The following is a 69,376-nucleotide window of genomic DNA, read 5'->3' as shown; positions in this document are numbered from 1 at the left end:
GTATTTTTGTTTCTCCGTTTTTGTTACATGGGCTGGGGCCGGGAATCGAACCGAGGTCCTCCGGCATAGCAGGCAAGCACTTTGCCCGCTGAGCCACCGCGGCCCGCCCCCAGTGCCTTTTTATGTAAAAAAGAAGAATGCAGTCTACATTAAAATATTAAACCAAATCAAAATAAATGTTGTGAAATACAATGGTATTTTCCTTTGAAAATATCTGGGGAATTACACATTCCAAAAAGAAAAAAAGTAGGTGATAGTATACTTGTTTGCAATATTTTAACAAGATCGCTTGTGACAAAATGTGGGAACAAGATGTGATGATGAATTTGGTCCTGACAAAGGCTTGAGATGGATCAAAAATGAATTAGGCACATTCCCCCAGTCTCCCATTTCCAGGTATACATTTGCACGGTATAGAGAACAGATCACGAATTTCACACAGATGGGTGTTATTATTAATCACGTAAATGTGAAATGAGCATGGGCCTGGGGCGAGATGTATAATTAGCTTCCCCCATTGCTAACTTCCACCTCCTCTCTTTTATGACCTTTCTATCGAATAGTTCTTTTTCCCTGTAATGAACAGGCGGCCCTTCCAGGTACTTGGCTTCCGCTCTCTTGTAATCTAACCCGTCAAGGGCAGAAATCGAACAAATCAAGAAGTCACAAACGGAATTTAGTGAAGCGTGTTGGAAAAGGTGAAAACATAACATCCCTGTTGGCAACTTCAGAGATTGGTGTTTCTCAGTATGGTGACAAACCACAGATAAACACAACCATTGGTCCTGTTTTCAAAGGTAGGGAAACAAAGTCATCACAAGCCTGTAGCTTGGCTCGAAATTCTCCTTCCTTTTCACGATATGGTCCTGAGAAAAAGGGCAAGAAAAAAATGGACATCTCAACAGTTATGGACACCTCAGATGGATACCTCACCAGCCACAAAGACGGGCAGATGGACACTTCAACAGCCACAGAGGAGGGGGCCGTCGCTCCCCAGGAAGACGACACCCCAATGTTGCCTTCACCTTTCATCCTCTCCGGGACCAAAACTTTGAAAGAAGAGGCGCAGGGCTCCTGCCCAAGGAACGTGGCTAATTCTTCTAAATGTTCTACCTTCTCTCAGAATACTGAGGGCCCTAGAGAGGGTCGCCCAAAGCCAGGCTTAGAAGATGCAGCCACATCCTCCAGTTCCTCTCAACTTTGCCTGCGTTATTCACTCCATCTTGCAAATAGAAGAAGGAAGCTCCAAGTCCCAGATATTCAGAATCAGCTGCAGGCACTTCAATCTTTGGATGACTCAGAAGCTGTTCATGCTAACAAGGCCGTTACAATGGTTGATGGTAAAGAAAGGGGACAACCTGCAGGCATCGCTTTTGCGCAGGAGCCGTGTTCCATTGAGAGAGGAATGATCGTCTGGTTTAAATACCAGGAGTATCCGTTTTGGCCAGCAGTGGTAACGAGCGTTCAGGACGCAGAGAAGACTGCCAGGGTGCTCTTGATCAAAGCAGACATGAACGGTGAAGAGAGTGGCTTGAGAGTTCCCCTCCGAAGATTAAAGCATTTTGATTGTAAAGAGAAAGAAAAACTAGTGAAGAGAGCCGAGAAGGGGCACAAGGAGAGTGTTCACTGGTGCTGCTCCCTGATTTCTGACTACAGAGGCCACGTCGGCCGTGGTTCTTTCGTGGGCTCTTTCCTCGAGTATTACGCGGCTGACATCAGTTTTCCAATTCGGAAAGCCGCTCCCGAGGGCGACGTGGGGGACGCCTTTCCTAGGGTGACGTACGACGACCTGGAGGAGTCCGAGGAGGAGACTTCCCAGGACAGGAAGAGGCGCTGCAAGAGGATTCTCCCCGACCGGATGAGGGCCGCCTGGGCCCGGGCCAACCAGAAGCTCGTGGAGTTCATCGTGCAAAGAAAGGGGGCCGACGACCACCTGCTGGACATTTTACAAGGCAGGAAACCGTCCCATTGGCTGAAATCATTTTTAAATTCCAATAAGTGCATGGTCTGCATCGAAACGTACCTTGAAGATGACGAGCAGTTGGATGCTGTGGTCAAACATTTGCAGGAAATCTACAAGCAAATAGACAAGAAAATGCTGAGCTTGATAAGAAATGACAAAGTAAACTTTATTCTCGAGGTCCTGCTGCCAGAAGTCGTTCCTTTTTTTAATAATAGTATCCTTCTTTGTCTCTTTTACCAGTTTTACATTTGAAGACTAATTTGTTGGATATTAGTATAGCTACTGCTGCTCTTTTCTGATTGTTCTTCTCCCTCACTTTTGAAAGACAGTTTTGCCAGAATTCTTGGTTAGCAGTGTTTTACTTTAGTGCTTTAAATATGTCACCGCTGCCTTCTTGCCTCCATGGTTTCCAGAGAGAACGGCATTTAATTGTCTTGAGGCTCCCTTGTGTGTGACATACTGCTTCGCTCTCGCGGATTTCAGGATTGTCTATCGTTGGCATTCGACGCTTTGATTAGAACGTGCCATTAAGGCGCCTGTTTGGAGGCCATCGAGCTTCCTGGGTTAAATGAGTGGGTTTCCAGCCCCGTCCTCTCTGCCCCTCTGTCCTCGTCCCGCTCCTGAGATAGCGACTCTAGCTGCTCTGTACCCGGGTTCTGGAATGCTGCTGAGCCTCGAGGGAATTTTAATTTCTGCCACTGTGGTCTTTGGCTCTTTTTGGCTCTTCTTCATAATTTCCGCCTCCCTGTTGATACTTGGTTTGTGTCCGTCCGCCTTTTTCCTAATTTGGTTTAGTTTTTCGTGTTTTCCTTTAGCTCTTTGAGCATCTTTGGGACCATTTTTAAAGAGTCCTTGGCATGTCCCAGGTCTGTTCCTCCTTGCTGGTGGTTTCTCTTGCTTTACCCTCCTTCTCTGCCCATCCTTCGCCTCCTGTTTCTTTTCTCTGTTTTGGGGCCCACCTGTTGAAACCTGGACATCTTCATGTTTTAATTTGTATTAGAATTTGGACGGAGGTGTCTGTTGCTGAAGCTTTCCTCCTGCCGGGGTTAGGGCAGCCTTCCTTCCTGCAGGGCCAGGAGCACAACGAGGGGGGTGGGGGTTGGCGCGCAGGTTAAGACAAGAAGACCCGCTGGTCTGCGGTGGGCCTGAGCCCCGGCTCTCCTCGGGCTCATCCGTCCCCACTGAGGGTGCCCACGAAGGGCCTCCTTGGCTGTGGTCACGCGGGTGCATGCGGGTCCTGTGGGGCGGGTGCTGGGACGGCCTGACCTCCCTGGCCAGCAGGGCCCTGGGCAGGCTGAGCTCCGGGAGCACCTCCTGCTGCAGTGGGCGAGCCCTCGGCGGCTCAGGCTGCTCCCCGCTCCGGGGTCGGCTGGGAGCTCCCGTTCCATCTCGGCCCGGCTGGTGTTTGTTTCTTCTACCCTGGCATTTAATTGATAGTTTGAGGATAGGTGTCCGGTTGGAAAGGGCGTCTCTTCAGAATGCTGAAGCCACCACTTCGCTGTCCCCAGCCCCAGCCCTGGTGCGGCCTGGGGGCGCGGCCCTCCTGGGAAGCTTGGGGAGTTTTGGGCTGGGAACCTGAGGTTGCCGGGTGCTTTAGGACACGGCTCTTCCCTCCCGATAAGTAAAGAAATTCACATCCTTCAGTTCTGGGGTGTTGCCTGCATTATTTTGACATCCGCACCTCTTTTTGTTTTGAGTTTCTTTTCTGAGCAGCTGGACTAGTCCTCTGATTTCCTAGCGTTTTGTTCTGCCCATTTTTCTTTTTCTCTCATCTTGTTTGTTTTGGGAGATGGCTTCAATTCTATTGTCTAATCCTTCCATTAAATTTTTTAGTTTCTGCTCATTTGTAATTTCCAAGAACCAAATAAAAATTAGCATGCTATTTGTGGATGCACTATCTCTCTTCTTTGAGGACATTAATAATACTTTTAATTTATAAAAATTTTTCCTTTTTTTCCACTCAGTTTGACTTTTCTGCTTTAGTTTCTCACGCCAAAGGTCTTCCTTAGCTGCCAGCTGCACTTCGGAGCCCTGAAGTGGGGGGCAACTCGCATGGCCCCTGGGTTTACGGCAGGGTTCCCCCTTGGCGCCCCAGGACACAGCAGCACCCATAGCCGTCAGAGCCGGGCCGCCACTGTCACTCCTCTCGCGTAGTCGCAGCTGTGCGCTCCCAGGGCTGAGGTCAGCCTCCCTGAGCTGGGGACCAGGCCGCGCTCTCCTGGGGAGCACCAAGGGCATAAGGGGGCCCTTCAGGTGCTGGGCTCCGTGGGCTGAGGCCCGTGGGTCCTGGACTCCCGCTGCTTTCCGGGCATCAGCCTCGTTTAGTGTCCGGCTCAAAGCTGCCGCGGCTGCGAGCGGTGCCAGGAAGCCCAGGAAGCCCAGGAAGTCCAGGAAGTCCCAGGAAGTCCAGGAAGTCCCAGGAAGTCCCAGGAAGTCCAGGAAGTCCCAGGAAGTCCAGGAAGTCCCAGGAAGCCCCAGGAAGCCCAGGAAGTCCAGGAAGCCCCAGGAAGCCCAGGAAGCCCCAGGAAGTCCCAGGAAGTCCAGGAAGCCCCAGGAAGTCCCAGGAAGTCCAGGAAGTCCCAGGAAGCCCCAGGAAGCCCCAGGAAGTCCCAGGAAGCCCCAGGAAGTCCCGGAAGTCCCAGGAAGCCCAGGAAGTCCCAGGAAGCCCCAGGAAGCCCCAGGAAGTCCAGGAAGTCCCAGGAAGTCCCAGGAAGCCCCAGGAAGTCCCGGAAGTCCCAGGAAGCCCAGGAAGCCCAGGAAGTCCCAGGAAGCCCCAGGAAGTCCCAGGAAGTCCAGGAAGCCCCAGGAAGCCCCAGGAAGTCCCAGGAAGCCCCAGGAAGTCCCAGGAAGCCCCAGGAAGTCCCAGGAAGTCCAGGAAGCCCCAGGAAGCCCAGGAAGCCCCAGGAAGTCCCAGGAAGCCCACTCTTCAGCCCGCACGTCCTGCCTGGGGGCCACTGTGTGTCCTGTGCACTGCCTGCCCACCTGGGCCTGCCCGCTGGCCGCCAACTGCCCCCAGCCCCCACCCTCAACTTCCTGGTCCCCGTCTCCCCAGCCCCCCAGCCCCCCAGCCCCTGGCCCCCTGGCGCACACGGGTGCCTTGCCAGTGCCGCCTCCTCTCTGGTGCTGGCGGCTGCAGGAGGGCCCTCTGGACAGTCCCCCAGACCACTTGGTTTGGGGGCTTGAACGGAAATGTAACGAACTGCTTTCCGAACACCAAACAGTGCTCCATTAGTCCAGTCAACTTGAAATGAGGGCTCATATCAAGTGGCTAAAGCCTGCTCGGTGGACTTTTATAGATGGATGCTATAATTGGGGTTTGGAGGAAATATAGAGCATGCAACTGAAAGCTCAAGGACCCTGCAGAAAGTACAGCATCTTATGTGGCAGAAACATCTTGGGCTGCAGATGGCTTTGCAGAGTTCAGGTTGAACATGAGTGGTGTTCGAGAAGAAGGGGCTGCCCTGGGAGTGTCGCCGTCTGCCATGGGGAGCGTCTAGATAAGCGGCGAGGGGCGCCGGCGATGTGGACTTATCAGCAGAAAGGAGCAGAGTGGCTGCTGGAAAGGCGTGGCACTGACAGAAATGTCACAGTCCAACGGGACCTCGCAGCAATGCTTTGTAACATAGAGAGCAAAAAGGGCAAACTGTGGGAAGCTGATCCCCAAATATTTTAATCCCAATAGTTTTAATGGTTGAAATGACAGTGCACTAAATAAATAACTAGTTTCACGATTTTTTCCCCTTCCATCTGCATTTATAACTGGCAATCTTTAATATTTTGTCAAAAACTCTTAAGGTTCATGACAACCACAAGTTTCCTTTGATTATTAGGTCATTTTGCTGGTTTCAGCTTGCATGGTCATTTCCAGGGCCCTGCGTCCTGCACCCAGTGGGGACGACCTGTGTGTTATTTGCCTTCAACTCTGTTCACTGATGTATTAGTTAGGGTTCTCTAGAGAAACAGAATCAAGAGGGAACACTTGCAAATATAAAATTTATAAATGTGTCTCACGTGACCGTAGGAACACAGAGTTCAATATCCACAGGGCAGGCTGCGAAGCCGACGACTCCGATGGATGGCCTGGATGAACTCCACAGGAGAGGCTCACCAGCCGAAGCAGGAATGGAACCTGTCTCCTCTGAGTCCTCCTTAAAAGGCTTCCCATGATTACATTTAGCATCACTAATTGCAGAAGACACTCCCCTTTGGCTGATTACAAATGGAATCAGCTGTGGATGCAGCTGACATGATCATGACCTAATCCTATGAAGTGTCCTCATTGCAACAGACAGGCCAGCGCTTGCCCAATCAGATAAACAGCTACCACAACTTGGCCAAGTTGACACCTCTCCCTAACCATGACAACTGATAACCAATTCATGGGCCTCCCCGAGCCCTTTACAGAATAAACCGACAGTCAATGCCGTGTGGAATTCAGGGGCCTGACTGCATAGTTAGGAAAAGGATTTGGGGGCTTCACTGCTGCTGCTTTTTTTTTTTGATCGTAGAAAATCAAGCATACATGAAAATAGAAGGGCTAGTGCGTGCTGTACCGCGTGCCCCACCCAACCCCAAGGACAGGCCTGCTGTTTTGGTTTCACCATTTCCCCTCTTTGCACACTTAGAAATGCCACAGGAGTGTTTTAAAGCAAACCCCAATGCTGAAAAGCAGGGTAGAAAAGGACAGCGACAGTGCCCTGGTTTCTTATCTGGTGCCAAAAGAATTCATGCAAACTGCAAGCTCCTAAATAAGAATTTCCCTAGCGCCCCCAAACCTCTCCAACCGTGGAGACGCCCTAAGACGGTAAAGCCTGTGACATCGGGGCCCAAGGTGGACTCAGTGAGTGACAGGAAGCCAGATGAGGAGGTTGTCCAACCTCTGCCCAGCCTCCCTCTCCCCCCCTCCCGTCCCCCTTCTCTCCCCCTCTTCCTCTCTCTTTCTCCCTCCCTCTCTCTCTCCCCCACCCTATCTCTGGCTTTCCTACGCTCCTGGCTGCCTTGTCAGGGCTGGGCTGCAGGCGGGTCAGGCGCTTCCCGGCACCAGGAGGTACTGGGGGCCCCGCGGTGTTGGGGGCTGGCTGGGCAAGCCAGGGTTTGCAGAGTCGCGGGGCGCCTCAGGGCCTCGGTGTGGTGCAAGCTGGGAAGTGCTGCCCCTCCAGGCCCGGAATGGGCAGTTTTGGTGACCCGGCCCCCCACTTCAGTCCTGGAGGTGGCCCCGCGTCTCTGCTGGCAACACCCCCCCCCCCCCCCGCAGCGGCCAGGCTAGGGTCACATGACCCCTGCAAGTGTCCCCATCAGGCCGCCTCCCCTCTTTCCTGGGCGCCGGAGACGTGTCTGCCCGCCCCCGAGCTGCCCCCCGCGCGCCTCAACTTTCCCTTCCAGCTGCACCCCCACCCCCCATCCCCCCAACCCCCGCCTTCTCCCTGCGGCCTTTCTCGGCTGTGTTGCCGGGACCCCGGTAAGCCTGAACTTGATCTCTGGCCTCTGATGGTCACGGTCCCTCACCTGGAGTGAGGCGGCACAGGAGGCCCCCCTCGGGCCGAACTCCCTCCTGCCGCCCGCCCCGTGCGCCCCCATTCATGTCCGCTCCACCCGGAGGGAGGGCGGGAGCTGACCGGGGCATCTCCCTGCAGCCCCAGGCGATGGGGTCAGTCCCCCACCTGTGACTCCTGCCCACCCTCGCTCTGACAGCAGGTGGGGCCGAGGCTGAAATTGGGCAGGAGAGAAAGGGCAGGTCTGAGATGGGGACGGGGCGGGGGCGGGGAGGGGGGAGCGCGCCGGGAAGGCGGAGCACGGAAAGCCGTCCCCGAGCTGGGGCTCTACCTAGCGGCGGCGCTTTGACTACCCGGGCAATTCGGCACCGCCGCACGGCCTGTGAAGGTGGAAAGATCTTTGCGCTCCCGACACTGCAGTGTGCATTTGCCACGAAGGCCTGCCCGGCGCACAAGGGGTGGTCCTGCCATGAACGGGGGGCCGAAGCTCACCCACCTGCAGGGGCCACCTCTGAGCGCGACACGCCCGACAAACGCTGTGTGAGCCGCGGTGGGGACTCACTAGGACAGGTGGGGACGCAGGGACGGGGGGACGCAGGGACAGGTGGGGACATAGGGACAGGAGGGGGTGCAGGGACAGGAGGGGACGCAGGGACAGGTGGGGACGCAGGGACAGGAGGGAACACAGGGACTGGAGGGGTGCAGGGACAGGTGGGGATGCAGGGACAGGAGGGGCACAGGGACAGGAGGGGACACAGACAGAAGGGGGTACAGGGACAGGTGGGGACGCAGGGACAGAAGGGGACGCAGGGACTGGAGGGGGATGCAGGGATAGGTGGGGACGCAGGGACAGGTGGGGACGTAGGGACAGGAGAGGGTGCAGGGACAGGAGGGGACGCAGGGACAGGAGGGGACGCAGGGACAGGTGGGGACGTAGGGACAGGAGGGGACGCAGGGACAGGAGGGGACACAGGGACAGAAGGGGGTGCAGGGACAGGTGGGGATGCAGGGACAGGTGGGGACGCAAGGACTGGAGGGGGATGCAGGGACAGGTGGGGACACAGGGACAGGTGGGGACGCAGGGACAGGTGGGGACGTAGGGACAGAAGGGGGTGCAGGGACAGGTGGGAATGCAGGGACAGAAGGGGACGCAGGGACTGGAGGGGGTGCAGGGACAGGTGGGGAGGCAGGGACAGGTGGGGACGCAGGGACAGGAGGGGACGTAGGGACTGGAGGGGACGCAGGGACAGAAGGGGCGCAGGCCACAGGCCGGAGGGCAGTGGGCAGCGACACGGATGGCGCCGAGTCCTGGGTGGGTGGGGGGAAGGCTTAGGTGACGGTCGCGGTGACGGTGAATCTAATTAATATCACGAATTATACATAAAGTGATTAAAATGGGGAATTTCGTGTTCTGTAGATGTTCCCACAATAACTTTTTTTTTAAAAGGACCCGCCTGGCAAAAAGCAAGCACCCAGAGGGCGGGCCGCAAGGCCTGGGGTGCGAAGAGGAGGAAGAGGGGACCCGTCCGGGCCCAGCCCGCAGGCGAGTGAGGAGGGTGTCTGGTCTTCTGCGCCCGGAGCTCCGGACCCTGGCGGGCGGGGCTCGCATCACAGGACCTGGGCGGCGGTGGGTGGCCCAAGAGGCTTCCCTGGGCGGTTTCTTCAGTAAGTGCTGGGCGGGTCCACCGGGCAGCGCTGCAGTGACCAGAGCTGCGCGGTGTGCGGATGGGGATGCGGATGCCGGTAGGGCGCGGTGCAGGTGTGGGTGTTGGTGGGGGTGTTGGCACGGGTGTGGGTGCGGGTAGGTGTGGGGCGCGGTGTGGGTGAGGGTGGAGGTGTGGGGGTGGGTGCGGGTGGGGGTGGGGCGGGGGCTGCCTCCCGCGTCGAGGCTCGTCGGGGAGGGGGAGGCGGGGAGCGGGCCCCGCCGAGACCCGGGCGCACACAGCCGTCCCTCCGCGGGCTCTGCGGGTGGAGGAGGCGTTGCGGGCGGGGACACGGAAGGGACACGGAGGTGGGCACCACAGGTGCGGGGAATGTCTCAGGCCCGGCGAGAGCCAAGGGCAGGGCGGGGACTTAAGCGACCGGAAGCGGCCCCGGCGGGCAGGGTGGGCGCCCTGCGGGAGAGGAGGGGCTCAGCCCTGGTAGCGGGGCGGGGCCGGGGCCGCGGCTCCTGGACCTTTGTCTCTGCCCCGAGAACGAGTGGGTGGGGAAGCAATGGCTGTGGGGGCCTGGCCGTGAAGCCGGCTCCGGGAAAGGGGCACCGCACCCCACGCAGCCCTCGCACCCAGCCTCGCACCCCCAGAGGGCACCTCCACCAGGCCTGGAAACTGGGCCCCTGGGGTCTGGGCCTCCAGGTCTGCGGCGCCTCGCCTCGGGAGACCCCGCCGCCTCCGAGAGGGGTCGCGGATGAAAGCCCCTGACCACGCCCACGGCGCCCCCCGCGGGACTGCACTAGGATGCCGCTGGGGGCTGTGTACCCCCTGCGCCCCCTGCGGCCCCCTGCGCTTGCCCGTATGCCCGGAGGGTCTCAAATCTAACGGTGTCCTGGGCTCGGACCCGCCTCCCGGGTGGGCGCGGGGAAGGCAGGACCGGAGTGGCGGCTGCGCTTTCCTCTCCCTGGAGGGCCTTCGCCCACTGCAAAATTTTTAAACAAATGGCCAATGTTTTTTTTTTTTAATTATTCCTACCTTCCAGGACTTTGCAATCTACCAATATAGAGATTTTTTTTGCACGGGCAGGCACCGGGAATCGAACCCGGGTCTCCGGCATATCAATATCAATATATATATATATTATATATATATGTTTTAACTTTTTTAATTGTATAGTACACATATACACAAAGCAAAAAAATAAAAAAGCACTAGTTTTCAAAGCACTCTTCAACAGCTGGTTGCAGGACAGATCCCAGAGACTGTCATGGGCTACCATACGATCCTCTCATATTTTTCCTTCTAGCTGCTCCAGAATAAAGGAGGCTAAAGGGCTTAAATATGTATTTATCATCACAATCGACTGTTTTCTTTCTTTTTTTATGAACAATAACATATATACAAAAAGCTATAAATTTCAAAGCACAGCACCACAATTAATTGTAGAACATATTTCAGACTTTGACATGGGTTACCATTTCCCAATTTTAGGTGTTTACTTCTAGCTGTTCTAAGATACTGGAGACGAAAAGAGATATCAATTTAATAATTCAGCATTCATATTCATTTGTTAAGTCCTATCTCCTCTGTATAAAACTCCACCATCACCTTCGCATATCAGTATTTTTTATGAGAAAAAATTTAGAAACCATCTTATTTAATTTAAAATAGCAAAAAATTAAAAAGTCAATGCATTTAATTTCCAAAAAATAAAACACCAAAGCACGTGTTTTCAGCTGGCTCCACCGCTCTGATTCCCGCTTGCTCCCGCAGCTTCCCCCAGGCAGCAGCCTCTGGTGCCCCCTTCTGGACGTTTTCTGTGCACTGCCCGTCCTTTATCAAGTTCTATCTTTATACAAATACGATCATGCTTTTTCAGTCCGCTGCAGCTTGTGTTTTCACTTGCTCACATCACAGCTGTGGCTCCATGTCAGTGCAGACGCATCTACCTCATTCTGCAGAGGGTGACGTTTTAGGGGACCCCAGAGTGTAACCAGCTCTGTTGGTGAGCATTCTGGTTGCCTCCGGATCTCTGCTCTATAAACAATGCCATGTTATATGTCCTTATCCATAGGTCTTTACATAGCTGTGGTAATGTCTTTGCTGGGTGAATTCCCAGAAAAGAGATCTCAGCTCAAGAGCATGTGTGTTAAAATGATGGTAGAGACTACAAAACGGTGCCACAAAAAGGCCTCACCAATTTACACCCCTGCCAAGGGCTCACCTCACTGGTCCCTCCTCCTTCCTTGGGCCTCAGGAGGTAACACAGGAGCAGGAGCTTCACCCTTTCCCACAAGAATAAGAGAAGCAGAGATGCAATGTAGCTAGTTTCACATACCTACACCCTAACTGCTTATCATTTTACTCTAAATCCCTTCACGGATCACACTCACCTGTGCTGTGCCCATGGGAACGGATGCTCTTGAAATGTTGGGTTTTACGCATGCTTTTTGTCTTGTCACTAAAAACAAGTGCATTTTACACTCTAAGGAATGACTTCTGCTAAGGCTGTAATTTTGACTTTGGTTGTAGTGCCGCTTTATTTATAATTTCCCTATATTTTAAATCTAATATTTTGAGGAGGTGACACGCCGTGGGGCTCACAGTCTAGCAGGGATGGCCGTGCTTGTGAAAGTCTCTCCCCCGCCCCCCCCCGCCTCTAGTTCCCACACCCCCTTGGCCCTGAAGCTGTGTTCTCAGTGTCTTAGGTGTTCTTCCCGAGTGTGTGTGCAAATGCCAGCAGCTGTGATGTGGCTGTCATCATATTCTTTCACCTGGAACTTTTTTTCAGCCTATCGTTTTGTTTTTTTTTACCAGCAAAAACGGATATCTTACTTTGCTTAGAGGCATATTTAAATGAAGTATCTATATAATCATTCTAAAGCCAGTGCAGAGTAAGTTTAATAAACCATTTAAAATTAAGGCAACAAGGGGAAAAAATCTACAAATTCAAATAGCAAAGTTCTTAAATTCTAAGTATTAAGCACTAACTTAGATACCATTTGATCAGCTGTCAGAACTGAATGTTCTCAAAATATCAAGTAGAAAGTTCTTACAAATATCTGCATTGCTATAGTAATGACCTATGTTACTAAATAAATTTCTGATTTCAGGAAAATATGAAGATACAAATATTTTTAGAATTATCATATGGAAAACTTAACCACCTAAAATGGATATCTTAGCTTATCTATAGGCATATTAAAAACATATATATATATATCTAAGTAATCATCATAAAGTCTGTTTGTACAATATGCTTCATAAACCAATTTAAAATTAAAGCAAAGGAAAAAAATCCATAGATACAGATATGAGTTTCTTAAACTCTAAATATTAAACACTATCTTAAATACCATTTGATTAACTATCAAAACTGTGTGCATTCTCAAAATATCAAGTAAAAAGTATTATAAATATCAACTTTGCTATAATAGTGAGCTATTATTTTCAAATTTTTGATTTTAGGAATTTGTTTTATCTAACATTACTATAACTGCCTATAGTTTTTTTTAATCTCAAAAAAAGTTTATTAGCATGATTAGAAACATTTTCTTGAATAATGACAGAGAGAAAGAATTTCTAAACATGGAAAAATATCAGTAGCAATTCCTTATAACCAGTATTTGGAACTGAATGGACATTCCCATTTTATTAAAGACCATTTATTGGTTTCATGTAGAGTCATGTCTGGGAATGAGTCCCTACTGCAATTAAGTATAAAAAATATCTTCCATCATACTTGGAGTGTGACCTGCATTACTGAGTAAAGGACTGATAAGAATCCTCGAAGAGCTGGGTTTTTGTTTTTTAAAAACATTCCTTTTACACACTACAAAGAATTAGTATTTTGGCTTTTTGAATTCCTGCATGATATTTAGAATGGCAGACCCCAGAGGCCCCCCTCACGTGACTGTGACCGCAGACCCTCTTCTGGAGGAGCATTCTTGGGGTGGACGCCACGTGCTTTTCCCGGCTTGAGGTCAGAGCCACGCCGTCCACCACGGAGCTGTGACCGCGCGTCGCCCGCGCACAGCGCCGCAGTCTGCTGAAAGCCTCGAGAACACAGCCAGCTTTTCTGAATGGTCAGCGGACTATTCGCTTGTCCTTGCCAATTCTGTCCCTTGATTTCCAAAGTTTCTGATGTTTTCTCCCACACCGCCGTTTTCCACAGAGGGATGAAAGGGCAAGACCAAGGCCGGGATGGCCCTGCCTCCTGGCTCCAAGACACTTCGGAATCTTTTATCAAAGTCACGGGCTGACCGCGGCGGTCCAGCAGGCTCAAGCAGCTGATGGCATCCTGCCGGAACCCTGTGTTCCGCCGCTCGTCTGTACCAGGCACCCTGTACTTCTTTTTCTGAGGCTGCCAGAACACGGTTTCAGATCGCTCAGTGGCATAGATTTCTTCAGAATGAGGGCTCCGGATTTTTGTGACTTCTCCATGCCCAGCACCTAAATCCAGAAGTCTGTGGGTTTTGCGGTCTGGATTAATTTTAAGCAGTCTCTGAAATTGATCTGGTGAAAATACAAACATTGAGCCTCTTCCTAGCAACCCACTCACGGATGTCCTAGACGCAAACAGGCTAGAAACAGATGACACAAGAGAATGATATGATTGTAAATAACCAGCCTGATTTCTCAATGCTGTTGTTCGAGAAGATCCATGTTCCTTGATCAAGGTAACTCTGAACAAAGACAGCCTGGAGCGACTCTCATAACTTCTCTCTGTTGCACACATACCGCTGCTGCTTCTCCTTCCCGCCGCCGGCTCGTCATGCCCACGTACAGGGAAGGGGAGCGGGTTCCGCCGCATCCACACCCTGCGCGCCAGCCACGCGGACCGGCTCGGGCCAGCCAGCCTCCCACAGTGTCTGCGGGGCCGGCCGCGCGCTCAGATCACTGCCGCACCCCGCCTATAGGTTTTCTTTAATTAATTTTTTTTTAAAAAATATAACAAGCAAACAAAAACATTCTTTTTTTTTTTTTTTTTTTTTTAAGAGAGAGGGAGGAAGGGAAGGAAAGACAGAGAAGGAAGGAAGGATGGAAGGAAGGGAAACATTTTTAAACATTTTCTTGTTTTATTATATTTTGTTTGTTTGTTTGTTTTTTACATGGGCTGGGGCCGGGAATCGAACCGGGGTCCTCCGGCACGGCAGGCAAGCACTCTTGCCCGCTGAGCCACCGCGGCCCGCCCAAAAACATTCTTAACATATGATCAGTCTGTTTTACATATATAATCAGTAATTCACAATACCATCACATAGTTGCATATACATTATCATGCTCATTTCTTAGGACATTTGCATCAGTTCAGAAAAAAGAAATGAAAAGACAACAGAAAAAAATTCATGCATACCATACCCCTTACCCCTCCCTTTCACGGACCACTAGCATTTCAATCTACTCAATTTATTTTAACATTTGTTCCCCCTATTATTTAATTTTATTTGGTATGTTTTACTCATCTGGTGATAAGGTAGATAAAAGGAGCATCAGACACAAGGTTTTCACAATCACACAGTCACACTGTGAAAGCTATATCATTATACAATCATCCTCAAGAAACGTGGCTACTGGAACACAGCTCTATGTTTTCAGGTAATTCCCTCCAGCCTCTCCATTACATTTGAATAACAAGGTGATATCTATTTAATGTGTAAGAACAACCTCCAGGACAACCTCTTGACTCTGTTTGGAATCTCTCAGCCATTAACAATTCATTTTGTCTTCTCTCTTCCCGCTTTTGGTCGAGAAGGTTTTCTCAATCCCTTGATGCTGTGTCTCAGCTCATTCTAGGATTTCTGTCCCACATTGCCAGGAAGGTCTACACCCCTGGGAGTCATGTCCCATGTAGACGGGGGAGGGTGGTGAGTTTGCTTGTTGTGTTGGCTGGAGAGAGAGGCCCCATCTGAGCAACAAAAGATGTTCTCTGGGGGTGACTCTTAGGCCTAATTTTAAGTACATTTGACCTATCCTTTGTGGGGTTAAGTTTCATATGAACAAACCCCAAGATTGGGGGCTCAGCCTATTGCTTTGGTTGTTCCCACTGCTTGTGAGAATATCAAAATTTCTCCACTTGGGGAAGTTGAATTTTCCCCCTTTCTCACCATACCTTCAAGGGGATTTTGCAAATACCTTTTTATTCACTGTTCAAGTCCTTCTGGGATTTATTGAGGCATCACTCTGGACAAACCTACAAAATCTCATGCCCTGTTCAAGGCTATAGTTATTTAAAACCATTTTTTTTTGTTGCTGTAAAATATAACATATATACATACAAAGAAAAGAAAGAACAAAGCAACAATTTTCAAAGCACACTTCAGCAAGCAGCTACAGAACAGTTCCCAGAGTTTGTTATGGGCTGCCATGCCCTCAATTCAGCTTTCTCCATCCAGCTGCTGCAAAACACTGGTGGCTTTATCAGAGTCATAATGACGGAATCATACAATTTCTGTCCTTTTGTGTCTGTCCTCAAGGCTCATCCACATTGTCTTATGTTTCAGGACATCATTTTGTCTAAATGTTGCATAATATTCCATTGTATGTATTTACCACATTTTGTTTATCCACTTGTCTGTTGATGGGCACCTGCATTATTTCCATCTCTTGGCAATTGTGAATAGTGAACATCAGTGTGCAAATGTCCATTCGTGTCACTGCCCTCAATTCTTCTGGGCATGTACCGAATGCTTGTATTGCCAGGTCATAGGGCAACTCAACATTTAGTTTTCTGAGGAATCGCCAGACTGTTTTCCAAAGCAGCTGAACCATCTACATTCCCACCAACAGTGCATAAGTGTCCCACTTTCTCCGCATCCTCTTCAACATTTATAGTTTCCTGTTTGCTTAATAGCAGCCATTCTTATAGGTGTGAGGTGGTATCTCATTGTAGTCTTGATCTGCATTTCCCTTATAGCCAATGAAAATGAGCATCTCTTCATGTGCTTTTTAGCCATCTGTATTTGCTCTTCCAAAAAGTGCCTATTCATTTCCTCTGGGCATTTTATAATTGGGTTGTTTGTTCTTTTGTTGTTGAACTGTATAATTTCTTTATGTACACAGGTTATCAGGTCTTTATCTGATATGTGGTTTCCAAATATTTTCTCCCATTGTGTTGGCTCCTCTTCACCTTTTTAACACAGTCCTTTGAGGCACAGAAGCTCTTGATCTTAAGGAGTTCCCATTTGTCTATTTTTTCTTTTGCACCTTGTGCTTTAGGTGTAAAGTTTAAGACGCTACCTCCTATTACTAGCTCTTGAAGACATTTCCCTACATTTTTTTTTCTAGAAGTTTTATGGTACTGGCTCTTTCATTTAGGTCTTCGATCCATTTTGAATTAATTTTTGCATAGGGTGTGAGGTAGGGGTCCTCTTTCATTCTTTTGGCTATTGAAACCCAGTTCTCCCATGCCCATTTACTGAAAAGACTATTCTGTCCCAATTCAGTGGATTTGGGGGCCTTATTAAAGATCAAATGTCCATAAATTTGGTGGTCAATCTCTGCACTCTCTGTTCCATTCCAGTGCTCGGTCCTGTCTTTGTGCAGTGCCATGCTGTTCTGACCACTGTGACTTTATAGTGAGCTTTGAAGTCAGGAAGTGTTAGACCTCCCACTTCATGCTCCTCTTTTAGGATATCTTTAACCGCATGGGGTCTCTGTCCCTTCCATATGCATTTGATAACCAGCTTTTCCAAGTCTTCAAAGTAGGTTGTTGGTACCAACTATAAAGTAGATTGTGGGGATTTTTACTGGTTTGTATTGAATCTGTATCTCAGTTTGGATAGAATTGACATCTTGACAATATTCAACCTTCCTCCATGAGCATGGAATATCTTCCCATGTATTTAGGTCGTTTTAAATTTCTTTTTAGCAGTTTTTTTTTTGTAATTTTCTGTGTATAAGTCCTTGATATCTTGGTTAGGCTTTTTGCTAGATACCCGATTCTTCTGGTTGCTATTCTGATTGGAATTTTTTCCTTATTGTCACCTCAGATAGGTCATTGCTTGTATGTAGGAACATTACTGATTATTGTACATTAATCTTGTATCCTGCCACTTTGCTGAAGTTCAAGTAGTTTTATTGTAGATTCTCAGGTTTTTCTAAGTATAAGATCATGTCATCTCCAAATAATGAAAGTTTTACTCTTACCTTTCCTATTGAATGCCTTTTATTTCTTTCTCCTGTCTAATTGCTCCAGCTAGTACTTCTAATACAATGCTGAATAACAGTGGTGACAGTGGGCATCCTTTTCTCATCCCTGGTCTCAAGGGGAATGTTTTCAATTTCTCACCATTAACTATGATACTGGCTATGGGTTTTCCATATATGCCCTTTATGTTATTAAGAAAGTTTCCTTCTATTAGTAACTTTTGAAGTGTTTTTATCAAGAAAGGATGCTGGGTTTTGCCTAATGCTTTTTCAGAGTCAGTCAATATGATTGTGTGATTTTCCCCTCTTGATTGGTTTTGATTCCCTTTTGATTTTTTTTTATCAGGAAAGGATGCTAGATTTTGTCAAGTGTTTTTTCAGCATCAATTGATATGATCATGTGATTTTCCTTTTTTGATCGGTTTCAATTTCCCTTTGCTGTTTTGAGTTGATTGATTTTCTTATGTTGAACCATCCTTGCATTCCTGGTATGAATCCCACTTGATCATGATGTATAATTCTTCTAATGTGCTATCAGATATAATTTTCTAATATTTGGTTAAGAATTTTCGCATCTATGTTCATTAGGGAGATTGATCTGTGTTTTCTTTTCTTGTATCATCTTTATCTGATTTTGGTATTAGAGTGATGTTAGCTTCATAAAATGAGTTTGGTAGCATTCTTTTTTCTTGAAATTTCTGTAAGAGTTTGAGCAGGATTAGCATTAGTTCTGTTTGAAATGTTTGATAAAATTCTCCTGTGAAGTCATTTGGTCCTGGGCTTTTTTTTTTTTTTTATTTTTGTGGGAAGATTTTTGATGATTGATTGTATCTCTTTACTTGTAACTGGTTTGTTGAGATCTTCTATTTCTACTCAAGTCAGTATAGGTAATTCGTGTGTTTCTAGGAATTTGTCCATTTCATCTAAGTTGTCTAGTTTGTTGGTGTAGAGTTGCTCACGATATTCTCTTATGACTTTTTAATTTCTTCGTGATCTGTGGTAACAACCCCCCTTTAATTTTTGATTTTGACTATTTGTGTCCTCTCTTTTTTCTTTTTTGTTAGTTAGCTAGAGGACCATCAATTTTATTGATTTTCTCAAAGAACCACCTTTTAGTTTTGTTGATTCTTTTTTGTTGTTTTATTGCTCCCTAGTTTGCTTATTCCTGCTTTAGTCTTGTTTCTCTTCTTTTATTTGCTTTGGGGTTAGTTTGCCATTCTTTCTCTAAGTTCTCCAGGTGAGCAGTTCAATACTCAAGTTTTGCTTGTTCTTGTTTTTTAATATGGGCATTTTGGGCAATAAATTTCCCTCTTAGCACTGCCTTTGCTGCATCCCATAAGTTCTGATATGTTGTATTCTCATTATCATTCATCTCCAGATATTTACCAATTTCTCTAGCAGTTTCTTCCTTGATCCACTGGTTATTTAAGAATGTGTTGTTTAATCTCCATATATTTGTGAAAGCTCTGCTTCTTTGGTGGTTATTAATTGCCAACTTTATTCCATTGTGATCAGAGAAGGTGCTTTGGATAATTTCAATCTTACTAAATTTATGTCCCAGTATATGATCTATTCTGGAGAATTTTCCTCGTGCTCTAGAGAAGAATGTGCATCCTTGTGTTTTGGGATATAATCATTATATATGTCCATTAGGTCTAATTCATTTATCTTATTGTTTAAGTTCTCTATTTCCTTGTTGATCCTCTGTGTGGTTGTTCTATCTATAGCAGAGGGTGGTGTATTGAAGTCTCCCACTATTATTGTTGATATGTCTATAGCTCCCTTCAGTTTTTCCAATATGTGCCTCATGTACTTTGGAGCTCCTTGATTGGGAGCATACACATTTATGATTGTTACTTCTTCCTGGTGAGTTGTCCCTTTTATTAACATGAAGTGTCCTTCTTTGTCTCTTATGATGTCTTTACATTTAAAGTCTAGTTTGTCTGCTATTGGTATAGCTACTCCTGCTTTCTTTTGGTTACAGCTTACATAGAAGATCTTTTTCCACCCTTTCACTTTCAATCTGTGTCCTGGAGTCTGAGATGTATCTCTTGTAAACAGCATATAGATGGATTATGTTTTTAGATCCATTCTGTCAGTCTGTGCCTTTTAATTGGTTGATTAGTCATTAATATTCAAAGTAATTACTGTAAAAGCTGTTCTTAATTCTATCATCTTGTCCTTTAGTTTTTATTTGTCAGATTGTATACTATTTTCCTTTTCTCTCTCTTTTCCTTTAAATTACCTTTACTCATACTCTTCAGTTCTTCAATTCCTGACCTCCCTCTCCTGTCTTTTATTATCACCTGACAGGGCTCCTTTTAGTATTTCCTGTAGGGCTGGTCTCTTGTTGACTAGTTCTTTCAATCTTTCTTTGTCTTTGAAGATTTTAATCTCTCCCTCAATTTTGAAGGATAACTTGGCTGGATAAAGAATTCTTGGTTGAAAGCCTTTCTCATTTAGGATCTTAAAAATAGCATACCACTATTTTCCTTCTTGCTTCCATGGTGCCTGTTGAGTAGTCTGAAGTCAGTCTTACGTGTTTTCCTTTGTACGTAGTAGATTGCTTTTCACGTGCTGCTTTCAGGACTTTCTATTTCTCTTCAACACCTGACAATCTGATTAGTATGTGTCTTGGAGTGGGCTTGTTCAGATTGATTCTATTTGGAGTTCGCTGGGCCTCTTTGATTTGCATATTCCTATCTTTTATAAGGGTTGGGAAGTTTTCTCCAATTGTATCCTTAACTAACTTTCCTAACCCTTACTCTTCTCTTTTCTTCTGGGACACCAGGGATTCTATCTTTGTGCACCTCTTGTTGTTCATCATTTCCCTAAGATCCAGTTGCATTTTTTCCATCTTTCTTGCAATTTGTTCTTTTGAATAGTTTAGTTCTATTGTTCTTTTAGTTCATTTATTCTTCTTCCTGCTTCTTTGAATCTGCTGTCATGTAGATTTATAATTTAATCTACTGTATCTTTCATTTCTGTGAGATCTGCCATCTTTCTATTTAACCTACATCTTCCTTATGCTCTCCTAGTGTCTTCCTGATATCCTTTATATATGTCCTTGAGTAGTTGTTCCATATTCTGTGTCTCAACTGGAACTTTGATTTGGTTGTTTGGCTGTGCCATTTCTGCTTGGATCTTCATGAACTTTATGATTTTCTGTGTTGGAGGGCACTTGATTATCTTGATATGGTTATTTTGCAAGCTGGTTTCCTTCATTCTTCTAAAGTTTTGTGTTTACTTGGTTTTTACTGAATGTTTTCTTTTGCACTTTGTTTGTTGGTTATTCTCTGGTACCCGGGGACCTGCAGTCCTGTGTGTTTTCTCCCCATCTCCTATCTTGTTTCACGGAGCAGGAGTGAACTCCCTCCACCCCGCCCTTCCATCTTCCCGGAAGTCTGGTGAATGATTGTTTTTTAATTTATCACATTAAACCTGCATAGAAGTGTTTTTAACCTCCTTTAAAAAAAAGCGAAGCCCATCTTTTCCCTGAGAGGGAATTTAAGTTCTGCCTTCTGACTTCCCATGTCTTCTGCTCCTGCCTTGTGGCTCGAATCATTCAATAGCTGTTTAACCTGCCCCTTCTCTGGCCACTCACTGTGCGCGCTGGGCGAACTTGATGGTGAAAGATCCAGCTTTCGTGAGCCCTCCTAAAATCACATCTGCATTTAAAAAGGATTATGTGCTTGGTACTCTTATAAAGGATGTGTGGAACCAGGTGTGACTGCTTCCCACCTCATCCCACTGCCCCTGGTCTCCACCGGGACTGGGCAGGCGTAGACCCCACTGGCACCTGCAGGAAGCCCCCGGTCTCGCCCATGCCAGGCTGGCCCCAAATATTTCCAGACCCAGTGGTCCTGGTCGGGGTGGAGCCGCCACATCCAAGTCTCTGAGACTCACAAGGCTCTGCTCCCACCAGTGCCTGCTGCCCACTGTCCTGGGAAATACTTGAGGCTGCATTCCCCCAGTCTGCTCCTGGGAATCTGGGTCTGTGGCACTGTCATGAAATAAAAGATTCATGTCAAGGCAGCTTGAGGGGTGCTCTCTCCTGCACCCCTCCAGCGCTCAGGTCACTCAAGCTTCCAGAAGTTCAGGAATCACAAACACCATCAGTTTCCGTGTTGCCCGCACTTACTTAAAGTGATGGGATCTCTGGGAACACCTTGCTAACCTCAGGCCTTGGGGAGTGCCAGGGGTTGGGGTGGAGTGTGTAGGGTTGGGGGCCAGGAGCTTGGGCAGGTGCAGTGGAGGTGACTGAAATGCCACGACCTTAAGAAAGAGTTAAGTGAAGCCCCCGTCCCCCTCCACTCCCTCCTGGACTCGTCAGGGTGGAGAACGTGAGCCAGCCCTTGCCCTAACCCTGGCTCTGGCCCCTGCTGCCACTCATGCAGGAACACTGTGGCTGTCCTGCAGCCTCCTGTGCCCTGGACCCTGCGCCCCCCGCCAGCCTTGACCCCCTGAGGTCCGTGCTTCCCCTCGACCCCATGAGTGGCGCCCCATCCCGGGCGGGCCAGGTACAAGGGGCCCCGGGAGCCCCAGGACGCGCAGCCAAGGCTGCCACTCTGCCGGGGTGGGGGCGGGGGGGCGTCCATCTAGCTGTGCTCGTCACCCTTGGAAAGGGGGGCCCCGGACAGTGTCCTGTGGGCCCCAGGCAGCTTGTTGCTGACCGCGGAAAGGGACAACGACCGAGCAGTGGCCGTGGCCGGGGCGAAGCCGCGGCGGGAATGGCCACCAGGGGCGACTGGGCTGATGCCACCTACAGCTTCGTGTCATTGCCGCGTGTCCTGTGAAGGTCACGGGCTGCTGGCACCGCCCGGCCACCACTGGGCACTCAGAAGTGAACAGCCGCTGCTTCCAGGCCACAACTGCCCCTGCTGCCCGGCAGTAAGAGAGCCCTAGACCAGGCCCTGCGGCCACCTGGGAGCCGCTGGCCCACCCGGAGGCGACGGCAGAAACACACCGCAGTCCCTCCCCCCACCCCCCACCCCACCCCAGACTCTCCCCCCCAGTTCACCAGGCCCCTGAGCCCCCACCCGACTCCCCCTGGGCCCCCAACCCTCCCCTGAGCCCCCTGAGCCCCCCGAACCCCCCACCCTCCCTCTGAGAACTCAGAGTCCCCTCCAGACCCCCAAGTCCCCCCAGTGCCCCCCGACCCCCCAGCTCCAGGGGTCCTGCCGGCTTTTAACCCAGGCCCCTGTCACGTCCTCTTTAAATGGACTCAGGCGTATCTATTTGTTGAAAAGAAACATAAATACTTAGCCATTTAAGGAGGCTGAGGGCTCCTTTCCCTTGTTTGCTGTGGCCTTTCCTGCCTCTCTCGGGTCCTGGCGTCAGGGCGAGGTGGGGTTTGCACAGGCCTGGAAGGGCTCAGCCCAGGCCAGAGGGGCCCCAGGGATGCCGGCCCCCAGTCCCTCCTCGGTCTCACCAGAACCACTGTCCAAGCGTGGCTCTTTGGAGGTGTGTGTGTGTGGTGTGTGTACACGCATGTGTGTGGTATGTGTGTGGTGTCGTGTGTGAACATGTGTGTGAGTGTACATGGTGTGTGCATGTATGCAGGTGTGTGGTGTCTGAAAGTGCATGCCTGGCATGTGTGTGGTGTGTCATGGTGTGTGGTGTGTGTGCACGCATGTGTGTGGTGTGTATGCACACGTGTGTGGTGTGTCATGGTGTGTGGTGTGTGTGCACGCATGTGTGTGGTATGTCATGGTGTGTGGTGTGTAAGCCTCGATAGGCTTGTTATGAGTGATGATGCAACAGAACTCATCCCCACTGTTTGGGGACACTCGTCCACACCTCTTGGGGAACCCTCCCCCTGCCAGGGCCGAGACCCCGAGCGCCAGCCCAGCTCACCCAGCCCCAGCGGTGGCCCCACTGCTTCACCCTGCCTGGGGCAGGGGACTCCTCCGGGCGCCAGCTCTGCCCTGGGGGCCGCGTCTCCCACCTGCCAGGTGGACGTCCTGGCTGCCCCTACACCAGCGTGTCTCTGCCCCTGCCCAGCTGGGTGCCCATGAGGGCAGGTGGGGGCCACGGTGGGCAGAGGCCCCTCCTGAGCAGTGCGAAGGTCTCAGCGCAGGGTGACCCGCCCGCTGTGCGCCCATGTGTGGGGGGAGGGTCCCAAGCAGCTGGGCCCTTGCCAGCATCCCCCTCTGGTCCAGCTGTGACACCAGCTGTCAGCACAGGAACCCCTTCATGTCCTTCCAGAGCTCTTCCAGGCCATGGCTGAGGCGATGAGTGACGTCTGACCGGGGGCGCGTCCCCTGCCCGGCCACCTCTCGGGCGTTCCCACCCTCTTCTCGCTGCGACTCTGACAGAGGGGGCTGGGCTGGGCCCCCACCCTGCAGCCCCCACCTTGCAACCCCCCACCCTGAGGCCCTGCCCGTGGACTTCCCAGTACCTGGGCTTTAGGCCCTGACCCATTGGGTCCCCTTGGTCTCTGCGGCCGCCAGGGGCCATCCACCCCACGCACATCCGCCGTGGACACAAGGATGGGAGCAGCTGTGGGCTGTGGGCAACTCCAGCATCAGAGACACTCAGGCAGGAGGAGGTGGAGAGCCAGAAGGCACCACCACCCCTTCCCTTCCACCCAACTCTCCCCGCGGGCCCAGCCGCAGCCTGCATGGCCAGTTGTGATCAGCGAAGGGTGAGGCACGAGCTTGAAAATGGGGTGCTTAGAGCCAATGAGCTGAGGGTCCCTGGGAAAAGAGAAGACAGGAGAAACTTCCCTGTGACACTGACCACTTGGCAGCTCGAGGCCCAGCTGTAACAAGAGGGAAGGGCCTGTGCGAGTCTTTCGTGGGTGCAAGGCCTTCAGTGTCCTGCAGGGCGGGCTGGGCAGGAGTCGGCACGGCACAGAAAGGGAAACTGAGGCGCAGGCAAGGGACGCGGTTGACCACCAGGGTCTGAAAGCGGGGTGAAGCCCTCTGTCGGGGAGGCGCTGGGGGCGGAGGGCGGTGGCCACTCTCCCAGGCAGGCAGGTGGCTGCAGGGGCGCAGGGCTGGCGCTGACACCCTAAGGGCCGCGGGCCGCACGCGTTGGGCCGGCCCGGTGTAAGGACCCAGACACCCGGGAGTGGCGGGGGCCGAGCTGGGCCTGGCCCCGGGGAGGGAGCGGGTCCGCGGTCTGGGGTGGGCCGGGGGCCGCGTGACCCCGAGCCGCCGCCGCGCGCGCCCCTGCCAGCCGCGCGCCCCCGGCACATCCGCGCGCCCCGCCCCGGCTCCTCGCGCGCCCGCTCAGCTCGGGCGCCCGGCGCAGAAGGGCCAGCTGGACCGCGCCCTGCTGGGGGCGCCGAGGTCGCCAACGCCCATCGCCCGCCCGCGAGTGACGTGGGCAGAGGGGAGCGGCTAGGGGCCGCTCGGGAGTGGGTGGTGCGGGCCCCCCCCACGGGGCTCCAGCTGGGGCCTGGTTGGCGCGGGGGCGCGGGGGCGCCGGCGGGCATGGTGAATGCGCCGCTGGAAACGGCCGCGCGCTGCCCGGGCTCAGTCTCGCTGGGCCGGAAGGAGCGGAGCGCGCGCGGGAGGCGGGCCGGGCTGTGGGACTCCCCGTCCCCATGGACCTGCGGGGAGCAGCGGCGGGGCGGACGCGGGGCCTGGGCGGCGCGGGAACCACCTGCCCGAGGCCCTGGGGCGCCCACCACGCGCAGGGGCCTGGCAGCAGGAGGGGCCCCCGGCAGCCTCGCCCTGACACCTGCCTCGGTCCTGCAGCCAGGGCGTGGGTGTGGGAGGCCAGAGCCTCGACAACCCCGGGGGGCATTTTGTAAGTTTGCGGGGCCCCTTTTTTTTTTCTTTTTTTAACTGAATATTTAATACGTTTATGGGAATGGAAGGAATCCAAGAAAGATTAGAATTTTTGTACTATACATTGGACATTTATGTAAAAGATGTTACTACATGCACAGATAAACTGCTCCATTGTGTTGGGAGGTAATTTTTTCTTTGTGGTTCAAATCATTATCTCCCCAAACTGTACCCTTCATCTCACTGCACCGCTGGACAGTAGAGCTGTCCTCCATCACGGTTAGAGGAGCCCACACAGGCTGGCGGGGCTGGCTGTCTTGTTCCGTGGGCGATCGGCAGACAAGGATTTTTACTACTGATTTAGTAACAAAGATAACTACTAGCGCAAACCTTCTATTTATTAATATTATTAAAACGGCAATAATAGAAATGAAAGTCACTTCAATGAAAAAGGCAGGAATGGGGTCATTAAATATAACTAAATACATTTGAACTATAAATACCATGTATTTCATGATTAGTATCAGGTAAACTATGTATCCATAATTCTGGTTGAGAGAAAAAGGTGAGAGAATTACAAGAAGACAATTGGATGTATCAAGTCCATTTTTCAAACAAATCCTTTGAGAAAATCACTTAAATCCTTTTTTATCAGCGATTTCTGTTGGTTCTTTTGTTGGTAACCCATTTATGTCTGCAGCTTACAGTCTACTTTGCCTTTATTTTTATCATTGGATTCTTGTATGGCTTTTTTAGGCCATATAAGACTAATGAAAGGGGAAATCAGAGGGTGTGTGCATGGCTCCAGGTTTTTGCCGCTCCAGAGCTTCACGGGAACGGCGATGCGAGGCAGGCATGGCGCTGTCCCAGGCTCAGGCCCCTGAACTCGGGCTCCCCACGAGGCTCAAGTGGAAATCTTTTTTTGTTTAATCTGCAAGTGTGGTCATTACTGTATGTAGAAATGCACACTACTTCATCATAAACTACTTATCTCTCTTTTACGTTGTAGTTGGGCATCACATTGATTTAAAAATTACAGTGACAATAATTGTCTTATCTATGAACTTCAATTCATAGATTGGGGAGGAGCAATTAAAACACTTGTGGAAAAATGCGGCCGGTGCCCCACAGCCCACGTGAGCTGCGCCGGGCCCACGCGCCGAGTGGGGAGGCCACGCACTGCAAGGCCGAGGAGACCCTCCGCCTCTCCCCCGGCCCTGCCCACCCCCCGCCACCTCCCAGGCTCCTGCTAGCTGGGGGCATCGGTCCTCCTGCCTGGGAAAGGCTCAAAGCCGCCCTGGACCGGTAACCTTCAGGCAGCGGCTCTCCAGGTCGCCCCGTCCGGCACAGGGCCTCTGGGCAGGCAGGGGGTGGGGCAGGGTGCCGAGGGGCTCTGTGGGCGCAGGGGGGAGCAGGACCACCTTTGGGGGTGGGGGGGTCTCCACAGCACAGGTGGGTTCACCCAGGTCCCCTGAGCAGCAGCGTGTCTCACACCCAGTTTTATTTCCACAAATCTCTTTTCAAACGTAGTGGCGTCTCTGTGTGCTGATTCTGTGGTTGGGATGGCCACGCCTCACTGGCCTGGTGGCCGTCACCTCCACCTTTCTCCAGGTCACTGGGCAGTGTGAACGACATGTCCAGAGCGTTGGCACATGGAGTCATGGCCATGACTCCATTGCGGGCGTCCCCTGCGGCCTGGGGCCCTGCCCTGCTCTCATCTCGCTGGTTTTAATCCAGCCCCCACGTCACTTCTCCTCAGCCAGAGGCGTGACCTGCAGGACACGGAGGCTCAGAATGGGGCACACCGGAGACAAGGCTGTGAGCTCGGAGCCCGCGGCCACCCCCGAGGTCCCTAGAGCCCCCGGCCACTCCCGACGTCCCCAGCAGATCTCAGAAGCTAGGCCTTTCCTCCTTCTCCCTGTATCGAGGGCCAGGCACCTGCAGCCTTTGTCCGTAAACTTGCTCTCAGGTTAGGGCGGCGCATCCCGGGAAACCTGAGGGTGGGTGGCAGGCGCGGGTCCCCGCAGGGAGGAGGGAGGAGGGCGCATGGACGGGGCGATGGCCGAGGAGCGTGACCGCAGGAGCCCTGCCCGCCCTTTTCTGCTCGTTGAGCCTTCCTGCCCACGCCCCTCAGACCTCAGGGGACGCCCCATCGCCCTTCTCGGACCCCGGGCCCCTTCTTGTGTCTCTCGCGTCTCATGCGAGACGGCGGGTGGAGCCAGGCCCAGGCCTCCCCTGCGCTCACCAGTCAGCGGCCGTGGGGACCTGCGGGCTCAGGAAGCTGCGGGGCACGCATGTGGGGCAGCCTGTTTGATGCATTTTTTTCTTTGAATTGAAATAAAATATACTGTTGACTGTAGTTCCCAACCTTCATGGCTAACACTGAACAGCAGCCCACGTTTGTTCCATTTCCTTAGAGAAGCGTCCTGTATCCCCCAGAGGGCCCCATACTTTAGCCTCGAGTGTTCCTTCTGGAGACGTGATGACCGTAAACATCCCCTTTCAACCCCTCACACCCTCCAGTCAGCACAGGCTACCATCACCTCTATCCATCTCCAAACATTTACAATCACCTTAGTTAAAAACTCCGCTCCAATTCTGCAGCAGCGCCCCACTCTCTACACTCATCTCGCTCCTGGTAGCTTCTAGATTTTAACTCTGAGTTTGCTTCTTATGATTAAGTCCTGTCAGCAACATCACATATTTGTCCTTTTATGTCCAGCTTATCCCAGTCAGTGCGCTGCTTCGAGGCTCATGATGTACATGGATCGTTTGCTGCATTTCCAGAAACTGGGGTCACCTCCGGTCATTTAGGCCTTGGCCTAAGGCCCCCCGGGGATGGTGACTTCCTGTGATGCCCGCTTCTTCCCCTCTGCAGGGCTAGTCACGTCTGCGACCAGCAGCCTTCTGTGAGAGTGGGACACAGGCCAAGGCCGGCCCTCCTCTCCCGCTTCCTCCCTCCCCTCCCCACTGTCTGGAAGGTTCTGTTGTGTGGGAGCTTCTGGGGCTACAGGGTCGAGACTGCACCCTAGGGGACAGAGCCCCAGACGTGTCCTGGGCCCGGCACCACGTCACGGGGCTGCCGGGGGAGCTGTGGGCCAACGGTGCCTGGCCAGGGCAGTTGGGACATGGAAATGGACAGTCGGCGCCCGGGTGACCTGGGGTGGCCCAGGGTGGAGGCAGGCCAGGCCCTGTCTGTGGAGTGGGTGCTGCTGCTGTGCCGGTAATTCCAATTTGGGAAACTTGGAAGCGTTCAAGGACTTCTCTCCTCGCCCTCTGTCAGCCCGTATCCTTCCTTAAGTGCAGAGAGATGCTCAGTTTGGAATCCCAGCCCCGTCACCCGTCCATCCTCCCATCTCCCTACACGCAGTGTCATGAAGGCATGGAGGGGCTGGTGGGGCCGCTCGTCTGTGTTGACGTGCGTGTGCCAGCCAGAGCTTTTCCATTGGCCCTGGCAGAATCCCAAATGAAACTGGCATAAGCAGGAAAGGACTGACGGGCTCATGTAACTGAGAAGGCCAGACTGGCCTGCCTGGCTCGTGCCCCGAGCTCCCGGGCTCTCCCTGCTTGGGGCCATTCCCTGGCCGTTTCCCCCACCTATCCTGCTCCCTTCGGGGCTGGTCTTGTTCTCTAGCTCGAACTGAGTGGACTCTGGCCTCCCATCAGCCCCTCTGCTCGGGGTAGTGCTAGGCTGTGCCAGGCCAAGCCTGGGTCGCGAATCCCCTGGGAAACTGGGGTGCTCCTAATTAGAAGAGGGGCCGCATGCCAGGCCGACAACGTCATAGGTTTTGAGTCTGTAGGACTTGCAGGGAGTTGAGGAGTGTGACCGTCACGCGTTTCCTCCTTGTGCTCAGGGTCCTGGCTGTTCTGTGCAAGGACGCCAGTGTCCTCTTTGCTTTTCATCTTCCTTTAAAATCGGACAAGAAGCTGTCGCTAAACATGAGACAATTTCCGCAAAGGCCCGTATCTCCATGAAAATCTCTAAGTCCTCCTCCCTAGTGAGAAAGGACCTTCTTTCCTTCCCACGCTCCTGCTTCTAAACAAGCACGCACTGCCCAGGGCCAGGGCGGCCTCCTGTTCCCTGCATTCTCGGCAGTTCCACTGCGCGCTGTGGGGCCCTAGGGCTGTCCCGCTGAGGGCCAAGCGGAAAAGCAGGACGGTGGTCCTGAGGCCAGACGGCCACTCTCAGGGAACAGCTGGCTCCAGGCCTGGGTAAGGGGTGGGCTGGGTGGCCAGACGAACGTTCTGGAAGCCAAAGCGGCGGTGAGCACCCCCTTGGTCTGAGAGTCCCGACATTCATGTCGTATCTCTAGGCTGCCCTTTGGGCATTATTTGGTTTCTTAGGTAAGTCTGTCTAAAGGAAAGAAAAGAGCTGGCTGTGTGCACTCCTGCATTTTGGTTACTGTGAAAATTCTATTTCTGACTGAAGTTAGTCTATGGACATTCCAGTTTTATAGCTCAGTTTTAGGAGCCCTGAGAGATGGATCTGCTTCCCTCACACTGAAAAAAATCCAGTTTCTGGGCGAGGCTGATGGCAAGTTCTCCAGAGGTGGGAGCGCACATGCTGAGGCCTCTTGGGGGCCTGGTGGTGTTTCCCTGACAAAGCCCAAGCCCTGAGGTCAAGCCATCGTCACTGACGCTATAATAAGATAAAGGAAGACGTAGGAACTTCCAAAGATTAATAACATTTAATGTTTTGTTTTAGACAAAACTTAAATATTAAGAAAGCTAAAATAAAAAAGGTGTCGGCTGCATTTTTCTGTGCCTTGTATCTACTTGATGACTCTGATCTTCCCTGGCTTAGTGCGTCTGCTCAGGAGGAGGGACTTGCCCTCAGCGCTCACGCTTCCTTCAGTGTAGTCCCCCTGCAGAGCAGAGGACCCAGGGCGAAGCTTCCCTACCCTGCCCGTCTTCACTTGAAGCTGAGCACGATGGTGAGGACGCTGGGATGTAGTTGGAGGCCACCTGCACGGAGGTCTGTGTGGTTAGAGGAAAGCCGTCCCAACAGGCCAGACACACACAGGAGCTCAGTCTCCGGTGGCACCAGCCTCTTGGGAGAAGAACCAGGCTGGAATTAAAGTCCGCAAAAGAGGCACATTTTTACTACACCTGTGGGGTCAACTCAGTATTCACCACCTCGGAATTTATGTGTGGAGCACAACTGTGGCAAACCAGTCTAGACAAGAGCCTGACACACCCGCCTCTGCAGTGCAGGCCGTGGGCACGAGCCTCCCTCTGCACGCCCGGCCCCTCCATTCCACATTATCTTTCCAGGGCCTCCAGGCAGGGTGTCTCTTGTCTCCTAGAGGCTCTGAAACACCAGAAACTTTCTTTTTAAGCATCAGAAATTATGATTCAAGGATCGGAAATCCTAATGCTACAGGTAGAGCGTCATTTTTACGGAATATAAAGCACTCTGTCTCTTCCACTTCCAGCAGCTCATCTAGGGAGGCCACCACGACATCGTGCTCCTGGAGCACCTCTGGGTAGCGGGCCGCGGCCCGCTCGATCCTTGCTGATCGCCGCACGGGAGTGATGAGCTTCATGTCCGGCACTTCTGGAAGCCCAGCCACTCTGGGAGACAGAAAGGCACTTGTGTCAACCTGACAACTGCTTGTGGAACACCATTTCTTACTCTCTTATTCTGTATAAAACGTAACGGGCATTTCAACGTAGCGCTGCCCTTCCCCCGAGATGCCTTCCCCCAAGCCCCAGCACGAACGGGACTTCAGGTGGTGTAAGGTTGGGGCTTATCGAAAGTCAGCCACGTGGCAGCCGGTGTTCGTTTACTCCACAAACTTGAAAGGTGATGGGTTTTGAGGAAACTGGGCCTATCACCAAATGGTTAGATGAATACATTCTAAGATTCTTTCTAACTTTGACAGTAAATTATTCAAAGAATATTGTTGAAGATGGATCAAGCCACAAACTGAAACTGGAACAAAATGGGCATCTTTCTTTTAAACTTTAATGCACTGCAACGAAGCACAGCCTGGAGGAGACCCTCCGTGCCCATGCTGCACAGGGCCACTCACTCCTTAGCTACGCCAGCAGGCAGGCCTGCCACCAGCTCTCTGCTAAATCCAGGACCAGGAAGAGGTGGTTCTGGGACCAACTGCTTTCATTCATATGCAAATGATTTGGAACAGAGAAAAGCGATGCTACATTACTATTTTAGGAAATGACACTGATACCCTGACATGGTTCCTTAAATTAGTTCAGATTCTGCCTTAAACACGTCCTTGTTCACACGAAACACTTCTGCTGTGAGGAACAGGGGAGCATAATCGACTCGTTGCCCCTGTTCTTGCCCTGCTGTCCCTGCTCCTCTCACAGCCAGAGGCCTCCAGCCCCCGTGCCCTGCAATGGTGCTGACAGGAAAGGAAGGCGAGACCTGCAGGGACAGGACAAAAGAGCGTGTGGGGTAGCTGAACCCTTCTCCTTGGTACTCCTGAGCCCAGCCGCGCATTTCTCAGAGCAGTCAGATCTCCTCAGGGCTGAGGGCGTGGAAGAGCGTGTGCAGAGATGGGCTGAGGCTGAGGGCATGGGAGAGCATGTGCAGAGAAGAGCAGGGCTGAGGGCATGGGAGAGTGTGTGCAGAGAAAGGCAGGGCCGAGAGCTGAGGGCACAGAAAGGTGTGTGCAGAGAAGGGCAGGGATGAGGGCTGAGGGCGTGGAAGAGCATGTGCACAGATGGGCTGAGAGCTGAGGGTGTGGAAGAGCATGTGCAGAGACAGGCAGGGCAGAGGGCATGGGAGAGTGTGTGCAGAGAAGGGCAGGGCTGAGAGCTGAGGGCACAGAAGGGTGTGTGCGGAGAAGGGCTGGGCTGAGGGCTGAGGGCTGAGGGCGTGGAAGAGCATATGCAGAGCAGGGCAGGGCCCTTCCCACTTCCGCCCCAGATATGCTCCGCAGAAGGGTCAAACTGCATGGCCTCCTATGAGCAGAAGGGATCTATAAACTGCTGTTACTCTGGATGTGCAGAAGAGAAGCATATCTGTGAACCTGAAGTATGCTTTGGGATTTGCTTACCTGGGGATTGGGGCGACCTGTAATTTGATGCCAGGATGCCTGTTCTGCTCTGCCTTGGTTATTAAGGGTGTTGCTGTAACCTGTTCTCTTTCTTTTGGAGAAAGACAAGATTTCCCAGATTCCATCTTCTCCACCAGCTCTTCTGTTGATGTATTGGTTTCAGCAGCTGCAGAGTCAGAGGTAATTCACAGGTCAAGAAGGAAAGTAACGTTTAGCAATTTAATCTAAAATCAGTGAAATGAAAAGTAGCATACAAGGATCTTCCTGTGACCCTCAGGGACTGTATAAACTAAATGAGGGAAAATGACTGACTTTTTGGGACCTTGAAGCACCTTTCCTTGCTACATCAGGCCAGCCCTCCTAACCACAGTCTAGGTAGCCTTTGGGCCTCTTTGCCCCTTGAGGATGGATCTTTGACATGCTTTCAACACTCCGAATACACCCTAACCTCTTACTCACTCTTGGGAGCTCCTGGAGGGCTGGCCACCAGCTTTCCTCTACCAGGCCTTGACTCGCTAGATGGACTTGCTTGACCTCCTGATCCCCCGCCACCTGGGATGAGCACACGAAGCCATCACTTTGGACAGTGGGTGACAAAATGCACTGCATTACCCAATTTCCATGCTATGTCATCACAATGACCAGTGAAGAGGGAAAGTAGACTGAGGCAGGTAGACACTGTGGCTTGAGGCTGAGGCCCTCAGAGAGGACAAGAGGGCCAATGAGCAGCAAAACTAAGGATTCTTCACTGTTTTTTTTCAGCTCTTTAAAGAACATGCCCATATATTATAACCGGAGACCTGAACTGTAGCATTATTCCCAACCAAGAGTCTACCACCGAGTGTTTCTATCTAGAGCCTTAGACCCCAAAGCAGACGGTTATTTAGCTATAATTCCAATGATGTGTCTACCATAAATGTATCTATTCTAGGACCTTATTCCCCAAATCAGTGGGTTATTTGGCTATAATTCCAATGACTTGATTGTTCCTCAAAGTTAAATCTGCTCTTAAAGGAAAAAGATCTGTTAACTTCTAAGATAATAAAAAGAACGAATTTTATTTTCTATAGGTAACTTACTTATTCTTTCAATAGCAATACCAACGTGCTACCCACTGCTTGGCAAAGAAGTTCTTGTAGGAGGGTCTTTTAAAGTTTCTCACAGCGACAATGACGGCACCGAGTAAAGAGCCCTGAGATGGCTGTTTTTAAAGGGACAGCATAAATTTAGATGCTTCAGCATTGGGGGGTTTGTCATGATTACACTTTAGGTAACCCAAACCTTTGGCTCAGTCTCTTCTGATAAAGAGCCATTTGTGTTCTCCCACCTAGGACTTCACAGAAGACTCTCCAGTCTGGGAGCGTCTGGTGAAACAACCTTTGTCCAGGGTTAGGCAGGACATTAACTTGTAATAATAGAAATAAATTGGCTGCTGCTGACGGCTAAAAGGGACCGGCCATGGAAACCAAGAAATGAGATGTGTTTCTGTGGACTTAGAAGTCTTTTCTTTTTGCCTCTGTGTCCCTGGGTGATTTTTCCTTGTATAGTTAGAAGGAATGAATTTAAATAAATAAATAACAGTACCTTCTGTGGTTCTGTTTGGATCTTGTAAAATGTTAAGGACTACTTCCCGCAACTCTTGTATTGGCTGGAAGGAAGAAAATACATGAACTGTGTTAAAAACATTCATGAGGGTGGGTCACAGTGGCTCAGCAAACAGAGTTCTCGCCAGCCATGCCGGAGACTTGGGTTCAATTCCTGGTGCCTGCCCATGTAAAAACAAAACAAAAACATTCATGAGAAAGTATGAGCTAGAGGACTTCGATGATATCAAATGCACTTGTTTTTATAATAGAAACGTTTCTTTTTAAAAAGCTTTGTCTTGCTATAAATAATACTTAAATTTCAGGTTTATTAGTTTCATGGGAAAAATGAAAGAACAGAAAATTTTGATTAAATGCTGACACACTTGACTTGAATGAAAGTGTGTTTATGGAAAGTTGTTTTTAATGAAATTATGCAAAACCAAATTCCACTTTCTTACAGATTTGCAAGATCGCATTGAAGATGCATTCTGACAGAAAGGTTCTGGCCCGAAGTTGTAAAGTTAGCCATACAGAAAAACTACATACATTTTACTGTTACCTTAGTTTGTATAATAAAAGTCATATGCCTCATTACAGAAAAACTGAACTAAAAAACGGTCAAGCTGGAGGTTCTGCTGGCAGTCCCCTGAGCTCCAGCCTGGACCGTAGCCTAGTGCCCAACTCAGGGCAGAGGGGACTGACCCATCAGCGGCGCCCAGTGTGCACGAGTGCTGGATGAGCACCCCTTACCCACTGGAGTTGGAGTCTTTCGTTCAGGAATTGAAGTACATGGCAGAGAATCTGGTATGGCGGCCATCCCTACCCTTTCTCTGGAATATTTGAAATTTCCCCAGGAAATGCTTCTGAACTAGGACAAACATTTAATTTTAACTGCTTTAGGGAGCATTGACTTCCTAGAAGGCAATAAAGAAAAAAATGTAGAAGAACTTGGAAAAGAATACGAAGGCAATGCCTATCATTTGATGTATAAAAACTGCAAGCACTTTTCTTCAGCTCTATCAGAGACTGTCTCTGGGAAAGAGGTTCCTCACTGGATGAACCGACTTGCCTACTTCTCGCCTCCCGAAGGAGTGCTCACTCCTGCAGCCCTCCAGTCCAGCTTCAGCCAAGAGCTCCAGGGTGCCTGGAGGAAGCGAGGCTGCTGCTGCCTCAGCTTCCACAGCGAACCCTGCCGTGGCTCCAGACCCAGCGTCACTCTCAACTATACAGTCTCCGAGTCACACATTCACAGCTACCGTTGGCAGTTGACTATCACTAGAGAGAAGCGAAGAGTAAGCATCTTTTGGATATTTCATATGCAAAGATGGCTCTCCCCCAAATCCCAGTTTTTCAGCTCAGGATTATATTTATAATAAAAAAATCACTTGGTGCAGGAGGGAGAATTTTTCATGAAGCACCCTCTTGTTTTTCTTACCCACTTGCAAATCTGGATTTACTTCTGTTTTATACAAATTCTGTTATGTTTATAGTATTTTGTACTGCTGTTTACAAATCTAGCATGGACTCCTACTCCCATGAAAGAAGAAAATCTTCAAGTCCTCAAAAATTAGGCAGGTAATCTCTGTACTTCTTGTGACAACTGTCGGCGCTCTGGCATAAATACTAGGCACATAAGAAGGCACTTCCACAATTATAGTCACCATTACCTGTCTAAGAATTGTCTTTTGGATTTTTTTGTTCTTAAAGGTAGTGGCACCAGGATACAGGGAGCCAAGCTGACCAAGGTGAAGGCACACACAGCCCTGGGGGCAGATGCTGTGGTCGGTGGAGAGGCGGCAGGCCCCTGCCCCACCTCCCCCTGGTACTCCCTCCCACTTTGAGTAGCACATCTCCTGAGGATCCCAGTACACAGTTGGTTTCATTACCAATACCCATCCATCTAGGCAGGGTGGCACATTCTTGTGTGCTTCTAGCATAAGTGCCTTTGATTCTGAAATGAAGATGTTTTTCTTTAAGAATGTTTTTCTTTAAGAATATTCTTGCTAGGAACTGACAAGCATTTTTGCACATGTCTTGGGAGGTGAGGGGAGGGACTCCTTTTATTTTAACACACACAGACTTCCTCCCTGCACAGAGCTGTGTTGATGGGGCAGGACCAACCTAAGTGGCCGCCTTCCAGTAGCAGTGTGATCTGACATTCAACTGCTTTCAACTATTCAGGCGACCTTTTCTGCTAGTCTTTAGAAACCAGTCTAAAGGAGCACATCCCAAAAAGGTAATTCTTTGATATTTCAAACGCTGTACGGACCATAGCAGAAGGAGTATGCTGGAGTTCCTTAGTTATTATGGGAGTAGTTTCACCTCATAAATAAACTGTCTGGTCTCATTGACCATGTGTTGAAAATCATATTTGTGTGTCTTAAAATTTATCTTTTTATGTTCTCTCAAGTGTATGTCTCTTACCTAACAGGTACCACAAATGAAATTGTCACCCCAGATAAGTTCTCCTTAACAAGGAATCTGTCTGTTCGGGTCTACTCCCAGTTTGATCCTTGAATGCAAGAACTACGTCATTACATGTAAAATCAAATTTTTCTGCCTTAAGACTGAATGTCCTACGTAAAATATTGGATGCAGTGTATAAGTTATCCAAGGCAGTCACTTCAGCTTTGTATATATTTTTACTTTTAAAGTCATCTACATTTATTTAAACTTTAGGTTGGACTGTTTGCTACTGCTCTACATGAAGATACATATCTTACAATAAATTACATTTTTAACAAACAAAAAAACCCCTCTTAAACCAAAAGAAACAAGTAAATAAATAAATAGTCTATAATCCTATTACCAAAATAAAACTTTTAGCATTTTGGGCATTATTTTTCCTTAGCCTTTTCCTTCCTCCTTTTTTTTAAATTTTGTAACGTAACTTAGTAATTTAGCTTAAAGAAGAAAAACCTTTATAAAGAGCGATTTTCTGATACAATTACTTGAGATAGCCTCCCTTTCTGAGATTATGTAACCCATACCAGGGAGCTGTGCATTATGAAGTGCAGTGTACTTCCTCACAGGGTCGCTGTACTGGGGGGTGGCTTCTGACCTGGAAGCCCATCAAGTAAGTAGATCAAAACTGATAATGCAGCATAAAAGGAAAGTGATCCACACTATCTTATAAAATTTATAGTAGCACTATGCTTTATGCACAATAAAATGGGAATAAATGTAAGAGACTGAATTACATAAAGCATTCACCAGGTGTACTTTGTATTATTACTGACTTTTGGTTAAAGATGGCAAACTGAATAAACATTTATTTCTACTCCCTCTTGAAACTCTATTGAGATGATAACAAAAGGGTTATAAAAGGCAACAACCCACAAAAGACGAATTGGAGAAGAAATAGCAGCAAGACTTGGGAAGCCGGATGCAGAAGGAAGAGGTCACCAAGCTGGCGGCGTGACCAGGACACAGCCTGGTCAGTGCAGGTCTCTGCATGGCCCAGGAATGAGGGGGCTCCAATCAGAAGGACTCTTGAGCCTCTGTCAAAAGGCAGCCGGACTTCCAAGCCCGACCCCACCCCAGCGCTCCTTGCAGCTGGTGTGCTGTGCTCCACAGCCCTAGCTTCTTCCTAACAGAAAAGCAGAGACGTCCTCTCCATGTCCTGGGGACACCCGGCCAGGCTGAGGGGGCACCTACTGAACAGAGGGGACCAGCGAGCGTCGGCATGCTGAAGACCGAGGCCCCTGGCTCCCTTCTCCTCCACAGCACTGTAGCCGGGCTTACAGGATCAAGAAAGGAGCCGGGAAGAACTGTCTCTCAGGAATCTGACAGGCTGAGAGGAAAGACCCAGAGATACTGACATGAGGGCTTTTCCACCCAACTCACTCAGCCAGATCACCCTATGGTGATGACTCTTTTAAATACATGCAAATAACCCAATTTCACCAGCATCCGAGAAAAGCCTTTAATGAGTAATAGAGAACAAAACAAAATAAAACAGCAACAATAAAAAAAAGAGAAAAAGAGCAGCTTTGGAGGAGAAACAGAGACAATGCAGGAAGAAGAAAACTTAAGAAAACAAACACCTATCATTAATATTTTAAGGGAAGAGAAGATACTGCAACCAAGAAATAACAGAATATCATGAGTTTAAAACCCCAACAACAGGGGACTCTTGGAAATGAACAAATAAGACAAATAAAAACTCAGTAGAAAGGTGAGAAGACATATTGTGGGAAATCTTTAGAAAGCAGAGCAAAAGACAGATGGAAAATAGAAGAAAAAAAGAAAATTAGAGAATAAGCCTAAGAAGTCCTCTGTCAAAGTAATGGGAGCTCTACAGTGAGAGAGCAGAGAAACCAGAAGGAAGGAAACCAACAACGACCTCGCTCAACAGAATGTTCCAGAACTGAAGGGCCTGGCATGATGGAGGAAGTCAGACCAGGCCAAGGCACATCTCAGTGACAGGTCAGAACACTCGGGGTAAAAAGAGAGCCTTCAAGTTACCAGAGAGAGAGGGAGAGAGAAAAGCAGTCAAACACAAAGGATCAAGAATTAGAGTGACTTCAGGCTTTTCAACACTGGAGCCATGCCTCTGACGTTCTGGAAGAAATGGTTTCTACCCTACAGTTCTTTTCACAGCTCCCAAATGCAAATCTATGACGCTACTGGAAGACATGCTCTGCCAAAATGAAGGAATAAACCAAGGGGGAAGATAAGGTCTCCGGGAAACAGGATCCACCCAATGCAAGGATGGAACGGGGATCCGAGGATGACAGCTGGTAAAGAACAGAAGGCGGTAATTAGTTTCAAGACAAGCAGAACATTGTATATGAAAGACAAAATAACCATAGTTATACTACACGGCTCAACATATTTATAATCACGTGAAAACTGAATAGTGACCCCAATTTCTGTGTGACTCTAATGGAAATCTGAAGGATGCAAAGGTGTACATGGGTGAAAGAGATATACGTATGTTGTGTTGTGTGTTCGTACAGATGTGTGTGAAAGAGGCTTAAATTCCCATCTTCCATAGTTGGAAGTCCAAAAAGCATGTCTAAATCTGAAAAGTCAAGAAATAGGAATATAAGCATGTTGTCTGAAAGTACAGAGGTAAATATCAAAATAATCAGTTTGCACGGGGATGTGGGAAACAGGAGAGCAAAAGAGGGAGGCAGAGTTCTGCTATTTTTCCTAATAAACCTAAATAAATTATTTGATTTTTGAATAATCATGGCAAAAGGTACTACAGAATATGTAATGACAGGTAAGTTATTTAAGTGATGAGTCATAAATCTATTTGATACAGTCTTTGTAATAAAACATATAGAGAGACAGTGATTTTTCTCTAGGTCTTAGAATTATAAGTTATTTCATGAGATGGCTTTGAATTATTGATGTGATGGGTAAATACATTTTTAGGTTCTTTATGGTAAAGCATGACTTCATAAGTATTGGATATTTGATAGTATAACTTTCTATGTTATTATATTACATAATTTCATATTTCTACAATAAAGTCAAGTGAGATACACTCAGTAGACCAAGAAAACGGATTATATTGGTTTATATGTAACCCCTGCTTTCTATAAAATAAACATGTCAATCTAAAATGTTGATAAAGGACAGAATGCACTTCATTCTGTATGTGCAACTTCACATTATATTGTATAACTCCATATTGAAAACAATAGTGAATCCATATGGAAGAGCCAACTACACGAGACAGGTACTCACCGTGGCCCCATTTCTAATTGCCTCTTCGTACAGCCCGATTACATCAAAGGTGCCTTTGTGTGCCATCAACTTTGCTTTGCAGATCCAAAATTTTGCAAATTTTTCAGCCTCAGGAATACCAGACAATATGGTCAACACTTCTTTAGAAAGTACACCCTGGCAAAAAGGAAATGCTCAGAGGTAATTACTACCATCCTAACATTCATCATAGCAACTATACAGAAGTCAGCTGGACCTTTAATTTTATGAGCCTTTTAAACCCTTCAACCTTACAGAGGTGCAGTTTTACATATAATAAAATGTACCCATTTTAACTGTACATTTCAATGAGTTTTGGCACTGATCATTAAATGTTAAAAATTACACGAGGACAAATATATAGAAAAAGGTATATCATAGCTGAAGGTAAAGAAATATATTCTACATTTTTATTTGGTGTAAAAAATAGACAAACAAAACGAGAAAACTAGATTGGTCACATAAAATCCAAACTTAAGAACAGCTTCAGTGGTTTGGTCTCCTCTGGTCTGTGCTGAGATGGGGCTGCCACACCCTGAGCCCAGATATGGCTTGCTCGGCCAAGCAGCATCCCATCCCTTCTGAGATGGGGGCACACAACGGTGAGTTCACAGTTGAGAGCCCCCCATGCTTGAGAAAACCACCATGTGAAAGGGGTGAAAGTCTCAACAACAGAAGAGTGAGCACTAGAGCAAATGGGAGGGAGCAAAGAGGAATGCATTTTATGATTACTACAGGCAGGGTCTTCGGAGCCATTAAACCAGAATGACCTGCTATGAAAGCACCAACAGAAGGGTTGGGCAGGGGTATGGACACTCCTGTCGAATGAGTAGATGAGGTGGAGTTCGCCCAGAACCAGTGCAAAAGAACAAAGAAATGAAGAGTGTGAAAGAAAAGTTTAGAAATCTGGAGGATACACCTATTACTCATGTATTCCAACATCCATTTAAGAGAATTTCTAGGAGGAGAAAGAGAGAGCAAAGGAGAACACAGACAAAGCAGTGGTAGAAGAAATTTTCCAGAAACTGAACAAAAATACAAGTGTTCAGACTGAAAAGGCCCTTGGAGAGTCAAACAGGAAGAATGGAAAAAAAAAAAAAAGAACCATACTCAGAAAACCAATGATAAGAAGAAAATCCGAAAAGCTTGCAGAGAGAGAAGGTAAATAATGACACTTTCATAAGCACAAGGGCTCGGTTTACTGTGGGCAGGCCCAGGGGGCAGGGACCCCAGGCCCGCAGGCCTGCCCTCTGGGGTGCACCTCTCCGAGTTTCTAGGGACACCCTGGCCTCTCTCTGTTCCCATGGACCCTGTGGGTGCTGTTTCCTGCACCTGTTTCCTCAGGTTGTGTCTCTTTAGCTTTTTTGTGTAGACAGGCTCCTCATGTGCTGTCCTTTCCCACAGCCAGCACCTGTGTCTCTCCGTGTATGTCCAGAGAAGCCTACATCCGGGGAGTTTATGTCCCCACAGGGGACCGTTAACCAGCGACTAAACAAGTACTGCTTCCTGCTCTCTTGTCCTGGTCTGGACAAGGAGAGGTGAGGCCCATGGGCTGGTGTAAAGGTTCCCTCTGGGGGGGGCTTTGCTGAGCTCCTCCCTTCCTGGCTCCTGCCTCTGCCGGCTTTTCCTGGGAACCTCTTGCTCATAAATTACTTTCACACAAATCTCTGTCTCAGTGCCTATTTCGAGGGAACTGCAAAAGGCATGTGCAACCAACTCTGATGCTACATTCCTTCTGTGGACACTCCTGGTGTGCTCCTTCCTCTCTGACTTCCCCCTGATGGATCCTACTTGAATCTGGGGAAAATGACCAAAGAGAAATCCAGAGGCAAATTTATAGCATTAAATATATTCATGAGAAAATTAAGATTGACATAAATGACTTACACTTTCAACTAAAAAAACTAGAAAAAGAATAATAAATATAAATATGGGAGCAGACATGAATGTAAGAGAAAAAATAATCAATAAATAAAAACCAAATGATGGCCTTTAAAAAAATTAATAAATAGAAATATCTTTGGAAAATCACATTAAAAAGAAAACAAAAATAAATTACTAATATTTACTCAAAAAGAAAAAGAAACCTTAAATCGATCAATGACCACAGAAGAAATTGAAAAGGTACACACAAAACTACCCCCCAGGGAAGCACGGTCCAGATGAATTTTATGAGCAAATTCTACCAAATATTCAAAGAACAAGATAACTCTCAAGTTGTACAAATTTTTTAAGAGCATAGGCAAAAAGGAAAATGCCCAGTTGCTTTGACAAAAAAAACGGTCAGGATAAGACCGTTACTAGGAAAATACAAGAAAAGATAGTTAAAGAACATATATAAAAATTTAAAACAAAATAATTGCAACTCACAAAGGGAAACCATATACTTATTTCTCTCCGTGTCTATCCTGTATGTATAAAACTGTCTGGAAGGACAGCTGGCAACAGTGCCCCCCCAGGAAGAAGCCTGGGAGGCTGGTCATCTGCATTGCTTGAAATGCTTTCATTAATAAGAATGTATTCAGCCTGAAATGTAGAGTTGTGTTCCAGTAGCCATGTTTCTTGAGGATGATTGAATAATGATACAGCTGTCACAATGTTACTGTGTGATTGTGAAAGCCTTGTGTCTGATGCTCCTTTTATCTACCTTGTCAACAAAGGAGTAGAACATATGGAATAAAAATAAATAATAGGGGGAACAAATGCTAAAATAAATTTAGTTTGAAATGCTAGTGATCAATGAAAGCCAGGGGTAAGGGGGTAGGTATAATCTTTTTTTTTTCTTTCCTGTGTTCGTTTTATTTCTTTTTCTATTGTCTTTTTATTTCTTTTTCTGAATTAATGCAAATGTTCTAAGAAATGATGAATATGCAACTAAGTGATAATATTGTGAATTACTGATTATGTATGTTGATGTTTTATTTGGTTTCTTAATTTTTTAATTAATAAATAAATTAAAAAAATAAGAATGTATTCAAGTATTTTTAAAATACAATTTAAAAAAGAGAGAGAGCAAAAATAGATAAACTAATAAGCTTTAAAAGAGAAAGAAATGAAAACAAACAAAAGATCTGAGGTTTAACTCTGAAAGTGTTTAACTCAAGGTTCCAATTTTTTTTTGTGGACGGTCTCGTCCGACATTATCAGCCACAGGACAGAACAGGGCTTGTTTCAGGCAAGGACCTCAGCTTCGGAGTCAGACTCATAGCTCTCAGTTGTCAGGGAATCTTCTAAGCATCACACGCTTTGCCTTCCATCTAATTTATTCTTATCTGCAGCCTTCAAATATAACTTGTGTAGTTCCCCAGAGTATTTAGAATAATCTGCTTTTCTACGTGACTTTGCCTTCATAACCAAATGTCAAATGTTGAGTCTCTGGACCTGAAGGTCCTCGGGGACCTCCTGGATCCTGACTGCAGCTCCGCTTCACTTGTGAAGTTGGCCCAGCGATAGTCATTACAATATATACATGAGGCAATACAAAAACGTGCTTAGAACAGTGCTGGCACATGAGAACCACTAAGCATATGTTACTAACCTTAGTATATTATTCTACATTAAAAAGAGCAGATCAATTTCCACTTAGACCTACAGAGCAGGCTATGCCCCCAGCACTAAACTTAAGTGGGCCACAGTTTGGGGAGCTGGCCCCCCTCACTCACCCCCTCGATGAGCTGCAGACATTCTGTCAGGGTGTTGTTGATTTTATTGGACAGTTCAAGCTGTGCCTTCTTCTCTTCCTCTTCTTTTTCGATGCTTTTCCAGAATGAAATATTCATTTTCTCGATTACTTTTCTTTTTGTTTCAAGTTCCATAGGAGGCCGTTTATATATTTTCCCCTTAGACTTCTTCCATTCTTCCAGCTGTTTCCTGTAAGGCAAAAAGGAGTGGGGTTGTGGGGGAGGGGAGGGAGACTCATTTTAGCTTTTACACAGTCAAGCCACTAAGGTATATGCGTAGATTGAGTATAACAAGACCTTCTACCACAGGGAAGGAAGAACAGATTTAAAAAACAATCTGCAAGGGCGGGCCATGGTGGCCTGCCATGCTGGAGACCCGGGTTTGATTCCCAGTGCCTGCCCATGCAAAAAAACAGCCATCTGCAAGTGCCTGATGGCAGCACAGGGGGGCCCCACCTTCAGGAGGCAGACAGCAGGAGGAGGTGCTAACACTGCAGGTGGCTAGAATTTTGGCTTCAAATTCCTTGACTTCTTGATTGAACTTCATTCTTTCTAAAAATTTTCATTTCCCTTGCCTGTTCCCTGTGACAACTGTTTTCCAAGCCACCCCCTCCATCACTTGGATCACCAGCGTGGAACTGCATTTCTTCCACCAGAAGCCTTTTATCTGCCACTTAACTAGACCCACCAAACCAGCATTCAGCTCTCAACAGGGCCTCGGTCACTCAAAGACCCAAGTGACTTCACCCAGTTCCTTAGGCCTCTTCTGACCACTTGTGACCTCCTTTCTTTCCTGAACCACCCCAATGACCTCAGGGCTCTTTTCTTGAACAGCTGACCTGTGGTGTTGCCAAGTTCTAATCCTAGGTCTGCCACACTGCTTACTCACTCCACCCTGGCTTCCAAGCAGTCTTGGGGCCGCTGTCGAGAGAGGCACCAAGACACACAGACCCAAGCGTAGGTTCTCCATAGTAATAATGATGTAGTGGGGCCTTGTGAATGCACATCTTCAGCCAGGTCTTTCCCTGGAGCCCCAAACTTCATAAAACCTACCGCCTAGCGGACATCTTCAAACTGATGTCTGCCAGGCATCTAACCGTAACAGTGTCCAGAGCAAAGTGCTTGATTTTCATCTTCAAACTGTCCTCAGTCTTCCCTGCCTTGGTAAACAGCACCTCATCAGCCCGGCTCTAGGACCCCAAGCTAGGAGCTGCCTTTGAGTAGACCCTTCCCCTCCTCTACACCAGACACGTCATCATGTGGAATCGCCATCACCCATGTCCATCTGTCCTTCCTCACTGACATCTTCCTAGCTCGAGTCAGTGACCTTCTACCTAAATGCAAAATAGCCTCCTAACTCATCTCCTCACTTCTACCCTAAACCTTATTGCGTTCATTCTTCGCACAATCGCTAGAGAGACCTTTAAAATGTAAACCAGATCGTCACTGCCCAGAACTTGCTATGACTACTGGAATAAAATTCAAAATGTTTTCCATGGCTGACAGGCACAGAATAATTTGGCTCCTTCTTACCTCTCCAACCTCAGGTCATGCCTCCCTCCACCCCCCACCTTTGGCTTCTTGATCCAGTTCGTTTCTGGGGGACCTTGTGCTTTCAGGCTTCAGTCCTCTGCTGAAAGGTCTCCTCCCTGAAGAAGTGGTAACCTCTAACTGTCCTGCCTCGTTTAATTGCATGTGGATTCTGTCTTCCCCACTGCAATGCCAGCTCCAAGGCAGAACCCTTGTCTTATCTCCCACTGGACGTCCAGCACCTGCTCAGTGCCTGGCACACACGGTGTTCAATAACCTACAGTAAAACTCACCTTTTAGTGTGCAGTTCTGAGAGTGATGACAAACACATGAAGTCATATAACTACCATTCCAATTGAGATACAAAATAGTTCCAATGCCTTCAAAAATCCCTGCAGCAACTTGGTAGTCAATCCCTCCCCAACCCCAGCTTCTATGAACCTCTTGTTCCTTTCTGACTCCAGAGCACAACCCATGCAGTGCTTATTTCAACCCAACTGCTCCCCACCTCATTCTAAACACCTGAAAATAAAAACGGAGGCATCCAGCATGCATTCAGCATGCATTTCCTCTATGCTCCCCACCCCTTCGCATCTCCTTAGCCTTCCCTTTAATTACAAATAAAGGAGCTTTTCTTCTCTAATGCCAACTTATTCCCAGGACCTCAGGCCATAACTGTATTTCTCTAGTACTAGACACCTGTGCACCTGAGAGCAAGTTCCCCAATGGCAGAGTCTGCACCTGCGTGCTCACCAGATGGCAGGTGCTCCAGGAACACCCAAGGGATGACTGGATGGACCTACCCCTCTCCAGGACAACCTCTCTTTCGTAACCAGACCACACCGTCCTTCAACCGCTCGCCTGCTGTTCGATCTACACTTCCTCACTCCCCAGCTCAGGGCCTTTCACTGTTTTCTTTCTGCTCAGAGGCTCGTCCTCCTTGTCACCTGCCTTTTCTCAGCCTTAGGTCTCAGTTCAGAAGCTACCGCCACTCCCTTGGAGAGCACCTTCACCAACCCTCCACCTAAAGAAACCATCCCAGCCCCAACCCCTCAACCACATTGCCCTGAACTAAGCTGTTTGTCTCTTCAGGGGGGCAGAGAGCTTGTCGGTGGTGTTCAGGACTGTATCCAGAAGAAAAATCTTTCCCTTATTTCACACTGCTACCCCCTTTCATCACCATCTAATTCCATCTTTCTTTCACCCTTGCCAGGAATCTCCTAATTTCCCAACGGACGGTCCAGTCCATCATGAGACTAGGTCTGGCCATATGCACGGCGTGCATAGATCTTTGGCTCAGTTTCAAGGATCACGTTTGTTAATATTAACACCTGCAACCTGAGATCCTGGTTTCTACCACTTACCCTTCAGAACTCTGCTTTGAGCCCACTGCTCCTCTCTTCTCCAGCTCACCTCCAAAAACTTGACTCCTAGAGGCATCCTATCTTTTCCCTGATAATTTTTTGAATATAGCCACCGATCTGCAAGGGACTGCCACCCTTCTGTTCTCAGCTAATGTGGGCTCTCTTCTCTGGCTCCCCCTAACCTGCCAGACCTCACCTGCTCAACCCCTGTATGGAAGTGCTTGTATGAGAAATCTACAATGGCAACTTCCATTTTTTACTTATTCTCTGAGATTCAATTTATTTTTAAAAAATTTTCAAGCATGCAGCAAATTTTAGATTTTAATATTTTGTTATATTCGCCTCAAATCTTTTTTCCTGCAAGGTTGTAGCTAACAATTACTCATGATCCATTTTATAGCCTATAATTTCTGTTCTTTTTTTTTGCATGGGCAGGCACCGGGAAATGAACCTGGATCTCCGGCATGGAAGGCGAGAATTCTGCCTGCTGAGCCACTGTGGCTCGCCCCCTACAACCTATCTTTGATGACCAGTTTGCCTAACATTTTATGTTACAAAATAATTTTGGAATGAAAGCAACGTACCTTCGATCTTCTGTTGCCTTCTTTTTAATATTTGGATTAGTTTGGATCCTGTTTGGCGCTCCTCTTTTGTTTATGGTTGTGCCACCAGTCTGAGTTTTGGGTGCTGTCTTGTTCGGAAAATGGTTTTGGGGAAGACCTTTTTTCAGTTTGGAGTTCAAAGTCTGTGCATTTTGTTGAAAGCCACTTCTGGCTTTGTTCCCACTGGTTCCATTTGCCCTTACGCTAAGGGTGCCAACTGTCAAACGAGGCCTTTGGCTCACGGCTTTTGATTTTTGCAGTACACCTGATGTCTGAGGTCTAAAACACGGCCAAGTGGACTTCTGATCTTGCTTGATGTGGGGATGTGCACCGTCATTTCCTCCCTGAAGCAAAGTGGGGTATGTTCTGGGTTTGGTGTGTTTTGCTTTCTGATCAGTAACAAGATATGACTGTACCTCAGTATCATTTGGTCTTTCATGTTCACCACTGTTAACCTTTACGTCCTGGTCCTTGGCCAATGGCTTCTTTGACGCCTGAGTCCTACCAAGGGCCTGAACACAGTACGAGGGAACTGTCCTTGGGGGCTTTTCTCCTGGTCTTGCAAGATCTGTTCTTCTAGAGAGCTGCTGTGACTTTTCTGGTAGACGCCTAATTTGTGTTTTTTCAACATATTGTTTATCAACTCTGTCTTTCAGAGCAGCACTATTCATCGAACTTTTGTCCAAGACTTGTTTAGGAGCCAAAAAGCTCTTGGTAGGATTACGAGAGTTAGTCTTTGGCTTACGTATGGTGTACAATTCAGGATCTGGATTCTTTTTGTAGTCTGATAAGGTCTGGGGCAGGTTCTCTTTGTTTGTCTCTCTTAGAAAGCTGCTCAAGGAGTCACTTCCAATATGGATACTGCCCACAGAGTCTGCACATGTAGCAGTTCCTTGATCTGCTACCTGCTGTTTTGTGGGTTTTGATTCCTGTACACTAAGTGATCTCACAGGTTTTCTTGACCGTTCTCCTGTAGGGGATGACCTGACTTTGTGCTGCTGCTGATTACTGCTGGAAGACTTACAGTTTGGGTCAGAAGAAACACATCCTGAAGTTAGCCTTTTGCCCAAAAGTTTTGGTGGACCCAGCTTTGGTTTCTGGGGCCATGTGACATTGGCAGGTCTTGGTGGGAGTTTAATACTGATGGGCCTTGTGGCATTGATGGGCAAAGCAACACAGTTATTAACATCCTGTTTTGGTCTAATCGTCTGAAAATAAAAATATCAAAAAGTAAATTTATAACAACAGCTTACTATTGTTAAAATAATAATAAAAACTTTTTGTTTAGGTGTGAAAAAATGTATTTTAGTTAGAATCTTATTTAAGAAAGTTCAATCCCGAGAAAGCAAAGAAAGGGTCACTAAAAGGCTATTTTTATAATGTGAATTCCTATTAGAGGTATATCAGAATATTCTAGCTCGACAGAATTAAGAAGAGATGCAGTGAACATACAGAACTAGCTGTTTGAAGACAGTTCCACAGCAATACAAGATGATAACCAAAGGGGAAACTGGGTGTGGAGGGTGGGGTGGGGAGTGGGATAGGGGAACTCTTTCTGCTCAATTTTTTTGTATAACTAAAACTGCTTTAAAAACAAAGTCTATTTAACAAATTAAAGGTGGGATGTTCATTGATTATATTCTAGCAGATGGATTTATGATCCTTTCAGAAGAATTTAAGGAACCTTTCCCATTCCATTGACAATCTGGCTGAACCGAACTAATGAGGGAGCATATTCTTGTTAAGTAGTTTGGAAGGCCCAGCATAGCTGTTTGCGTTTAATGACTAGTTGCTTACTAGCCATGTCATCTTTGGAAGTTACTTAACCTATCTGTGACTCAGTTCCCTCATCTGTAAAATGGGGATATTAATAGAAACTATCTCACAGATTATGTGAGGATTCAATGAGCTCAAGCAAGTCCAGTCATGCCAGGTGTATAGTAAGTATTCAGTAAATGTTAGCTATGAAGAGGACCACAGTCTACTTAGCTTTTTGGAAAACAAAACTAAACTGCAATTATGCTTGCTTTTCAAAAAACAATTCTGTCTCTTATTAAACCACACTACCCATATTTATGAGAAATACCTTTGCAATACATGTTGTTTAGGTTGCTAACGTCTTTATTACTTTTTATTACTAATTTACTAATTCTAAAATGGATATTTCTTAAAAGATTAATTTCTACTTACAGTTTTAGAAGGTGCTGTATTTGGGCAATAATTCTTGGCTTTTAGATAAGGCCTATAAAAAACAATAAAATTAATCCTTAGTACAGAAGATCAGCAAAGCTTGGGAAGTATAGTAATTGAAAATTATTATAGCTAGAATTTTAAATTATTAGAACTGCTATATATGATAAAATAATTCAAAATTATATCCAATAAAAAATCCCTTACCATTCTGCCCTTAGTCCTGTATCCCCCCGGGAGACCGCAACAGCTATTGTCCACCCTTCTAGAAATATCCCATACAAAAATATAGCATTCTAATATTTATGAAGTATATCTATTTCCTTCAGATTTACATAGTCTTATTAATTCCCTCATCATTCCTTGAACACATAATGTGCTAGGCATTGAGACATAATGTAAAATAAGGAACTCATTTTAAAATATTCATTGGTTTAAGACTCTTGAAACATTTAATTCTCAGGAGAAAAAAAGCGATATAATTAAAAAAAAGGTACATCTATGAAATCTAGCTAGCAAGACAGAAAATAGGAAAATGGCAGAAAGCAGAGAAGAATTTAGAAGGATTGAATCTCCAAGGACCAAAACCAAGAGCTGGACAGACAGCGCGGCCTGGGCTGCTGTCTCTCACCGGGACCTCGGTTCTGGAAGGGCGCAGGCCTCTCTGTCCACCCTGGCTCTCCAGCACCAAGAAGGCTGATACACTGGAGGTACTAAATAAACACTTCATTTAATCAGGGAAACAGAGTTGAGTAGAAACCCAGGATAAAAAGAAACTGAAATAAAGGGTGAAAGCTAATGTGGGGAGCAAATACAGCCACGCCAAGCAAGTGTGATAAATGACACAACCGAAGGCAAGATGGGACAGAAGATGAAAGGATGCGGGCATGGTCTGCCCAGGACTAAGTGCTCTGTCTGGCTGGATGGTGTGGAAAGGTGGTCACAAAGAACTCGTTGTGACTAGCTCTCCTCTTTGAGGGAGAAACACCAAAACCAGGTCGTTTAAAGTTGACTAAACAATGCCTTCACAAGAATCACTGTCCCAGGAAGCAGGTGCAGGAAAAGCTTCAACAAGGGCAGGCAACATTGTAGACCCTTTGGAGACCCACTCAGCAATGATGCTTAAATCTCTGCAGTGGCCTTAGGCACTGCCCAGGGGCTTCTGTCATCCTGGACTGAAATGCCCTTTTTGAGCTGTCACAGAGGCCCACTGGGGTCAGAGCAGACGGCAAGCAAAAGGGTGATGCTGCAAGAACCAAGCAGCACTGTGCACAGCCGGGGCAGACAAACTCACTTGGTGCTCTGGCACTTCAGCTTTCCCTTGGCTGCTAGGTACTCCTGCAGCTTTCTCTGCCGCTCCTCTGCAAAACAGGCAAGCAAACAAAATGGAATTTTACATTGAGGTTTTAATCAGTTTGTTTACATTCTATTAGATGGCACTTTTCTGTAATGATTTTGGCTTCAGACCGTGTCACTTTAAAGTCCCTGGTTCTAGAAGTCTGCCTTCAAGTTAATATCGACGTCATTTACTGGACGCTGACGTGCCAGGCCCTGTTACTTCTATTGGGCCTCTCACTATCCTATGAGGTATTTTACAGGCAGAAACTTGGAGAGTGCAAATAACTTGCCCAAGGCCACCTGCCTGCTTCAGGAAAGCCAGGACTGGAACCCCCAGAGCCCTTGCTCACAGCTGCTGCTCTCAGCCACCAGAGCTGGAGGGCCAGGCCTGGTTTTTAATTACGTGTTTTGACAGGAATGATGATTTTTTACCTACAAACCCTTACATGGTTGCATTTGGAATAAGGACAAAGGAGACCCCGTTGGCGGGCAATATTTATATGACAAGCATTTATCTGGTGACTTTGAGGGAGGCACTGGTGAGGGATGGACGTTCAAGGCCTCTGCTCCAAGAATAGTAGTGGAGGAAACACAATAATCACAACACGAGGCAAAATCACAGAGCCATAGGACCAGACAAAGGAAGCGACATGGAAGTTGAGAGGCGGGACTGAGTGAGGGAGTCAGGGGCTGGGAAATGTTCAAGGTAAGCAATCACTAACAAGCACCCCTGTGGTACAGAACTGCCCCCGACCCACCCCACATTAGGTGGGACCCGCTGGGGCAGGGGCTGGGGTTGGACTGTGCCTGGCCAGTAACCCTGCTGCCCCCATGCTTTGAAACTGGGACAGGAACACTGCCTTTAGGGGCTGTTCTTAAAGTGCCAGACGCCTAGAGGTGGAGGTGGCTGAGCGAGGGCCAGCTGAGAGGCAGGAGGGGACAGGACCCTCCGTCCTGGCAGATGCCTGGGGGGAGGGCTCAGTGCCGGGTCAGGCCCGCCCTCAGCAGCTAACCACAGCTGGTGCAAAGAGAGGGCAGGGCCGGGCTGTGTCAGGGGGCCCAGGTGATGGGGGTGCAGGTGACAGGGGTGCAGGTGACGGGGACACAGGTGACAGGACTGGACTGTGACGGGGGTGCAGGTAACCGGGCCGCAGGTGACAGGGCCAGGCTGTGACGGGCTGGGCTGTGACAGGGGCGCAGGTGATGGGGCCAGGCTGTGTCAGGGGGCGCAGGTGATGGAGCCGGGCTGTGACAGGGGCGTAGGTGATGCGGCCGGGCTGTGACGGGGGCGTAGGTGATGCGGCCGGGCTGTGACGGGGGCGCAGGTGACTGGGGCGCAGGTGATGGGGCCGGGCTGTGTCAGGGGGCGCAGGTGATGGAGCCGGGCTGTGACAGGGGCGTAGGTGATGCGGCCGGGCTGTGACGGGGGCGCAGGTGACTGGGGCGCAGGTGATGGGGCCGGGCTGTGTCAGGGGGCGCAGGTGATGGAGCCGGGCTGTGACGGGGGCGCAGGTGATGGGGCCGGGCTATGTCAGGGGGCGCAGGTGATGGAGCCGGGCTGTGATGGGGGCGCAGGTGACGGGGCCGGGCTGTGACGGGGGCGCAGGTGATGGGGCCGGGCTATGTCAGGGGGCGCAGGTGACCGGGGCGCAGGTGATGGAGCCGGGCTGTGACGGGGGCGCAGGTTATGGGGCCGGGCTATGTCAGGGGGCGCAGGTGACGGGGCCGGGCTGTGTCAGGGGGCGCAGGTGACCGGGGCGCAGGTGATGGGGCCGGGCTGTGTCAGGGGGCGCAGGTGACCGGGGCGCAGGTGATGGGGCCGGGCTGTGACAGGGGCGCAGGTGACGGGGCCGGGCTGTGACGGGGGCGCAGGTGACCGGGGCGCAGGTGATGTGGCCGGGCTGTGTCAGGGGGCGCAGGTGATGGAACCGGGCTGTGACGGGGCGCAGGTGATGGGACCGGGCTGTGTCAGGGGGCGCAGGTGACAGGGCCGGGCTGTGTCAGGGGGTGCAGGTGATGGAACCGGGCTGTGACGGGGGCGCAGGTGATGGGGCCGGGGAGGGGAGGCCAAGGGAGGGCGGGGGCGGTGGGACTGAGGCGGCTCGGCAGCCCACCTGCCCCGCGCCCCGGGGCAGAACTCACCCGCAGCGGCGGAGGCCCCCGGCCGCACCATGGCTACTCCGCGGCGGTTTGTGTTCGGAGGCCGCGCTACACCCGCGCGCCGGCGTCCGCCGCGCCCATTGGCTCCCGCGGATTTGAACCCGCCAGTCAGGGGCGCGCAAGGGAGGGCGGGGCAACAGCGGGAGCTGTGGTTGGCTGCGGCCCGTCGAGCCCGCCCTCGGCGCGCTGGGATTGGAAGACGCGCGGCGCAGGTCGCCACTGGGGGTAGCCGCCTCCGGGGCGCAGTGCTGGGGACCCGGGAACTGGGCCGGGGTCGGGGACTGGGGTCGCGGGGCCGGGGCCGTGGTCGTGGCGGGGCAGGGTAGCGGGAGGGCAGGATCGTGGGGCCGGAGTCGCGGACCGGGGTCCCGGGGAGTGGGGGCAGGATCGCGGGGGGGACGGGGTCGCGGGGACGGGTCCGGGGTCGCGAGGGGACCGGGGTCGCGGGGGTTGAAGAGTCGCGGGTGGGCGGAGTCGCAGGGACGGGGCCGGGATCGCTGGGGGGTGTAGGGTCGCGGGGCCGGAGTCGCGGTGGGTGTAGGGTCGCGGGGGTTGTAGGGTCGCGGGGAGGTGGGGGGGCGGGTACCCGGGGCCGGGGTCGCCGCGCCCTCCGCGTGGGGCTGTCCCCGCCCGCCGCGCAGCCCGCACCCATCCGCTGCCGGCCGGCCTGGGTCCCGCGGGTGCAGGAGGGGGCCGGGGCTGGAGGCTGCTCTTCCCGGGGCTGCAGGGCTGGGCAAGGCCGCTCCGGCCCCGCTGCCTCCCACGTGCTCTGCTGGAACCCAACCTCCTGCTCCCTTCTCCTTGGTTACTTTTTCTTTATACTGTACTTTGTTAAGATAGAATTTATATACCGCACAATTCACCTATACAAAGTGCACAGTTCACTTTTAGAATTTTGGAAATTTAATTGTGAAATAGAATTGTGGAAATTTAGGGAAAAGGTGTGTATGTTTGTGCATATTTATAAGGCAGGCCACTGGAAATAATGAAAGATATCGGAAATAAATGTAATAAATGTAAAAAATCAAGAGTAAGATCATATCCATTTTACATATTTACTTTTGTGGTCAAATACACATTTCATAGAGTTAACCACTTTAACCATTTTTAAAGTGCAATTGGGTGGAGTTAAATCCCCTGACAGTGTTGTGCAACCATCAACACTAATGCCAGGATTTTTTCACTCCAAACAAAACCTGTGCCTGTAAAGCGAGCACCGGCCCTCCTCCCTCCGCCGTTCCCTCTGAGCCTGGTTTCTGTGTCTGGGTTTGCGGGTTCTGGATACTTCTGTCAGTGGGATCCTACAGCAGGCGGCCTTTTGTGTTTGGCTGCCCTCACCTGCATGTTTTCAAGGCCCGCCCATGCTGTACATTTCTCAGTGTGTTGTTCCTTTCATGGGTGGAACAACACATCACACTTTATCCGTCCTTCAGTGGATGGACGTTTGTGTTTCCAGCGTTTGGCTATTGTGGATTGCCCTGCTGCGAACATGTGTGTACAAGCTTTTGTAAGGACCAGAGTTCTCAGTTCTCTTGGATAAACACCAGGCAGACTGGAACTGGTGTGTGATATGGTAATTCCATATGTAACTTGAGGCTGCTGAACTCTGCGCAGCACAGTGCCGTTTCGCAGTCCCATCAGCGGTGGGCGAGGGTCCCGGCTTCTCCACCCTCCCCACGCTTGTCATCGTCCTTCTGCTTGATTCCAGCCAGCCCAGTGGGTGTGAAGTGGCAACTCATTGCGGCTTTGGCTCGTATTTCCCTGACACCTGATGGTGCTGAGCAGCTTTTCATGTGCTTATTGGCCATTATGTATGGTTTTTGGGGAAATATCTAATCAAGTCCTCTGCCCATTTTTAAACTGGGTTGTCTTTTTATTACTGAAAATCTCATGGTCGCCTTAGGCAAGGCATCCCTTTCTCAGAGGAGCTGTTCTCGAGTCTTATTTTGTCATCAGTTTGATGATGTGTTTCATTCCCTGCTAGTCTGTAAAGCCTCGCAAAGGGACTCGATAGGACTCTGTCAAACGAAGAACTGGAACTTTCTTTATTTGAAGTCTTTTTCAATACAGTAACTGCACTACTTTGTAGAAATAGCAGCAAACCTGCTCAATAGTACCATCGCCATCACAGCCCAGTCTCCTCTTGTCTGTCACTGTTCTCTTGGAGACTTTGCCGAATGCACGGTAAAAATCAAAAGACAATATGAGGTAGATGTTGGAGACACATTCACATGGCTAGGTGGGAGCCACCAAGGCTGGCTGGCTGCTTAGGAGACAGGCTGCGGACTTCAGCTTCGGGCAGCACGCAGGAACTCGATTTAGTTGGTGCCCAAAGAACAGGCAGCCCTCAGGGGGCATTTCCCACCTAAAAATGATGACAGCAACTCGGAGGTGACTGAACACTCTGAATACCTGTGCCCTGCTAAGCTCTTGGCATTTCCCCCGTTTAATCCAGTTATTCCCATCTCTGGCTCGTGGATAAGGACAGGGAGCGTGACCGGTGGAGAGAGCAGTCAGGCAGCTGCCCGAGGCGCGCATCCAGTGCTCCTGGGTCTGAAGTTTTTCTTGGTCTTTACGGTCCTATAAGTTCACGGAGCCTGGATCAGAAGATAGAGAAGCAGTTTCAGTGTGCAACAGGGCGGAGGGGTGGGGCAGGGGAGGCTGCGAGGGGCGCGGCTCGCGGGCATCAGCCGCCCGGATGGGCTTTGGGTAAAGCCCTCCTTTCCCGGGCGGCACCTGCATGAGCCGGGCTCCCTCCGCCGTTCTGTTTGCCTTTTTTTCTTTCCCTGCTTGCTTTCTTTACACACAAGCGCACATTTTCCCTTAGGTGGTGAGCATCGGGTGCAGGGTCTTGCCGGGCGGCGTTCCGGGACCTTCTGCCGACCGGGGCTGCTGACGTGGCCGGGCCCCCTGCCCAGGCCCTGGGAGACGCGTCGCCTGTGGGTGCCTTGGGGGAGCCTGTGTCCCGGCCACTCGTCCCAGCACGGTGGGTCCTCAGCTCAGCTGACGCAGGGTTTAGTTCTGTGTGCTCGGAAGGCACCTCTGAAAAGTCTTCTCTAAACCATGGCAGCACGTGAACCATGCCCAGTGCCCGCCAGGATGCCCGCCCGTGCTCTCCTCCCTCCTGAAAACCTGGTCACAGCGCTTTTCACAAGAAGAGATGACGTCATGGTGGTCTGCCAGGTCGTGACCCGGAGGCGCCAGGGAGACCAGTGCCACTCCCCGGAGGTGCGGGGAGATGAGGGGACAGGGCCTGCACCCCGCGCTTGGCTCCACGGTCCGGCGCTGCAGAGCGTGGGGAGCCCCCAGCCCCTGCTTTGCCTTGGGAGCGGGCCAGGAGCCCCGGTAAGGCCCATGGGCTTCAGGCAGCCGCGGGGATTCTGTGGGACGCAGGGACGTGGCCACCTCCCCCCACCACGACGGACGTCCCCAACAGGGCCGCAGTGGGCCCTTGAGGCGGCAGCCCTGGCCTGGGAGCAGCCTCACCCAGTGGCTGTGACCAAGGGCTCAGCCTGGCCGGGAGCACGGAGCTCAGCCCCCGCCTGGCCCAGACACACGGGGCTGCCGGGTGCCCAGTGGCAGCAGGCCTGAGTGGGGCACAGACGTCTGCCCTGCACTCCAGAAGGCCACTGGCCGGCCCAGCCCCAGCGCGGCCGTCCTCTTCAGAGCCGCGGCAGCCACCCCCCTTCAGCTGGCACCCGAGCAGGCGTGTGAAAGCTCCTGGGGGGTTCCGGCTGCAGGAGGCCGTGCGTGGGCCTGGGTCTGCCCTCGCTGCCAGCCCTGCTTCTGCCCAACCGAGCACCTGGGTTCCTCGGTCCCCTCCGTTTGGGTGCCCGGCGCAGTAAGCCTCGCCCGGGGGGTGCAGTGAGGCCGGGGCCGGCAACCTCTGGCCAGCAGTGTCTGCTTCCAGTGTGGCCCCGTCTGTGCATGTGTTTGGACACCCAGCACACGCACATCCACGTATGGTGTGAGCCTCCCGCGGCGGCCTATTGTGCAGCTGCAAGTGACGGAGAGAGAACCATGGACGTGGGCTTGGCTTTGTGGAAGGAACACCAGTCACACTTATTTATGAGAACTTTTGCCATGTGTCCCTAAGTCCTCTCTAAAATAATAAGACAATGGAACCTATGCACCAGACTAACTTTGCTGTGAATTTTATTGCTCATGATTGGTGACAATGGTCCTGCCGTGCTACATTCTGATCACGACTGAGACCCTGGAAGGAACGTGGGCTACGTCGCAGGTAATGTGGGCCCCGAGCTACAGGGTGAGTGCACCGATTCAGTGAGCGTGCTCGATCGGGCCCAGTAAGGCTGAAACGTGTTCAAGGGAGTGGATGAGGGGCCGACGCGCTGTCAGAGCAAACGCTCAGGCTTTGGCTCAGTGTGTCACTGTGACCAGGGCTCTCCGGGACCGCAGAGCCAAGGGTCCTGCTGTGATGACACCAAAGACCGCTGCGGGCATGGAAACACCATCTCTTGTGGCCACACTCAGTGCAAGAACTGCCATAAATATAGTAATAAATTATAATAATCTTAAACATATTGATAAATGCATATGCATGTGTACATATAAATAATAATTTAAAGTAGTATTTAAGGCTTCGCCTTCTTCCTGGGGCTCAGCTTCAAGAAGAGTTTCCCTGGAATGACCCCAGCGACTGGCACGGAGAAGCCGTCGAGGCAGGAAGGACGGGGTCTTTCCCTTCATTTGGGAGATGATAAAGCTGAGGCCATCTGAATAAGGTCTGTCAGAAACTTAACGGCATGAGTGAAATCCTGGGCAAGGAGTGTCCTCCGCCTGCTGCTGTGCGTCTCCCGTAGTCCTCGCGCCCCGGTGGCCTGTCTGCCCGTGGTGGAGACCCCCTCTCTGACGTGCAGGGACCCCGGGGAGCTGTGGTCGGGAGCCGGCTCCGCCCAGTTCCGTTAGGAACAATAGCAATTGAGATGACCGTCCATGACCGGGCACGGGGGCTTCTTCAAACACCAACAGCCACATTACGTGCTCGTGTCGCCCGGGCTTGGGGCCCCCCTCTGACAGGCAGGGTCAGCCCTCGTGGAGGCCCTGGGGCTCGGCCGGCGCTCCCAGGGCCCGGGGTGGGGGCAGACCCCTCCCTGCTCCCCACCCCGGCAGCACCCGCTGCAGCTGCAGTCAGGCCTCGCCCCCCTGTATCTGGAAGTCGGTGACGGAGGGCTGCCCCCTTGCCATGTGCACCTGCCCCTGCTCCTTGCTGGCGATGAACAGCTCCGGCCGGGTCACAGACCTGAAGTAGTGCTTGCTGCCGTAGCGCTCCCAGAAGAAGAGCAGGCTGGCTTCACTCCCTGTGATGACCTTGGGGGTCTCGGGCATCTCCTTGGGGGGAGAGCAGAGCCGTGAGAGAACAAGGAGAGCGGGCAAAGGACCCGGGGCCGGCCCACGTGCCTTCCTGCGCTCCATGGCGCCCCATGCTGCGGCTCTGACGCGACCATCTTGTGCCCACGTTCGTGTGTGCACTCGGCAGGCACCCGTGGCCTGCCTGTTCGGGGTATGGCCCGGTGCATCCATGAACTGATGCCCTTAGCTCTCTAGAGAGGCACTTCTCCCCTACTCTTGAGTTTTCAGTGTCAGTGAGGAGTCTCCTTCCCTCTCCTAGTTTTCTCGTTGCTGCTTCTGTCTCCGGCTTCCTTCTCTCCGCCCGTCTTCCCTTCCCCGGCGCACTGCCTCCTCCCACTCTGTTCTCCGTCTAGACGATACGGGGTGTCGGGGGTGACACTCCCTGACTTGGAACCTTTAGTGGCTCTTTCCAGAACCCAGCGGAGGGCGGGCAAGCACTGTCTTGGCCTCCTCCCAGCCCGTCCCCCGCCGCTGAAGCTGGCCTTCCCCCGTGGGCCCAGCGGGGTCCGGCGCCCTCCCAGTGGGCATGGCCTGCACTCCTGCCATCAGCGCCCCCGCGGGCAGCCATGCTCTTGGCATCGACATTGCCCCCGTTTCACATGGGGGGGACGTGGGTACTGTGTGTGGGGGGGACATGGGGGGCTGTGTCCATGTGGGGGACATGGGGGCTGTGTCTGTGTGGTGGGGGGACTGTGTCTGTATGGGGGGGCTGTGTCTGTATAGGGGCACATGGGTGCTATGTCTGTATGAGGGGGCTGTGTGTGTATGGGGGGACATGGGGGCTGTGTCTGCGTGGGGGGGCTGTCTGTATGGGGGGGGACTTGCCACCCCTGCGGAGCCTGTGGGGGTCATGACCGATGTTGGGGATGGATGCCGAGAGGACTGACCTTCAGCAGCACGGGCTCACTTTCGTCCTGGGCACTCACAAACAGTCGCGTGGTTGAGATTCTTAGGGTCACTGGCTGCTTGTTCACCTCTGTGGGTTTATAGGCGCCCATGTCAAATTTCACTGGTGACGAGAACACGGAAGGGCAGGTGAGTGTATGGCAGTTGCGGGGAATGAAGCGCGTGTGCAGGTACGGGGCAGCCCTGGGGACGAGGGCTGCACTTTTACACAGCCCGGCTTCCTTCCACTGCCAGGCGGGTGATGCTGGGCCGTGTCTTTAGGCCCTTCCAGGCTGAGTGGACACTTGGGGCCGAATAAGTACATGTGGACGTCTTCTCGCTGCGTGAGTGGAGTGAGCCCTGCAGCTGGGTGGGCTGAGGTCACACCGTCCTCACGGGGAGGACGTGAGGAAGCGCTACTCTCATTCACTGTCGAGATACTGAAAAGCAGTCCCGCTTCCTTACAAAGCAATGTTTGGTAAGAGCCGCCAAGTTACACCTGCCGGAAGTGAGCTCACAGGGAAAAAGCGATGATGCAGACAAAGACATTTGCAGCAGAGCTCCTTTAACCAGCCCGGGAAGCAGCAGAGCAACACGAGGGGCCACTCTTGTGCCGTTAAAATAACTACATATAATATGTCACTGTTTAGGAATCCTGGATAAAATAATATGAAGCAGGAAAGTAGAACATAAAATACTTTTTAAACGTCATAGCATGGAAAGCATGTTAGCTGAAGAGTGCCCAGCCTTAAAGAGTGCCGCCTACTTATTGCAAAACTGCCTCTTTGAAAATAATTATGTACATGGATGACACGTCCTAAAGCCAAAATATGTCCACTGTGGAAACTGGATCTGAGTGACAGAGTTTTTTGGACACTAAGCTTCATCTTCAGACCATATCTGCACATTTTCCCAGGAGCACCGTGCTTCACCCCACTGGGCAAAGCCGGCCTCCAGGGGGAACGGCTCTTAGGAAGCTGGAAGGGAGGGGACAGGAGGTGGAGAGGGGACAGCGGGCGAGGAGGGAACAGCGGGCGGGGAGGGGACAGCGGGCAGGGAGGGGACAGCAGGTGGGGAGGGGACAGCAGGCAGGGAGGGGCTGCTGGTGCGGTACCTGCGTCATCCAGATCGTGCAGCGCCCTGGCTGCCAGGTACGGCCCCCGGGGGTCGCGGGTGAGGCTCTGTGCCAGGTCATCGGTCAGTGTGAAGTGGCTCTTGATGACCCTCGTGAAGCTGAACCTCACGGCTGCCCGGAAGGCGCTGCCCGCAGCCCGGGGCTGGATGGGTCCTGTGTGGTGACAAAGACGGTGAGGTCAGGCCCACTGCGAGCCACGCTCATGCCCACTCACGCCCCGCCACACTCACACGGCTGCTCACACCTGCACATGCACTCACATACGCCCCTACAGGCCCACTCACAGTCACTGTTGCCCACACACACCCCACACCTGCACACACCTGCTCACGCTTGCACATGCACTCACACACCTGCTCACGCCCTCGTGCAATCAGAGAGAGCAGCTGCAAGGGCATTAGGGCTATTCCAACTGAGGCATGAAAACTGGAAGGGGAGTGAGGGCATCCAATCAGCAGCAGCTGGGGCTTTAAGATTACTTATTTGCTTCTTTTAAAACTTGAATTTCTCAGGCACTGTTGTGCCCCGAGATGGTTAGTGGAGTGCTCTCGGTTTTGGTTGTTGGGTCGTTTCTGAGTGCCCGGGTGCCACCGCCTGCCTGGCTTGCACGTGAGCGTGCCCGGAGGAAGCCAAGACCACTGCAGGCCGCGCATGTCACCGAGGCTGGCCCGGGCCTCCCCCCCCAGTGCCCCCCGAGGCGACGGTGCAGATAGAACCTCGTGCCCGATGCTCCCTGCCACGCCTCCAGGACGGGCTCCCGACCAGCAGACAGCGCGGTCCTGCCCTGGCCCTCGGACACGGCCCTAAGGAATGGCCACAGCACTGGAGGGAGAGTGATTTCTACTTCTCCTTGCATCTTCCAACTTTTAGAAGGAATGTGTGTTATTATTCAGATGTAATGTTAGAAACAGGACTCATGGGAAGCTTGTAGGGTGAAGGCGACGAGAACACACATGGCTTTCGATCAGGTGGCGCGGGAGGGATGTGCAACCCCGCTGCTCGGCTCGGGACAGCCCTTCGTTTCCTCCATGTGACCTTCAACTCTCGGGCTTCAGGGAGTCAGAGGTCCTGCCGGGCGCTGGACAGATGGCTAGGGACGCAGGCTCCCCCTAATGAGAGCAGCAGCAGCAACACTGATTGTATGCCTACTGTATACCGGGTGATATTCTGGCCGGAACTGGGGAGTCCTGACGCTTGGGACCGGCACAGCTCTCCGGTGAGGCCGGACCCTGAGTTCTCCACTTCCGAGCAGAGGAAACTGAGGCTCAGGAGGACTGGGGGACTGCCCAAGGAGGACAGCTGGGAAGTAGAGGAGCTTGGCTTGGAGGTGGTCGCCAGGCAACAGTACGCACTGCCTTCTCCCTGAGGGCTGAAGGTCCTTTACAAACCTCCAGGTAACAGGCCTGGGGACAAGCATTCCAGCCCGCCCCGCGCAGAGGGATTAAGATTGATTTCCCTTCCTGCGGGTGTGTCCAGTGCCCGCTGCCCTCCTGCTTCTCTGATTCCAGGTTTTCTCCCCCCTCCGCCGCAGTGCCCGTTCGCTTGAGAGTGGCCGAGTGGGGACGGGGCTCCCTCACCTGCCTCCAGCTCTGTGGTGGGGGCCTCCAGGCCATCGACCCTGCCCTCCACACTCAGGCTCCTTCGCCTCTTCTTCAGGACCTTTCCTCGGGCTGTCACCACCACCACACTCTCCTCCAAGGCCAGCTCGGGTCTCGCAGGGGCTGCAGGGGCACTCAGAGGCCAGCATTTATCCACGTGGCCCTCAGGACGCGCGCCATAGCTCGCTTCATAGAAGGATCTCTGGGGACGGGACAGGAAGCTGCAAGGCTGCCGTGGGAGCAGAGGGCACCCTTCAGTCGCCCTCTCCTGTGCTTCCCTCCCCCTGACCCCTCTCCCCCACCGCCCTCCCCCCTGCCCTCCCTCCTCCCCTCCTCCTCCCTCCCTCCTTCTTTCCCTCCTCCAGGATTTCCTTGAAAGGATGTGCTCTCCTAGGAAGACTTTGCCTTTCATGGGCTAAGCCGAAAATGAGGAGCTACACCCTGGGCGAGCACCAGCCTGAGCATAGCCTCGTGCTAGCTCCTCCCTGAGGCTAAGCTCTGAGGAGTTTAGGGCTCCCCTGTGGAAGCAGCTTTGAAGCCCGCCCTGAAGACAGGCATAGCCTGGCAGTGACTGCACGTCCCTCTGCCCGGGGTCTCGCTTCCTTCGCTGTGGGACGGGCTGCCTCTCGACCTGGGCGGGTGCCAGTGAGGACACCTGTCCTTCTCGGGCCGTGTGGCCGGGGGGCCTGTGAGGCCGGGCCGGGGGACTCTGGCCTTGGGGTTTCGGGACCGTCCTGTCCAGTTCTGCAAGCTGGTTAGGGGTCTCAGACACCCTGGGAGGCCGGCCCGGACTCGCCATCGCTGCTCCCGCCTGGGCACGCCGTCCCGACACCTCGGCCGCCGTCTTACCTGGTCCAGGGCGCCGCCGCCGCTGCCGGGCCCACAGCCGCCATCCTCACTGTCAAAACAGGACGCGGGGATGTAGCTGTTTGTTTCCTCTCTGTGGTCGCCAGGCAACGTGCCCTCACGACTGCGCCAGCTCTGCCATCACACCCTTGGCACTTGCCATCATGTTTGAAAATTAAGGGCCTCTGTGCACAGTCACCGCCAGCGAGGTGGGGCTCGCCCACCTGGGATGAGCAGGACCGGGCGTGGACTCTAGCTGAGCTTTATCTGTGGAAGCACGGCTCTGCTCACGTGCTAAAGCCTTGTGACTGAATTTCAGAGTAACATGGTAAGCACTTCAAAAGGGGACTTTCGAAGCACCTCTGTTTTTGTTTTAACCAAGCAGACCACGTGTCACACATTGTTTTCATGTATTCACTAAGACAGATTTAATCGTTTATACTTGGCAGAAGCCTCCAAGCACCATCTGGAAGTCCAGCCTGCATTACTATATATCACACTTAGGGTCGTGCTGTGTTGGTTTAAGAGTTTATGCATTGAACATCTGTCCTGTCTGTCGAGGCTGGGCTGTGAGCCAGTTCCCATTTGGAGTGGGATCAGAAAGCTTTCCTGAAACGGTTTCTCTCTCCATCAGTCCACGAACGCCCGTGTCCCCGTGTCACGTGGCCTCGACCGGGCCTGTGTGCGAGTGGATGTGACATGCATGGGGTGGGACAGACCTCAGACACTGGTTTTCTAAACTGGTTTCGCATGCTGGTCTCTGCCGAAGCCCCCTGACCTCACAGATAGCAGAAAACTCTTTCGGCCTCCCCAGGCCTGGCCCCCTGCGCCCCCCCCACCAGCTGGGGCCAGCAAGCCCCCAGCAGCCCCCGTGGAACCTGAGGCAGGATCTGTTACCGGTAGCAGCTCTTCAGGTCTTCAAACAGGTCAGGGACTCGGGCCATCTCGGTGTTGCTGGCAGGAACGGTCTCTGAGCAGGGGGCCTGCAGAGCAAACGACCCCCTCTTGCTTCTGGGGGAGCGGGCCCCAGAGGCCACCCTCAGCGTCTCCCCCTTCCTCCCGTCCACTCCTCCACTCTGACTTTATACCATCTGCCGCCCCCATGGAACTGTAACCCTCTTCTAGACTCTGCCTCAGGTCTGGCATGGCACACAGTGGTCTGATAGGTCAAAGACCACCAGCGCCAGCGCCTGCCCTGGAGAGATGCCAGGCAGCGGCAGGGCCGGGAATTTCCGGTGCCCTCCAGAGGGCAGGCACGGTGCCCGCCAGCGCCCCTGAGGGAGCCGGCTCCCCGTCTCAGGACGACACAGGTTCCTCTGAGACCTGACTGGCCCCAGCTCACCCAGCCAGGGGAAGGGAGGGCCAGGGAGACGTCAGAGAAGGAAGTTGGAAGGAAAGCAGCAAGGGGGAAAAGGCGTCCAGCAGCCCCCGTGCCGGAGGGACGACGGTACCTGTGTTGGCTGTGCTGAAATGACTGCCTCTGTGGCCGGCAGCCAGGGCCCTGCCTATTGTACTGTCCTGAGTAGGCGTGGCCGCGAGGACGTCATGGGGAATTTACAGGAAAGAATTCTGTTTCTGCAGCTCTGGAATTTGCTCAACTTGATACTGGACAAAATAATGACTTGCTAGATAATTTTGCCAAATTGTTTTCAGAGATTCCAGGACTGAACTGACTTGGTTTGTTTATTTATTGCTTTGCTGTTTATAATCACAGACCTGTAGTTGTGGAAAAAGGGAGAAGAGCAGGAAATGACAAGTTTGTAAAAACTATGGTGGGGAGGAAGGGTGGAATCCCGAGATCAGGATCACGGGTGGCTAGAGTTGGGGGAGTGTTTTGTGGCTTGGTCTGTGTTTGGAGTTTGTGTGCATGCACGTATACGCATGCGTTTGTCTGTGCATGTGTGCATATGTGTTCATGCATGTGTGCATATGTGCGCATGCGTTTGTGTGCGTGTGCATGTGTGTGGACATGTGTTTGTGTGTGCGTGCACATGCGTTTGTGTGTGCATGTGTGTTCGTGCACGTGTGCATATGTGTGTGCACATGCATTTGGTGAGTGTGCATATGCGTGTGTGTGCGAGCCCAGGGCTGGTGAGGGTGCCCAGGACTGCGGGGGGCAGCATAGTGGCCGCAGCGTCCCCGGGACCCCCAGGCCGTGACTGCGCCTGAGGCCGGTGTGGCCGCTGGGGCAGCCTCCAGGGCTGTGGACCCCGAGGGGCTGGGGAGAGCTGTCCTGGTGGAGGGCTGTCCCCGTGGCCTGAGACCACCAGGCTGCCCAGCAGATGAGCGTGTCCAGTTCCCCAGGGGAGTCTGAGCCACATCAACTTGAAATAAAGGAAGCAGAGGGAAGAGGAGGAGAGCGAAGAGGAGAAGAAGCCGCATGGCATGAAAGCGACGCAGCCAAGAATGGGTGCAAAGTGGTGCATGCGGGCGGCGCCGTCTCTTCCAGCCGCCGCTGGGTGGGACTGTGGGGAGGCCGTACGGCCTGACCTACCAGCCCCGGCGTCCGCACCTGCTGGCCGTCGACGTGTCATGATCGTCATGAACAAGATCTTGGAGCCACCCGCATACGGAGGACCAGCTGGGCCTCGGGAGGGCGGGCGCAGCTGGCCGAGCACCCCTAGGGTGTGGTCCTGTCCAGCCCCTGCTTTGGGAAATGTAAGGCCGGGGCTGGGGGACCTGTGCGAGGTGCCCAGGGTGCGAGGGTGGCCATGGGGACACAGCTAAACGCAAATCGTCAGTGCCGCCTGTAGCCCCCGTGGCCAGTGCAGTCTATACCCTGAGGACAGCCTGCGGCCGCACCACCCGCAAGCTCAGCAGGGAGAAAGCAGCCGCAGGGCCCTGGCACTGCCTCCCGCACATGGCTGTGGAAACTGTTTTGGAAGAGGGACTGGTGAGCCAGGTGCTGAGAGGGGCGGGCCCTACTGTCGCTTTCGGGGCCGAAGTCCCAGAAGGGCGGCTGGGAGCCAGCCTTGCGGCCCGAGCAGGTCCCATGTGGGCAGCCGTGTCCGGGTGCTGCAGCGCCCTGTCCCTGGGGTCCTCACCCATGTGGGAGCAGGACTCGCTCTCACATTCTACAGATGAGGACATGGGATGCTGGAGGGACCAATAATCTGCCCACAGCTGTGAGGTCGGCGCGTCGCCCCGGCGGGCTCGGACACCGCAGCCCTTCTGTCCCTCGCTGTGGCCTCTGCCCTTCCTTTGCTTTTTACATTTCTTTTCAGTTCTTCTGCTTTCCTCGGTGCCCCACTGAAGGCCTGCGATTCTACGTGGGAGAAGCGTGCCCCTGCGAGACATCCGCGCCAAACTCTCACTTATATAAAAGACGTGGAGTGGAAGGTGTTGCCTTGGTCACGTGGACAATTTATATGCGCCAGGAACTGAAATTCACACCCACTGCCTCCTATTTCTCACTCAGAATACCCTACGGCTAGAGGCACCTGCTCGTCACAGCCTCTCTGTGCTCCTGCCTGTGGATGAACAGGACCGAAGCCCCAGGGAGCGGGCGGCCGCCCCCCACCTGGCCCATGACCCTGTGGACACCTGTGCAGGGAGATGGGCCAGTGGGGGGAGGGGCGCGGCCCTGGGGGGGCGGGGTGTCCAGGCTAGGGGGAGGGGCTTCCAGGTAGGGGAGGGGCTTCCAGGCCAGGGGAGGGGCGTCCAGGCCAGTAAGGGGGGGAGGGCGGGTGGGGCAGCTTGGGGCCAGGGCTGCGTGGTGCGGGGTCCGGGGTTGCGGGGTCCAGTTTCTGTGCAGCTGTCTGGGCGGTGCTGGTGGGAGGACGCAGGACCCCAGACCGCCTGCAGGGTGGGGTGGGGGTGGCGCGCTCTGATCCCCACCCATGGGCCCGCCGGGTGGTGCGTGTCTGGGTCAGAGCGCCCCGGGAGCACTGCCGGGCAGAGGGCACAGCGGGCAGCATGGGCCACGCTGCCTTCCTGCTGACTCCTGTAGGTTGCTTCACCAGAAACGGGCTTTAGCAATTCCTCTCCTTTTGAGTCATTTCCCTCTTTGGAGTCACAGTTATCCATGAGCTGAACTTGTTTCTCAAGTTCAGAGAAGAACCTGTCTTACTTTTTGGATTCTAAAACAAGTCTTCAGGTGCTGTTGAGGAGATACGAAATATGTAAAGAGGATGATGTGCTTCTTTTCGGGGCATATATATAGATTTATTTCTCTGGGCCTTTAGGTTTTGGCTTTCCCGAAATCCAGGGAGCAGGTGGACGGTAGAGGCCCTGCGCCCCACTCCATGAGCCCCCTCCTCACTGGCAGTCAGGCAAGAGGAGCCAAGAGGCCCCAAGGTCTCCGCCTGTGCACCGAGGCGTCCGTCCTCCTCTGGGGCTCCGCATGGCCGCCCGACGCCTTCCCTTCCCCTGGAAGAGTCCGGGCTGGGGATCTGGGTATGCCCCCATGTCCCTCCCCACACGCGTCCCTGGATGGAGCTGGCGATGGTAGCTTTCCCTTGGCAGAGCCTTCACCCCCTGGATGGTGAGCTTTCCGGTAAGACAGATCACAGCCTAATCAGCTGCTTTCATCTCGGCCAAATCTTGACTCCAGTATGATCTGGGAGAATAAAACGGCTGCCACACCGTCGGTGCGAGGGAGTCACTACTTCAGGTTGAAATGTCACCACAACGCTGCACCCGGGTGTGTGTACAGGACCCGATGCGCTTCAAAGCACTTGTTATGTGTCCGTGGGAAGCCTGGCATGAGGCTGGAGGCCGTGCAGGGGCTGAGCCTCACACGGGGGGTTCGCACTGTCCTCCCCCAGCAGGGGTGGTTGCAGCACGAGGCCTGGAGGGGAGCTGTGACGGGAGGAGTGTGGCCACGGCGGTGGCCGGCTGCCCGCGGCCTCCAGGCTGCCTGCAGCCTCCAGGCCTGGCTCTGTGGGCTCCAGAATGCCCGTGGCCTCCAGGCTGCCCGTGGCCTCCAGGCTGCCTGCGGTCTCCAGGCTGCCCGTGGCCTCCAGGCTGCCCGTGGCCTCCAGACTGCCCGCGGTCTCCAGGCTGCCCGCGGCCTCCAGGCTGCCCGCGGCCTCCAGGCTGCCCGTGGCCTCCAGCCTGCCTGTGGCCTCCAGGCTGCCTGCGGTCTCCAGGCTGCCCGTGGCCTCCAGGCTGCCTGCGGTCTCCAGCCTGCCCGTGGCCTCCAGCCTGCCCGTGGCCTCCAGGCTGCTCGCGGTCTCCAGACTGACTGTGGCCTCCAGGCTGCCCGTGGCCTCCAGGCTGCCTGCGGTCTCCAGCCTGCCCGTGGCCTCCAGGCTGCCCTCGGTCTCCAGGCTGCCCGTGGCCTCCAGGCTGCCCGTGGCCTCCAGGCTGCCTGCGGTCTCCAGGCTGCCCGTGGCCTCCAGGCTGCCCGCGGTCTCCAGGCTGCCCGTGGCCTCCAGCCTGCCCATGGCCTCCAGGCTGCCCGCGGTCTCCAGACTGACCGTGGCCTCCAAGCCTGTCCGTGGCCTCCAGGCTGCCTGCGGTCTCCAGGCTGCCCGCGGTCTCCAGCCTGCCCGTGGCCTCCAGACTGACCGTGGCCTCCAGGCTGCCCGTGGCCTCCAGGCTGCCCGCGGTCTCCAGCCTGCCCGTGGCCTCCAGGCTGCCCGCGGTCTCCAGGCTGCCCGTGGCCTCCAGGCTGCCCGTGGCCTCCAGGCTGCCCGCGGTCTCCAGGCTGCCCGTGGCCTCCAGGCTGCCCGTGGCCTCCAGCCTGCCCGTGGCCTCCAGGCTGCCCGTGGCACATCTGGGCTCCCTCCTTGTGCCTGCTTTGGGGAATCTCCCTGTTGTACACAGAGCTGTCGCTGGCGGATGTGTGGTTAACTCTTTCTGTTCTTCTTCATTACTTCAGTGGCAAATTTGATTTGTCATTGAGTATAAATAGAAATAAATTCCTTTCCAAGTACAGAAATATGTAACAGTTGTTGATAAATCAGAAGGGAATGACCGTTTTTTACCCCATCTTCTGAGTGATTATGACTCAGCCTCGCTTTCTAGAAAGGTTGGTACGCACGAAGACGGCTGGGCCTTGTTAGTATGCAAGAAAAGGAAGTTTAGGTTTTTTCTGAGTCTGAAAGTTTGGGCAAGCATTGAAGCGTTTTGATAAGAAAATGAACATCCAAGGGGAAGAAGTAGGAGCCTAGCTTTCCCTCTCCTGCACTCTTCCTGTGTGGTCTTAGTGCTCTGCCCTCTGGTCCGGGAGGGCCCTTTGGGGCCTGGGGAGGACAGAGCCTGGCCGGGATAGGATGGGGCAGTGGGGACAGCGCGCTCCGGGGTTCACAGCTCACGCCAACGTGCCTGGAGCTGCCCCGCTCGGAAGCCACAGGGAGGGGGTGGGAAGGGACCAGCTTCTGGCTCATGGGGGCACGGGAGGGCGACCCCAAGGCGTGGGGGGATGTGGCTGGCTGACCCCGGCTTTCGGGAAGGACTCCGGGAGAGTGCCGCCAGCCTCAGAGAGCTGGGTGGGGGCCATGGAGGACAGATCCCAGGCCGAGGGCATTGTGTGCAAGGGGCAGGGCGGTGACGCTTCATTGGGCGAGTCACTGAACTTTCGGAGCCCGGGTGCCTCGTCTGTGAGACTGAGGCCATCGATTTTACTTCGCAGGGTTTGGTCAGGTCTACCTGAGCCGCTGCCTGTGAGCGTGCCTGTGGGGCTCCGTCCCATCCCTGGCACGGCCTCCCTCCACCTCTGCCCCTTGCTCAGCTGTTCCTCCCGTGGTCACCCAGCGCCTCCCTCCACCCACCGAGCTGAGACCTGCCCTGCCACCCCCACAACCCCCTGCCCTGCTCAGCCTGCAAGCAAAGAGGTTCTCAGCAGAACGCAAGCTTCTCCTACCTGGGGTCTGGTTGTAATTGTTAAGGGTTATCAGTTCATTTGTTCACTCATTCGTTTGTTCAAACGCGGTGATGCTCTTGGAGGACTTGGTGGCAACAGTTCAGCTGTGATACTGCCTCCACGGACCATCTGTCCTGGCGGAGAAGCCCACGGCACACACAGAGGCCCAGTGTGGCTGTTTAGAAAGGGGTGCCAAGGGGTGCTGGGGGTGCCAGGGGGTGCTGGGGGTGCCAGGGGATGCCAAAGGGTGTTGGGGGTGCCATAGGGTGCTGGGGGTGCCGGGGGGTGCCAGAGGGTGTCGGGAGTGCCATAGGGTGCCAGGCGGTGCCAGGGGTGCCATAGGGTGCTGGGGGTGCCGGGGGGTGCCAGAGGGTGTCGGGAGTGCCATAGGGTGCCAGGCGGTGCCAGGGGTGCCATAGGGTGCTGGGGGTGCCGGGGGGTGCCAGAGGGTGTCAGGAGTGCCATAGGGTGCCAGGCGGTGCCAGGGGTGCCATAGGGTGCTGGGGGTGCCAGGGGGTGCCAAGGGGCGCCGAAGGGTGCC

At 51.7% G+C, this 69,376-nt stretch overlaps 3 protein-coding genes across 7 annotated transcripts; 1 reads left to right on the top strand and 2 right to left on the bottom strand.

The window, feature by feature from the left end:
- The first annotated feature begins 134 nt into the window (after window positions 1–134).
- Window positions 135–3,238, top strand: LOC143661457 (putative PWWP domain-containing DNA repair factor 4). The gene has a single exon (XM_077135069.1). The coding sequence runs from the start codon at window positions 890–892 to the stop codon at window positions 2,213–2,215; it is 1,326 nt and encodes a 441-aa protein (XP_076991184.1). The 5' UTR covers window positions 135–889; the 3' UTR covers window positions 2,216–3,238.
- A 26,397-nt stretch (window positions 3,239–29,635) lies between these two features.
- CKAP2L (cytoskeleton associated protein 2 like) lies at window positions 29,636–52,237 on the bottom strand. Of its 5 annotated transcripts, none has more exons than XM_077133693.1 (10): window positions 52,173–52,237; window positions 49,987–50,053; window positions 48,693–48,744; window positions 46,485–47,710; window positions 42,989–43,196; window positions 39,309–39,464; window positions 33,607–33,670; window positions 32,482–32,574; window positions 32,023–32,188; window positions 29,636–30,568 (listed from the first exon to the last, which is right to left on the bottom strand). In XM_077133693.1, the coding sequence occupies exons 1-10, from the start codon at window positions 52,201–52,203 to the stop codon at window positions 30,343–30,345; spliced, it is 2,289 nt and encodes a 762-aa protein (XP_076989808.1). In that variant the 5' UTR covers window positions 52,204–52,237; the 3' UTR covers window positions 29,636–30,342. The 5 variants fall into 5 exon arrangements, with proteins under 5 accessions (XP_076989808.1, XP_076989809.1, XP_076989810.1 ...); XM_077133695.1 differs by lacking the exon at window positions 29,636–30,568 and adding an exon at window positions 30,945–31,112; XM_077133696.1 differs by lacking the exon at window positions 29,636–30,568 and adding an exon at window positions 30,945–31,109.
- Window positions 52,238–55,997: 3,760 nt separating this feature from the next.
- On the bottom strand, window positions 55,998–63,496 carry IL1A (interleukin 1 alpha). Its single transcript, XM_077133692.1, has 7 exons — window positions 63,479–63,496; window positions 62,925–63,010; window positions 62,031–62,079; window positions 61,161–61,383; window positions 59,563–59,736; window positions 58,451–58,572; window positions 55,998–57,542 (listed from the first exon to the last, which is right to left on the bottom strand). Exons 2-7 carry the CDS (start codon window positions 62,969–62,971, stop codon window positions 57,342–57,344), a joined length of 816 nt encoding a protein of 271 aa, XP_076989807.1. The 5' UTR covers window positions 62,972–63,010; window positions 63,479–63,496; the 3' UTR covers window positions 55,998–57,341.
- Between the last annotated feature and the right edge of the window lie 5,880 nt (window positions 63,497–69,376).

The sequence above is a fragment of the Tamandua tetradactyla genome, chromosome 17 (assembly GCF_023851605.1).
Source record: "Tamandua tetradactyla isolate mTamTet1 chromosome 17, mTamTet1.pri, whole genome shotgun sequence".
Lineage (NCBI taxonomy): Eukaryota > Metazoa > Chordata > Mammalia > Pilosa > Myrmecophagidae > Tamandua > Tamandua tetradactyla.
The sequence above is the reverse complement of the archived record's forward strand: the minus strand, read 5'-3'. Positions and strand labels throughout refer to the sequence as shown.

Coding starts and splice junctions, on each gene's coding strand:
- LOC143661457 (XM_077135069.1), top strand. CDS start 890: ATGGACATCTCAACAGTTATGGACACCTCAGATGGATACCTCACCAGC.
- CKAP2L (XM_077133693.1), bottom strand. CDS start 52,203: ATGGTGCGGCCGGGGGCCTCCGCCGCTGCGG. Junction 39,465..42,988: donor GTCTGCAGCTCATCGAGGGG/GTGAGTGAGGGG, acceptor CCTTTTTGCCAG/GGTGTACTTTCTAAAGAAGT. Junction 33,671..39,308: donor CAATTAGAAATGGGGCCACG/GTGAGTACCTGT, acceptor TCTTCCTTCCAG/CCAATACAAGAGTTGCGGGA.
- IL1A (XM_077133692.1), bottom strand. CDS start 62,971: ATGGCCCGAGTCCCTGACCTGTTTGAAGACCTGAAGAGCTGCTACCG. Junction 59,737..61,160: donor CACCACAGAGCTGGAGGCAG/GTGAGGGAGCCC, acceptor GTCACCACACAG/GACCCATCCAGCCCCGGGCT. Junction 58,573..59,562: donor GCACGATCTGGATGACGCAG/GTACCGCACCAG, acceptor TCTCGTCACCAG/TGAAATTTGACATGGGCGCC.